The sequence below is a fragment of the Saccostrea echinata genome, unplaced genomic scaffold (genome assembly GCF_033153115.1).
Source record: "Saccostrea echinata isolate AGI-Se365-2 ecotype Australia unplaced genomic scaffold, CSIRO_AGI_Sech_v1 ptg000054l, whole genome shotgun sequence".
Lineage (NCBI taxonomy): Eukaryota > Metazoa > Mollusca > Bivalvia > Ostreida > Ostreidae > Saccostrea > Saccostrea echinata.
The window spans coordinates 16632713-16704801 of NW_026889803.1; the positions used below are offsets into that span (position 1 = coordinate 16632713).

General features: G+C 34.0%; 3 protein-coding genes across 3 annotated transcripts; all 3 read left to right on the top strand.

The window, feature by feature from the left end:
• Positions 1 to 20912: 20912 nt before the first annotated feature.
• On the top strand, positions 20913 to 37025 carry LOC133204674 (microphthalmia-associated transcription factor-like). The gene is made up of 7 exons (XM_061340419.1): positions 20913 to 21097; positions 34062 to 34304; positions 34587 to 34685; positions 34938 to 35079; positions 35664 to 35739; positions 36303 to 36450; positions 36996 to 37025. The coding sequence occupies exons 1-7, from the start codon at positions 20930 to 20932 to the stop codon at positions 37023 to 37025; spliced, it is 906 nt and encodes a 301-aa protein (XP_061196403.1). The 5' UTR covers positions 20913 to 20929.
• Positions 37026 to 37191: 166 nt separating this feature from the next.
• LOC133171538 (uncharacterized) lies at positions 37192 to 38323 on the top strand. Its single transcript, XM_061306305.1, has one exon. It carries the CDS (start codon positions 37201 to 37203, stop codon positions 37999 to 38001), a length of 801 nt encoding a protein of 266 aa, XP_061162289.1. The 5' UTR covers positions 37192 to 37200; the 3' UTR covers positions 38002 to 38323.
• A 6696-nt stretch (positions 38324 to 45019) lies between these two features.
• LOC133204675 (perlucin-like) lies at positions 45020 to 48801 on the top strand. Its single transcript, XM_061340420.1, has 5 exons — positions 45020 to 45094; positions 47475 to 47569; positions 47672 to 47762; positions 48434 to 48668; positions 48786 to 48801. The coding sequence occupies exons 1-5, from the start codon at positions 45040 to 45042 to the stop codon at positions 48799 to 48801; spliced, it is 492 nt and encodes a 163-aa protein (XP_061196404.1). The 5' UTR covers positions 45020 to 45039.
• The last annotated feature ends 23288 nt before the right edge of the window (positions 48802 to 72089 follow it).

Sequence of the window (72089 nt, forward strand, 5' to 3'; positions counted from 1 at the left end):
AAAGTAGATCATCCTTTGGTACATGTATAGAATGAATCGAGAGAGAGAGGGGGGGGGGGGTAAAATGAAATAAAATAAAAGACATATTGAAAACAAAAACATATTATAAAGAACATGTTGATTCAGGGTGGGAAAAAATTCCCTCTCAAAATAACATGTCTTAGATAAGATATTTTTTTTCCTAGCATACGAACGGGAATGCAATGATGTGGTAGATGGGAATTAAGGACGGAGCCCTGGTGGGGGAGGAGGACAAAATTCAAATAGAGCTCCTAAGAATAAGTAATTAGTAACCAAAGAATTTGATGCATTGTATCTTTATAACAATAATATTTGACAGTGAAAACTCTAAGTGCTAAAAGATGTAAATCCAGATTAACATATTGGTCAAAAGCTGTAGCTGCAGAGCTTGTACATTTATTATTTTCACAAATCCAACTTATAGACATCCAACACACGAACCGTGCACGGTAGCTTAGTCGGTAGAGTGCTCGTTCCGTGATTGGGAGGTCGTGAGTACGAATCTCGGCTGTGACTGACCTAAGTCGATAAAAAATTGATAGCAACTGTTCCTCCGCCATGCGCTCGGCACTTTGAAGTGAAAGTTGCGGGTCCTTCGGATGAGACCTTAAAAACCGAGGTCCCGTGTCACGGCAGGCGTTGGCACGATAAAGATCCCTCACTGCTCAATGGCCCTGAGTGCCGAGTAAATGTCAAAATTTGAAGCCCTTCACCGGTATATGACGTCTCTATATGAGTGAAAAATTCTCGAATGGGACGTAAAACAACAATCAATCAATCAACCAATCGAACACACGACCTTCCTATCACGGAGCGATAAATGATTCACAAATGATTGAAAACAAAGGTCTGCAAATCTATACTTATAAATTAATAAATTTTGCAAATAAACTCCGAAACGGGTGCACCAGAGTTCTTACTAACACCTCAATGGATACACTAGATACAAGATGATGTCCGTAAACTATATTTAGATTTCACTCGCATAGTCAGTATCGTTCATAAAATTAAAAGTCTACTTTTATTTTCTATAAACAGCCATGAAATAGCAAAAACGTGAGTACGGTGGCGTTTCCGGTTGGCGGATCTAAGATTCTGGCAATTTTTAATGAAACTGAAAACAAGTAATCATTTATTTATTTAATTAAACGTCATCACTGAATTATTCAATCAAAACTTGATTTAAATGATATAAAAGAAATAAGTTGTGATAACCGATTAAGGAGGGAAATATGCAAATTATTTTCGTCATTCACCGATCTTAATATTGACGGAAGCTTCTAGAACATCATATAGCATCGAGCCCGATGTTAAAAAGAAAAACTAGGCGATCATTAAAAAAAAACAACTTTTGTATGAATGGTCATTGAAATAATGGTAAATCATTAATAACACTATAAGTTTTGAATATATTTATATATTGAAAGACTATTTCATGTATGTAGTAGGTTTTTCTAATAAATTTATCGGTAAAATTATAATTATATACATGTATTCCTTACTGAGAGCATCGTGGCAACGAACCAGAAGTACAATTTGTACTTCGTAATAAACTAGCTAACATGAAAAGAGAAAATTAATGAATAAGGTATTGTTCAAATACAATTAAAGCTGTGTAAAATGTTGTGCTTTAATCAATACATTTCAGGGTTGCTTTTTTTCTGAATACAGTCTTTTGTATCTAATACTCGGCCTATTCATAGGGCGTTAAAAACTAATTTTTACAAAGACCCCGTACTTGGGTCTTGGTTTATAAATATGTATGTACCCTATTGATATGTTAAAAAAAAGTATAATTACATATTTTACGTATAAATAAGGTACATACATATTTATAAACCAAGACCTAAGTATTTGTGAATCCCCCCCCCCCCCGAAAAAAAAAATCATGCAGTTTATCAGTAAAATGTGCATATTCGCTGCTTTTATCCTTGACGGAAATGAAATAAGAGCATCTGAAGTACAATGTCCATAACACAGTATAACAGGTTTCACAATAAACGCCAATTAACGAAATTGTTATTTTTCAAGTTTTTACAGAAAGAGGTGGGGTAGGGTGGGGGGTGGGGGGTGGAAACATTCATCTACTTCATGCGGGATTTTGAACAAAGTAAATCTTCCTGCTATAAGCCTGTAGGCTGTCAGTAGAAACTACAATTATATATTTTCTGTCGTTAGTGGTATAAATTCAATTCCCCGCGCTTGCGCGGGATTTCATCTGGTATATACATGTACAAATACTAAGACTTAATCTTATCTTGGTTAATAATCACGACAACGATATGGAATAGGAAATCAAATAGTTATTAATGATTGGGTAAATTGCAGTGGGCAGACTATGAGCTTGACACTGGCCAACCTCGGACTGACGCTTGTACTGCAGCCGTATTTTGGACAGAGTATAAGTGACAGCCCTTCAACTGCTATGCACACTGCTAGCCTTATTCAGGCAGACACACTGCGCACAACAGTCTGGTCGCCAGACAGGCCAAGAAGACGAATTATAGGTGGCTAACCTCCGTTGCCACGAATTACAGGTGGCTAACCTCCGTTGCTGGTTAGCCTCTGAGTGGCTTGTCACTCCAAAACACGACAGTCTTTTTATTACTATCACTGTAGACCTTACTTATCTCTTTAGGTCAACCTAAAGCTGACGTTATTTCTTTATTGTCTCACTTACCTCTGTAATGTTCGCTCAAGTCTTACTCTTACCACAGCTTGCACTGGAATGAATCTCAACACCGGGATACAGCCTTTACTAACATGTACCCTTTCGTCTCGTGACGAGATAACAACATGGATATTACATTCGAGACATTATAGCTAAAACCGAATAGTCACCAAAAATTTCTAGAATATGTTTTTTTTCTAACATGATATAATACCACTTAAGATCTGTCAGGTTACTCTACCAAATTGAGATAAATATTTAACCAAAACAATCAAAACAAGATATTAGCTAACAAAAATTTTATCTTATTTTCTTTAATTTTCAGCTCGACTGAGCTGAGAGCTCATCACATTTTGTCTGGCGTCCGTCTGTCCATTTGTAAATTTTTCACATTTTTGACTTCTCAAGAACCAGGGGCCTATTTCAACCGAACTGTCACAATGCATTCTTAGGTGATGGGAATCTAAATTTGTTTAAAGAAGGACCACGCCCTCTTTCAAGGGGAGATAATTAAGAATTTAAAAAATATTTGGAGTCATTTTTTAAAATTATTCTTCTCGAGAACCATTGATCCAGAAGAGTTGAAACTTATGTGTGAGTGGTGTGGTCTAATGGGCCTTTTGTTTTCATTACCTCAAGCGAAAAAAAGTATCAGCATCTCTATAACTAAGAGAAATGTGCGCTTGGTCATCTTCGGTTAGATATTAGGTTTGCTGATTGATTGACTAGTTAAGCGGGTTGCTAGTAGTTGTTTATTGTACTTCTGTGTAAAACTGCAGATCTGGAAGCCACCTATCTAAAATATCGAGTTGGATGACCATGTACGAGCTTAAATAAAATTATCTTAGACCTAGAATGGAGACTATCCCCCAAAAAAAAGCCTAATTAAACTGCATCTTGCCTGGGTAACATTTTATTTCGGCCCATCTCTAAATTCTGTATGACTTGCAAATAGTCATTCTTTGTCCAGTGTTGTTTTCAGTGTTAAGAATAGTTAGAACTAATGATTTGTCCCTTTCCGATGTCATATAAGTTGATCTCTCTGGAGAATTCCAAGATATTCGAATCTTTTCTTTTATACCTGGGTTCACATTTCAATGATACTTGCTGAACAAAATTTAAATATCTTAATCTCTAGAGTAAGTTACAAAATGCATTTTGTTATGGCTACTATTTGGTTTCCATTGGGGTCATGCGCGAAACTAGAGACATGGTGGGGGGGGGGGGGTGCGGAAGGTCAGAATCTCCCTGGGATTTTGAGTTTTATGTAAAGTAATGAAAAAATTACCTTGGACTCCCTATAGGAAATACTGCTCTCTCAAGAGTTAGTAAGGAGAGAAGATTGACTAAGGATATAGTTACTTTTCAACACAACACCCCCACCCTCCCTCCATCGAAATAGGATTTTCAGGTTTGGGTTCACTAACTTGTTTAGGCTTCTTTAAAAATTTGCTCGACAACATTTTTTTTTGAGTTGGTGTGGATCCCCCCCCCCCGGAAAAAAAATTCTGGACCCGCGCATGGGGGTCAACATCAAAATTAGCTTTTGCTTCTGTCCATAATCTTGGGAATGGATATCACATTATTATCGGAAGACGTCACCTCGATTCAGTATTTTTAGTATTTTGATTTTCACTTGCCAAGGAATTGCTGTATGATTGTGCCCTCCCCACCCCACCTCAATGAAATTGCTTTCTATGGGCCTGGGGTGGGGGTGGGGGGTTAGTCATACAAGAGAGAAAAGTGATTATTTTCTCATTAAGTCTGTAAACGCTCCACTAATACGTAAATGCTTTCTTAGTCATTAGTCTTGTGTCAACAAGTTTCGAAAGAGTGAAAAGTTTTGTTGTCTCATCTGTTCGACAAAAATTTTTCACAGGTGTTATAATACTATGCTTCTAACATGTATTCTCTTCTTCCGTGAACAATCTTTACGGTCAGTAAATTTTTCTTTTGAGAAGAAAATAACGCTTTTTTTATTTTTACTTATTTCCGACCTAGTACTTATAGTGAAATTTATTTCTGGCCATTTCATTCTTAGCAGTCACAAGGTGTATTGTATAATTAACCGAGTTTCTTGAATAGTGTGAATTATTTTGCAAGTAAACATCCCCTTGTATAATTAACCGAGTTTCTTGAATAGTGTGAATTATTTTGCAAGTAAACATCCCCTAATGACAGAGGATCTCAACCTACTTTATTCAAAGTTCAAATATTTTAATACATATTAGAAAATATATCATGGAAATTATTTTATACCTAAATCTGAATCATAATCATAAACGGATATTGCTTCAATGCCTCTCTGAACAGTATGCAATTTAATGTATTAATAGAAGCACGGTACAGACAACTGTTGCCATTTGTAGAGCTTATTCACAATACCTAAACAGTTATTTCAACTTCCTAGTAGTTAAATCATTAACTAGTATAGTTTTTTTTATGGAAATTTATCAAGTACCTTCTAACAGCCATGTTTACCTTTATTTTCTTAGTTTTCTGTAATCACAGGAAAATCAACTAAGTTGAGACTCGAAAAATGATCCGAATAAGTATTCCGGTAATTATATAGAATAACAACAACACCAAGAAAAGTTAGCATATGATATTGACATTACAGATATATGATACTTAGACCAATGTGTTTGTTTGTTTGTTGTTTAACGTCCCTCTCGAGAATTTTTCATCCATATGGAGACGCCACCACCTGCAAATTTATACCTATACTCGGCACTTAGGGCCTTTGAGCAGTGATGGATCTTTTTCGTGCCAACACCTACTGATACACGGGACCTCGGTTTTTACGGTCTCATCCGAAGGGCAGGTCTTCACGTCCCACAGTGGGATTCGAACCTGCGACGTAAGGATCAACTTACTCCGCGAGTCTAGAGCAGATGCTCTAACCACTGCGCCACGCGGGCAACCCAATGTGTGTTTGTAAATATCAGCTCAAAAGTGCAAGACTGTGAATTTGGAATACAGAAATGACAAAGTATTAGTAAGGAGTAAAGGAGGGGTCCTTATTCTCTTTCTATAAATTACAGTTTTCAAAAAAGTTTAGCATTAATTGCATTTCACTGTTTCACTGACTCATAATAATAATAACAAGCATTCTGAGAGTATTGCATTAGCAATACTAGTCCCCTACCGGCAAGTGTAATCTGGTTCCCGTTAAGAATTGAAAATGCCATAATTCCTTCAAAAATCAATGAAGTTGAACGAATTGCAAACTTGATCTATAACTAATCAAGGTAAAGCCACATACCAAAAATCAGCTCAATATCTACAAGCGTTTAGAAGAAAATTGCGGAAAACCCGTAAAAATTGAAAAGGCCGTAATTCCGTCAAATATCGATGAAGCGGAACGAAATGCAAACTTGATCTGTAACTCATCAAGATACACTCACATACCAAAAATCAGCTAAATATCTGCAAGCGTTTAAGAGAAAAGTGCGGAAAACCAAGTGGGACAGACTGACAGACAGACAGACGGACAGACAGACGGACAGACGGACGGACAGACTCAGAGGAAACCTATAGTCCCCTCCGGTTTCACCGGTAGGGGACTAATAATAATGTCTTACAAGTCGTTTTACAGAAAAATAGTACTTTTGAATTCGGTGTTGGTATTTCTCCTTCATGTCAGACTATGAATTGATTCATGTGTGTTTCAGATAATGACTGACTCTTGCAGCATTTCTGAAAAGTATGTTATCTCTACTGGTAGCTGCAATGTCTGTCTGAGGCAGCATTTCTGAGAGTAAGATACTCCCTTTGTAACTACAATGATTACCTTATCTGAGACGGCATTTCTGGGAGTTTTTACCTCAGAGTCAACCTTTTACTACAATGACTGTACAAGGCAACATGTACATTGTGCAATATGCCTTGATAGACCGCCTTAACTTATAATGGTGAATGAAACTGTACATGTCTCAGGTATCTTTTTCTTTTTTTCTAATTAATGTTGTCATGAAATAGCTACAATGTAAACCAGTTTACATCAGTTTGACTGTCTGTGGCAGCACAGATGACTTTTTATTATGTTCTGTTTACAGTGCAAAACAATTTACATCAGTCGGATTGTTTGGGGTGGCATAGTTGATGATTTTTTTCCTGTTTACAGTGTAAAATAGCTTTTATCAGTATGACTGTATGAGGCAGCATAGTAATTAATTTTTATTATATTCTGTTTTGTAGTTCCATCAGCATTTGATAACCTTTTGTTACGTATATTCTGTTTACTATGTATACAGTTTGCAGCAGTATTACTGTTTGAGGCGACAAAGTTGATGACCTTTCATTATATTCTGTTTACAGTGAAGAACAATCTACATCAGTATGACTGTCTGAGGCAGCATAGTTGATATCCTTGTATTATGTTCTGTTTATAATTATAATTTCTCGCGTTACGATAATATAGTGAGAAATAGTTGTCCTAAAGGTTTGTAAACAAATTGTGTATACCGGCACTGAAGTTGCGTACTAGTATTGTGTTTGTATACTTGGAAACAGCCAATGAATGAGATTTTCGGGATTGACGCGTTCAAATAGTTTTCTCGTGGTATTAGAGTTCAGTAGCCAGCGCACGCTCTTTACCCGAGCAAGTCAATTTTTAACACATTGTAAAAAATTTATATGTTACATATTTTATGCAAAGAATTTGTAAGAATGAGTCTCCCATTCATTTTGTTTACCTCGCAAGGCTGCGGAATTACAGGTTTCCATAGATTTTTAACACAAAACTGTGTTGTTTTATTATCTATGGTTTTTCCCTGGGCGGCGAGGGTAGCATAGTTTATATGTTAACATTATGTTTATTTTATGTTTACATTATATTATACTGCTCTGTTTGATGTGAGAAACAGATAAATTCTAGTGTCCTCTAACAGTGCTCTATATTGCTTACATTCTTGTGTTTTTGATGAGTCAAAAGTGTTGACCTTATATGTACTGAGTCCACTGTTTTTTTTTTTGTAAAAATGTTGCATAAAATCAGGCTTGGGGTAATGCTTAATGTAATGGTAATGCATTGCTATGCATCACTTGAACTCAAAGTAATGCTAGTAAAGTGTAATGAAAAAATATTTGCATTACATGTAATTGTAATGTAATGCATTACTTTTTCAAATCCAGAGTAATGCTGGCATTACATAGCATTACATTTAAAAGGGATTATTTTGTTTATACCTATTTTTAAAAATTTTAAAATAGACATGGAACTTATTGTTTAGATTAAATAATTTTTAAATGATAGAAAAGAACGTAAAAAAAAACCAGGCATTATACTTTTAGCAAAGCAAAAATGTACATACTGTTGAACCATTTTTTCAAGTTTATCAATAAATTTAATTTACAACATAGGGTACCTGCCATTTATCCCCAGGAAAATATTCAAAGACAATGAATTGTTGGTGAACTGAAATCACTGTTGCTCACTTAAATGGCAAAAATACATGCAACTAAGGCGTTCAGTTAAATCAAATGTTTAGAATGTTTGAATTGATTACAAATTGAATAGTAAATTTAGATTTCAATGTTTCATTAAGATCTAAGGGCAGATCACTCTAACTGCATAAATATACTCTTTAGTGTGCAATATATAGAGGGTTCTTAAATTGCTGTATGACATCAATACACAAAAGTACATATTGTACATGTTTTTTATCTTATTGGCAATTGAAAAGATTAAACTTCTTAAGAATAATAAAAAGATATGTAAGTTATTTACAGTGTAATAAATACAAGTACATGTACTTGAAATCTGTTTTTTAAATATCATATCTTTTAATTAAGAATGTTGAATTTAAATTAATATTCATCAAGTTAAGTTTTGATGGGGTGTTCATGTTTATGAAAAGCACAAGTTTTGTATTTCTATTTTTTGACACCCCCCCCCCCCAAGTTATGGTAACACATTACTTTACTAAAGTAATGGTAATGTAATGCATTACTTTAAGAAATTACTAGATTTAATTTAATGCCCAAATTCTTGAAGTAATGGTAATGTAATGCATTACGTATACTTGACAATGTAATTCACCCCAAGCCTGCATTAAATGTAAAGTTAATTCCTTTGCCTGATGGTTTGTGCATTTGTTACTCTGCTTATTGTAACATGTCAGATTTTTGCGTTTTCCATTCGTCTCCTGGATGTAATGGATGGATGGGGCACTTGTCTTTAACTTGGTAGTTATTGACAAGTTTATGGCGCGTTTTTAAAGGGCTGTCCCATCTTTTTTGCCAATTTTTCTATCCGTATCTATATTTTTGCATTATGTATATTTATATCCTTATAAGGTATATATATATACATGTATATTGAACATGTGTAACTTTTGTACGTATTTGGTTTATTTGTTTGGTATTGTAATAAATACCCATTTACGACAATTAGTTTTTTATTTTATATTTTGCCAAAAAATATAGAAGAGTAGACTCATGGATGGAGATAATAAATTATATTGAGGAAATTCAAAGACGATGGTATAATTGAGGAAAATTTACATCTTCACGGTAAGTGCATTTTTAGATAATAATTTTATGCAAATGGCTTATAACTTAATGTGAACAACAATTAGAAATTGTGATAATTATTTTGATTTTTATCTTTAAAAAAAATCTTAAAACTTTTATTCTCTTCTGGTATTTCATTCACTGTCAAAGAAGAACTTGGCACTTTATAATATCAATTTAAGAGTACTTACGTATATAATCAGTATAATTTTTAAAACCCAAATTTTTACATGAGCAAAAACATGGTAGAAAAATCTATAGTTCCATTCTTATTGAAAAAGCAGTTCTATGTGGGGTCAAAAAGCCGGTTCTTTAATCTATCGTGAAAAACGGTTTTATAATTTTTTGAAAAGCCATCGATTTGATGTAATTATGGGGGAAAATGTGATGTCAATTTTTTTTTAAAGTTATGTAAAGTTTTTGAGGGTCTATTTTATACCAATTTTTTGAATATGTTATATCTCGGTACGTTTGAGGCTTCTCCTTTGCAGCAGTTGATATTTTTGTGAAAAGTAAAGTTAAGGGATTTGTAGAACATTTACTGGACCATACATCAAAGTTTTGTTCGTAAAATTTTTTTCTTTGAAATCCAATGATAGGTACTGTTAATTATATTTACCTCGAAGACTAGAATGACTTCACTTATTTACCAAAGTACTTTTTTCGGATCACAACGCAGATATAGCCGCATGAGTATTAGCCAATCAGATTTCTGAGCACGTGATTGCGCTTGTTTTCAGCAATAGTTAGATATATGTATATACACATATATAACCTTATAAAATCTCAGAATAAACGGGTATATTGAAAAAATTAAAGAATTAAATTGAAAACTTAAAATGTTGCAGCTGTCAAAATTAAAAAAAAGTTCAGCAATCAGAATTCCGTACATATGCAGTTATTTTTGATGATATCACAATGCAGAGTAGCGTATAATTTGCCCACACTCTGAATTTTGTCTTGTCTTGTCGAAAACATATAGCCATTTACAAAATAAACCGGTCAGATTTTAGTGCGCGTGCATGTATGCGTTTTCTAAATCTCTCGCATATATGTTCCTATAGTGTTTCATAATAATATGACTATGATAATGGGTTAATTTTCATTGTTACGAAAGATGGATACGGTCATTAAAGTATCAGAATTCATCATACGTGCATGCATATCCTTGCTTTCAGATTTGATAGTATCATAAAGTAATATTATACTTATCTATATTCTAAGTGTTGTCCTGTGTCATTGAAAACTAAGAAGGTTTTTGGTCGTTTATAGATTTAAAAAGGTTTCATCTCAATCGAATAAGTACATGTAGATTCCGAGAACACGCGCGGAGGGAAAAGTACCGGAGAAGAAACGAAGTAAAATCAATATGTTTCCAAACTTCGTTTGGGGAACATAAATATGAAAGCTCCAGCACCAACTGTTCAAAAGTTTTGGCCAAGGTTAACGTTTGGTAAGAAAGTGTGTCAAACTCCAAAGTCAAGTTCAAGAAGTCCAATATAACGCTTGTACATATTGAGCTGATTTTTGGTGTGTGGCTTTACCTTGATTAGTTATAGATCAAGTTTGCATTTCGTCCTGCTTCATTAATTTTTGACGGAATTATGACATTTTCAATTCCTAACGGGAACGGAACCAGATTACACTTGCCGGTAGGGGACTAGTATTGCTAATGCAATACTCTCAGAATGCTTGTTTTCTAAATTATAATATATAGAACCAAAACGAATTCATATAATTCTGGATCACAGATAACACATACATAGATTTATTGGTATCACTTTATTATAAATGTATAGAAACACACATACATCGTCAGGAATTGATCATTTGTAAGCCATGGTATTTCATTTTGTTTTCTTCAAATATCAGTTTTACTAGGGATATAAGGAAACTGTAATTTTGATAGCAGAAAAGCCATTTAAATCTTGAGAGCTTTTTTATTGGGTTCTTTCTACTACATTTAATAATAGTTTGGCACAAAAGATATTGACAACGCACTACTTATACTATAAATAGCATTATAATAATTTTAATTACATATAATTTTTATATTATGCTATAAAATACATCATTCGTTAATCATAAAACGTTTCACTTTTTGTTCTAAATCCCTTCACGATTTGTGGGCGTTGTCTTCATAATTTCCTTTCTTATCAGTTTTATATGTAAAGCTTATGTATCTTAATGCAAATGTTGATGAGAGAGATTAAAAAAAAACAACACATAAACATACTGCCAAGTGGAGCAATTGTATCAGCTTTCAGCACATTTGAGCTATTCAAACAGAAAGATTTGACATGTAGGTTGGTTTTACACATAAATCATCAATCAACATAAATTCAGATGTAGCATTATATCTGAAATCTTAATTGTACTTGTGTATTTGTGCTCCTGTCAGCAGATATGATTTATATAAGATACCTCGTGATAAATAATAAAAAAAAAATAATAACGAAAAAAAAAATCGTAAGATTTTTCCAAGGGTAAAATTAATTCCAAGGTCAACAATTTCTGTTCTAAAAGGACATTTTAAACATATGGGGGTTTTTTTCTTCTAAATTTGGGGTCATTTAGAAATCATGGACAATTACATGTATCGTATACATCACTGCCTTTAACTTTTTTAATGGATCTGCAAGTATCTTTACTTTTCTTTTTTAGAAAACCCCTAATATATCATTAATTGTGCTGGAGTGTGTAAACTAGAAAATTGTCTAATTTTTTCCCAATAAAACACACAAATGCCATTGAGCAGTTGGGAATCTTTTTCGTGCCACCACCTACTGCGACACGGGACTTAGTTTTATACGGTCTCATCCGAAGGATGACCCTGAGTGTCGAGTATAATCCAAAATTTGCAGCCCTCCACTGGTAAGTGGTTGCGTCCTCAATATGAGTGAAAAATTCTCGAGAGGGACGTTAAACAACAAACAAACAAAAAACATTTCATTTTAAAAGAATTTCTACTAAATTGTCACCAAAATGGACAAAAAAAAAAGGGGAAAAAAAAGAAAAGAAAAAGCATTGAATGTAGAATAGCATGGTATAAATTTAGAGGTTTTTATCACTAAAAAAATTTCAAAATTATAGTGTTGATTATGAAATAATTTATGTATTGCCCTTGTGGAAAAAAATTGTTAAAAAAGATTTTTTTTTTCTATTTTAACACGTCTTTAAAATGCAATCTGATCTGAACGATATGTGAACGCATATGAATGTCATGTTTTATTTTTCTTTATTCACATCATACATCATGTGAATTGAATTGTTTTAGTAGATTAGATGACTGCACTGAAAAGAGTTCTAGAGCAAATTATAAGGAGAAAAAGCCCTCAAACTTCTCTATATTTCAAAGTATTATTTAATTATTTATCAATTATAAAACCAAAGTTCTTACCATAAAGAAGCTGTCTCAAAACTTAAAAAATGTGACAAGAAAACAATATTTCGAAACACTTCATAGTATTGGCGCGTTTTTAATTTCATTTTTGGTTCACAAGTAGATCGTACCAATTTCAAAAAAGAAAATCTAGCAATCGGTGTTTTTTTTTTTATTTCAGTGAACTGTGTTGCCATGATTACTACAAATAAAAATTTCTTAAGGTAGTCCGATCCTCAGTTTCTGAAAATCAGGCATTGAATAATTGAAAATGCTCACAAAATTGTCTCCGAATTCTCAAAGTAATGTGAATTTACCCTCGGTAATTGTTCAAACTTTATCATTAAAGTTTATCATATTATATTGGTAAATAGTAAATCTCAAATAAATTTTCAGAAAATGCAAATAAAGACACCTACTATGCATTTTCTAATTGGAAATTTATCAACAAAAACATTTTAGGATAAAAAAAAAAAAACCCATAGGTATTCAGGCATTTTGAAGAAAATTGCATGATTTTTATACTTATACAGTACTTTAGTTTCTTCTGTGTACTTCAATTATTTTATAATGCATAGTTTATAAAATGTTTCCTATCATTGCAAAACACCATAAATAGTTTCTAATTTCATATCATGCTAATTAGCATTGGTATCTAAGGCAAAAGTAAAGGAAAATTTGATTTCTTTAAATCTTTATTATTAACATACCTTTATAGGATAAAAATATCAACGTTTTAAAAGAATGTTTCTAAAACTTCAAAGAACCTTGAATCACATTGAGATGCATAAAATAAAAATTGATGCATGAAAAGATTTCATATTTAAGTTTCATTTTGAGACTTTTAGAATTAAATGATAAATTAAAGAGTTATCCTTCCTGGCTGAGAATCGGATATCCTTAAACATTTTTTTAAAATAATGCTAATCTTTAAACAGTTTTACTTCTGATTTCAATTTAAAAAGAGGAAAGGATACTTAATAAGACTATGGTACATGATACAAAAATTAGAACGAACATCATCAAAACAGTCGATCCAAGAAAGTAAAAAGCGCGTGATAAAAATCATAAAAAATGAAAATAAACTGGTAATATTTGGATCGGAGGTTGTTCTCTATATATTTTTGAAATATCGAAAATCAGCTTGAAATTAATAGTCATGTTGGATAAATTTTTTTATGAAATGGGAATAATGGCTAAATTCATGACGGCATAATGCACAGATATATAGGTACATGTAACGTATTTACATAAAACACTGGGACCGTACCTGGTCAATTCCATGCAGGGTTTGGGGCGTTCAACATTTATTGATTTGAAATAATTTGTATGATTTTAGAGGACTGCAGAAATATACAAATATGTCCTAACATTATCTAGTTTAACAATAATCAAATGGTAAATCACTATAATAATCAGAGACAAACTATATATATAAATGATGGACACAAGAGACCAGTCGCCCTCGGATAACCGCATATACTGTTGGTTGCCTTATTCAGGACGGACAGTATATGTGGTAGCCCTTCAACTACTACACTCACTGTAGGATGCCTTATTCTTAATATCTCACATAATGATAAAAATGTCTTTACTTGTATATGGACACAGCACTGACATATAGGCTGCTTTTGAATTAATCATGTCATATCTAGTGAAATGACATTCCTTAGCATTTAAAAGTTAGCCCTGAAATAACTTTTTTTATTAGTTTAAGAGAAATTAACCTACCATTAAAAATTCTAATCATTATTTCTGATCATTTGTTATAATTCTCAGATCCTTCAAATGTCAAAGAAAAGAGATAATGTCTATTAGCTGCAGAAGAACAAATTGTTAAAAATTGAAATAAAAAAAATTACGAAACATGTATATTCATACATATTGGAATTACGCTGTGCATCTTTTTTCAGATGCAATTGTAAGCTGATATTTCTATTTTCGTTGTTAAATAGTGCAGACCCCTAGGAAGCAATTTCGGTTTTGGGGGCATGACCAAATATTTTTAATTTGAGGGGAGTGTCTGCCAAGCAAAAATTCCTTGACAAACAAGAAACAAAAGAGGGAGGGTACATTCCGTTATTTTTTAGGGGACACAAGCAGTAACTACTTAGTATGTTTCTAGTTTAGTATATAATTAATTTTAGCATTTGTTATGCAGGCCTGGTTGACTTTCACTTATGGAAGTCAAGAATGATATTGATTAGATAAACTCTGTCTGTTGTTAAAAGAAAACAATCCTAATAATTATTAGGTGACTAAATCGAAACAGAAGATTTTTCTTGAAAAAAGCAATATTATTTACATTTTTGCAATACTTTACGAATTTGTGGACGTTGTCTTCCATTTAAAACAATTTTTAGTTCCCGTTCTTTTCAGTTTTACATGTAAAGCGTGTATAGGCAAATGTCATTAATGGAGAAAGATATAAGAACACACTAAAACATTGCCTTCTAAAACAGTCTTATAGCCTCTAGCAGAATTAAGCATCAAAGAGAAATATTTTACATATTAATTTTACATAATAACAATCAATCTTAATAACTCCAAGTCTAGCAATATATCTTAATTCTTATTTGTGCATAAGTACCTGAGTTCTTATCAGCCGGATTAGATTTATGTGAGATGTATGAAGACAAAGTCTAAATATATTCTAAAATCTTACGACAATTTGATTGAGTTTCGAACATTAATTCCAGGTTCAAAGATTTCTTTCAAGTATTCTATATGGGCTTTTCTTTTTAAAATAGTTGTTCTTTTTCTTAGTTTAATGACATTGAAAATTCAACGACATGACTCTGCCTTAATTAGAGTTTTGTATTCAAACTTAATACAAAGCTCCGAATTTCTGTACTTTTTATTTAGAGAAATCCTCTCTTGAGTCATGAAGGGAAGGGCAAAAGGGGTCTGTAAACTGAAGTAAACTATTAACTTTTTCTGTAAATCAGATAAAGTTTGGTTTGCAGCATTTTAAAGGCAAAAAGAGGCATTGAAAAATCGTGATCTCCAGCAAGCTAGAGTTTCAAAAGTAGGAGCTGAACAAAAAGCAAGTTTTGTAAACATTTAACTTTTCTCCCTTTGCTCCTTCACATCTAAAATTATCCTTAGAATTATTATATATTATAATTATTGCTGAAATTATTCTGCAACTTGCTGCAGAGTGTGGCTAAATCTAGAAACATCTTTTTTCACCCTAGGATATTCCGGATATAAAGCCAAAACAGATCTTAATTTCCTGGAGTTTGGACAAAGTATAAAACAGAAAGTCTTTTTTTTTCGACAATTTTACCTTTCAGTATCTAGAAGTTTTTAGCTTAATTTTGATGAATCGTCTACTTCTGGAAAAATGTCTTAACTCAGTAAAAGATTTATGTTAATGATTAGAGAAAGTTTAAAAAACACATTAAGGTTTAAAAGATGCTTCAAAAATTCCGAAAATTAAGCACAAGGCCAAAAAAAAAAAAAAAAAAAATAAATAAATAAATAAACACAGTTTCGAATCTATGCTCCCTGGGTGAAGGATTTAACTTTCAGTGTGATAAAGTTACGCACTAAGTCTTTTAATATTTCTATTCTTGTCTTCTTTAAAAGGGAACACCAATCTTTCAACTGGAATCATAATTTCATAAATATTATGAATTCTGTGGAAGATGGGCCAGACATGAAAAAGAAGACCTTGATACTTTATCAGAATGGATTAAATGTATCAGATGTATGTTAAAATCACAAATTAACAAATTGAGGGGCAATATGAAAACCATCTATCCTTTTGTATTCAATAATTCAGAAGTGAAAAAAGAATCAGACTGCACGATCAATATGTACTGGTCCCAACTGACAAAGCAGGTAACAATATTGTCTTTGTTTGTAAGGCTCATTATTATAAAATTGTAATTTAGAAGAACTGGGAATTACTTGTTGTTAGGCCATTATTTACACACTGAATTGTCGATGGATTTTTCCATTATTAACAGATCATGACAATGAGCACACGGAGGGTGTGACCGGTCGGCAGGGGATGCTCACTCCTCCATGGCACCTGATCCCACCTCTGATGTTTTTGGGGGTCCGTTTTTGCTCTGCTCCTGATTTGTATTGTTTTAATCCACTTTGAACTTGAATACTGTTCTTTATCTCCATATTTCATTCTGAGCACCTTCCATGATTATATGAAATAATCAGTCATATGAGAATCTAAACAAAGAGGAAGCTTTAAACACCTAAATTTATGTTATTATTAGAGCAATTATTTTTCTCTAAAGATGTTTTTAAAATGGGTCAAATATTTGCTATCTACATACATACATTTTCAAGAGCAAATCAAAAATGAGGAAGCTCCCCTCCCCATAGAATTTTAAGAGTTTTTTAAATTTCTATGTAAAAGTAACTAGGTAATGGATCCCTTTAAAAAAGGTAAGGAGAGTCATCTGTTAGAAGAAAATTGATTTAGGAAAGTGTCTTGTAACCCCCATCTCTACGGCATAGAATGGAATTTTTTTTTAGGTTTGAGTAGTTACATTTATTATTATATTTATTTGGTTGTGAAAAAATTTCCAAGTGTGACATTTTTTGCAATTGATGTAGTCCCCCTGAAGAACATACAATCAATCTACTAGTCATATTTGTATAACAATGTGTTTAATGAAATCATTGAGATAATGCATTGTGTCAGTTTGTAATTTAGTATTTAAGTAAATTATAACATGATTAGCCAATAAAAAGCCTGCAGATTAACAGGAAGTTTGGTGTATTTGCCTGGCATATTTAGTATTCACTCTACCATTAACATTCTTTTCAGAAGTTCTTCTGCTCTGGTAAATCTTTTTGCAGTTTATTTTCCTTTTTGGGAATGTTATTCGCCACACACAAGACAGAAACATGCATGTTTTCATTTAGACCATTTCTCATAAACAGTTCAGATAGTTTTTCTTTCTTTCTTTTCCTTCTAAGATCAGTCTTATCAGTACATTTAAACTAGAAATTCAGGCTCCAATAATTTTTTGAGTTCATGAACGAGGGTATTAATCATGATAATAATCTTTTTACCTTACTTGAAAAAGTTCAACCAAGCTTCTATTTTCTTTTAATTTTTCACACTTTGATTCAACCTTTATGTGTTATTTGAGAATAACTACAAGCATGTTGTTAAAAAAAGACGAATATGAAGCAAACAGTACGTATTGAAGATAAAATAACAGCAGAGGTTTGTGAATTAATTTAATGTCATGCTTTTCTCCCAGTCTGCTTATCATAATATATTAATTTCTCAAAAGATAAATGGATTTTTTAAACTTTTGTTTCGTTAATATTTGTTAATTTTGCTACTTTTTTTTTTTTTTTTTTTTTTTTTGTGTTTTATTTTTGTTTATAAATGTTTGCTAAATTTTGTGTTTTTTTATGCCCCCGTATTCAGGGGCATAAAGTTTTGGCCCCGTCCGTCAGTCTGTCTGTGTTTGTCCGCAAAAACTTTAACATTGCCCATAATTTTTGATTGGTTGGAGCTATGGCTTTCATATTTCACATGTGTATTTTTTGTGACAAAACCTTTCTTTGGGTACCACCATTTTTGACCTTGACCTTAGAGTTTGACCCAGTTTTGCAAAATTCTACACAACTTTAACCTTGGCAAGACTTTTGAACGGTTGGTGCTAGGGCATGTGTAATCCTTGTGACATGACCTTCTTTTGGATGATAACAACTTTGACCTTGACTTTGGAGTTTGACCTACTTTGGAAAACTTTAATCTTGATCATAACTTTTGAACAGTTAGTGCTAAGGCTTTCAAACTTCACAGGTGTATTCTTTGTGACAAGACCTTTCTTTGGATACCAACAACTTTGACTTTAACCTTGACTATGGAGTTTGACCTGCTTTGGAAAACTTTAACCTTGGCATTAACTTTTGAACGGTTAGTGCTAGGGTTTTCATATTTCACACGTGTATTCCTTATGAGAAGACCTTTCCTTGGGCACCATTAATTTTGATCTCGACCTTGATGTTTGACTTAACGTTAACTGTTTGAAAAACGTTAACCTTTTCCATATCTATTCAATGGTTGCTGCTAGGACTTTCATATTTCACAGATATATTCCTCGAGACAAGACCTTACTTTAAGTGCCAACATATTTGATTTGCATTTGAGAAATTTAACATTCGCTATAAGTTGCCATACGGGGGCATCAGTGTTTCACAAACGCATCTTGTTTTTTTCTCCCTTTTTTTTTTTTTTTTGGCTTAAAGCAGTTTTAGCACACATTATTACACTATGAACTCTAATCTCGCTTGATTATGAATTTATTTTTCAAACGTAAAACCAGAGTTCTTTCTATATGGAAATTGTTTAAAAAATTAAAACTTGAAAAAATGTTTCTAATTTCATTAAATCTTGAATAAATCCCTTGTACTGCATTGTTCTCCTTAGCTCTGTTTCGCCTTATCGCAATATTCTTGCTATATCGAACAAAAAAACTTGGGTTGTTGACCAATCAAATGAAGCGTTATAACACCAAAACCTCCTGTTCCGCTGTCAAAGACGTTTAGTCTTTTAGTTTAGTAATATAAAACTTGTAAAATATTAAGAAATTTCAAGCTTTCTATGATGTTCACAATGCTACATGTACCTTTTCGCTGTCACCCTTATAAATCTTACAACTTTTCACCATTTTATACATGTTGTAGATTATTTTGAAATTTTGAATAAAAATATTAAAATCTATGCAGCTAAAGTTATTTTATTGTACTTAATATAAAAAAATTGTTTTTGTTGTTATTTTTGTGATTTTGATTAAAAGTTGCTTGTATCATCTGTTCTTAATGAAGATACTGATTCTGTGCATCAGTTTATTTACGATTTCGATGAACAGTGCTTTCAAGGCTACGAAAATAGGTATTTCTGTGAAAATTATTCAAAGCGCTACTTCTTCTAAAGTTTTGCCCGATTTCAATATAACTTGATAAACAAAGTACACTACACCAAATAAGATAATTCTTAGTAAAAGTTTTTGATGAGTAGTGTTGCCATGCTTATTACAAATAAAACTTATCGTGAAATTCTTGCAAAATGCCAAATCCTTCTACAGTTTGGTCTGATCTGATGAAAACGTAGTAGTTTTGAACATAATCTTGATTAACAAGTAAAGCATTCCAAGATTCGTAATTTTTTAATTAGTTCTGTTGAATCCCAGGGCAAGTATACATGTAGTTAAATATAGAATAGATTTGTATATATGAAAACGTTTTTTCTCAAGAACACCAGGTTTATAGCTAATCGATTCAATATAGTTGCATACATCTATACATACAGTGTTTAATCAACTTCCTAATATATAAGCAATCCCATTGCAGATTCAAACTTGGTCAACATATTGGACTAGACTTGGGCAGCAAGTAGGTAGAAAAATTTTATACATTTATAGATTGTTTATTAAAAATTGTTGGAATAACGTATTTTATTCTGAAGACAAGAGTTGGAGATTTCATATGTCTACAGTACAAAGTTATTTGTCAGGAAGTGAGTGGGAACTTAGGCGAGCGATGTGGCCCATGGGCATCTTCTTTATACTGTTTTTGACCTAGCTTATTGCCAAGATGATTTGTTCCGTTTTTATTGACTTGAATAATTAAATCGTGTCTTAGTTATGCAATATGACATAGTTTATAAAATATAAATAGTTTAACCTCAAGGCAGAGTGAAAATGTCAGCAATGTTTTTATTGAGATCATGAATGTGCAAGGTTAATGACATACATTTAATTACCTCTTGGCACTTAATAAAAAAAAAATTACTGTAAAAAAGAAAATAAATCATCATATCACACCAAACGTGTCAAAGTGATTCAAACTAATACGAAAAAAATGTTAAAATTCCTGATGAACGTATTCTTTTTGGCAAACTTATATACGATGAAATCATACCCCTTAAGAAGTTGTGTAAATACCAAAAAAAAAACCAAAAAAAAAAACCAAAAAAAAAAAACCGAATCAATAGTGATTTAACAACTTTTAGAAAAAAGTTTATAATACTTTTTTTTTTCAGTTTATGTCCATTATGATTTTAATATGAAGACAGGCAGAGACACGTCAAGCGTTATTGAAAGGGATACTAATACAGTTATCATGAATATGAAAATATGGGCGGGGCCTAGTGTCAATAATATCGTTTTCAGTCTCCCACTTAAATTTTCTTACTTTCTGAACACACTTCTTCCTTGTGATTCGCTGATTGTATTATGGAATGCTTATTACAGTATTAAAAAGCATTTTCTATCTCAAATGGTCCAGCAAGAGAAAAAAATCCTGAAATAGTCAGTGGCAGAGAACGCATAGGATATCAATAGGCAATGGCCTCAATGTTTCAACCAAGCAAGGCATTAAAGGAAATTCGAAAACAGTTAAAACAATTGAATCAGCAATACAGAGAAGAATGTGAAATTAAAGAGATGGACAGAATCTCTGAAAAGAATAACAACAGTTCAGAGCAGCTTATTTTGTCAGGTTTTCCCAAAAAGGTATGTCTTTACCTTGCTATGAAAATATTTTAGAATGCTATAAAATGAAAAATTCATACATTATTTAAAAAAATAATAATAATGTCTGTTTCTTTGAATTCAAGATTAGAAAATAGTTTTTGTAAATAACTGGGAATGTTAAGGTATTGTGTTTATAATATTGCAAGTAGTTAATAAAATTACACTGAACAATGCTTTTACATTTTACAACTTTAAACATCAATTAAAGAAGTGTAAAATAATAAATTAAACTCATTACTTAGGATCTAATTATATCCATAATTTCATTTCATTTGCAATAAAAATGTCAAAAAAGAAGGAAAAAACACCTGTCTTGATAATATATATTTTTTCATAACATGTTTATTTTATTTTTAAAAATAATTTTACGTACACATCATATTTTTGAATATGCCTGAATTTAAAAAAAAAACATAGCTACATTTATCTTTAGGCAACCTAAAGCACAAATCTCGATTTTATTCTTATTAGGTTTACGATTGTACTGACGATCTTGTTCTTTATGATCTTTTCAGCATTCCGTGATATGTTGATTCTGTTATAAAACTGCATATGTCTGGTTCCCCCCCCCCCCCCAAATCTACACCCGGCTGCACTTAAATACATGTAATACCTATCAGTACTTTTCCTTTGATTTTAAAATTTAGATGTTTATTTCAACTTGCATTGCAAAATTTAAATACAAAAATACTTTCTTTGATGTGCAGAAATTTATAACGAACTTGACAAATTATCCTTATCAAGGACCCATTTAAAAGTATAATACCAATGAAGTTCTATTTTGACGTCAAAGTAATAAAAACAAGACTTAACGGTGAATAACTTCGATAAAAAATTAAAATTTGGATCATTTCAATACCTGGCGGTTAATGCGGTAAAGCAATAATATATATATAATAAACTCAGAATCGTTATGTGCTCAAAGCATTGCAAGTATTTATACTATTCTAATTTTCAAGATTTCAAATAATGTTAAGAAAATATGTCTATAACATTTTCTTCATTAATGAATGAGATGTTTATCAAAGTAAGTTCTAGAGAAGAAAAATAAGTAAAACTATAATCCCAATGCTGAGCACAATCCTGTTTCTGAATTGAATCTACATTTGTGCTAAGTTCTGTTAGAATTGGGAAAAAACTGTAGAAAGGAGCTATAGTAAGTACTTAAAAATGAGTACATGTAGTACCGTAGAATCAATGCTCAAAACTCAACAATCAATCAATCAATCAAAACTATGTATCTAGGTAGGTTGCAAATCATTTTGAGGAAAAAATTAGATTATTCTTAAAATAGGAGGATAATACACAAATCTTTTTTATTACTGTAAATCACTTTTTATTTGCAAGAACTTTATTTTCGAGTAATTGCTTGAGACGGTCTGCTTGCGAAAACTTTATTCTCGCGTATATTTTCATTAGTATAGATTGTAGTACAACAATACCAAGAGTTCGTCTCACTTGTACATGTAAACACCAGATACCTATCTCGAGAAAAAAAAGTGATCTACAGTATTTCAATGAACAAAACCAATACTGTATATCAAAGGAATAGATAGTCGATGGGGACTTCATTTGCTCATTATATAATTAGTTCTATTTTGAAATATAACTGCAAATAACAAATGTTTAATTTATTTTATAACATTATAATTCCAAGTTGTTCATCTCCCAAATCTACCTTTTTTACCGGTATTCCTGTCGTTTCGGTCCGTATAATGATTTTTCTTGAAGTATTTATATTGACTTGAGAAATGTTAATTTGTAAACGTCAACAAAATCCAGTAATGAAAATTACATCTAAACAGCTTATCTCTTAATTATTCTGTCCACTTGCTCTAAGTGTTGTAAATTCCACGGTAGAACCTGTGCAATGAGGAATATTTACATGATTTTTAACCAGTACGTGAGGGACCATTTTTATAAGCAGATACATGTATTTCTTTTACAGGGTTTTGAACTAACTTGTAATCCTTGGTAGCCATGTGGGCTACTGAACCTTGCAATTCTGGGGCCCACATCAAAATTTATTCGCCCGCAGATTATCACACCTACTGAATATAAAAACAACAACCCCGTTTTTCGTTGTTTCTTATCATGTGCTTCGTGTTTCTTTTCTATCCGTTGTAACATTATGCACGACTTATCTAAATTTGGCGTGGAACTCTTCTGTTTATGAAGATTGATATGCTCATTCAATATCATATATAGAGCACATGGCACGTTTTCATCCACAAATAACAACAGTACTTTTTGGTTTCTTGGGCTCATTGACCCATCGATGCCACATTGTGCCCGACACAATCACTTAGACGCTTTATGTATAAATACTTCTTACGGGTAATTATAAAGCACTTTACTGATTACGAAATTTTTCAAGAGAAAAATACAAACATTCGGACAGAATTGAAAAAACAAATATTTCTTATCGTAAATTTTCTAATCGCCAAGTGGGCAACTTGAACGTAATTTTAAGTCGCCCACATGGAACATTAGTCGCAAATTGCGAGTGGGCGACTGTTAATTTCAAACCCTGATTTTAGCGCAGTCAGAGTTAAAAAAGCAACAAAAAAAATTATGTGCTTCATTGCTGACCAACAAAAATAAGTAAAGAATTAATTTGACGCACGTTTTAATGGGTGGGGGTTGAATTTCACGTTGTTCCACATATATGTACTCGTAGTAAACCAACATGGCTTGTCCATGTGTCCAAACGAATTTCTGTCACAAGACCTATTTTATTTTCAAGTGTTAGATCATGTCGTGAAGATGTACAACAGTTTTGGGATTTTCGAAGGTTAAAATTTTATCACTGGCACACCTGCTTTATTTTTAGTAGTAGCAAAAAACGTTTCGAGTGCATGACCGTCAATTCCAGACGGACGTGCAGAAACCTAAAGTAATATTTATGCCTAATACGGTAGATAAAAGTACTTTCTAATTTGTCAATGAATTCTTTTCAACCCTTGTGGTTTAGTTATTCATTACAATTAATTCTTTATTTTTATGCATTTATGCAAGTACATGTAACATATTAATTGATTATTGCTTAACCGCCGAGTCGGCAATATTTCAGACACTTTTTGGCGCGTGACATATATTTTAATTTCTGGATGACTGATCAATTTCAAATTCTGAAATAGGTTTTCTTCATATAAAGCTTTTATTCAGACGCCGACCAAGCATGCAAAGAAGTTAACGATGCAAACTATCAGTCATAATGATCAAACTCCCTAGTAGGTAAAAATAAGTTCTTCCACGAAATATCAAACGTAGACCAAAAACCTGTAGCTCCATCTTTCAACACATATGCATTTTGAATGTTTTGGATGCTGCTTGTTTAGTTAAAGCAATCCTCACTCTTTGTGAAGAATTATCATTTTCGATTGCAGAACTTGGGGGGGGGGGGAGGGGTCATAATCCCCTCTCCGAGTTATTAAGTTCTTATATTAAAGTTACCAAAAAAAAGTTACCCAGAAAAAAAGTACATATTATTAGTTTATTTAATTTAATGAATCAATGAAATAAAATTCCACCAATAAACTTGTAAAGACATCAGCTATCAAACATCAGCGCATCACCCCCACCTCTGAATGAATCCAATGATTTCATTCTTTTATTTTTTCTTTCTTTGAAGGAAACCTGAAATCATCGGAGGATCAAAACTTTTGTGGATAATTAAATGAATATGCTTATCATTGTGAAAAATCGTTTATATATGCCTCGCTATTTGTGGGTTCACGTAGGAATACATAAGATAGTTATCAGAATGACCCATTTATTATAATACTACCTTGATTAAGTGCACATAAATTGTATACACTATTCATTAAGGTTCATAAAGCATCTGTTCACTCATATAAAATGTTTCTTTAACTCTTATCATTTTCCAAAAGAAATGTATTTTTTAAGTTAATTACAAACAATTATAACACAGCTTGGGGGGCGAAATTTAACAAAAAAGACACTTCAACTTGACAAATTATTAAAGGAATAATAGACATTCATCTCATTAAAAGTTATCTCCCTTAACAAGGTATCGATGAACCTTAATTGCTATCGAAAATAAAATGCATTCAATATTTATTTTCAACGTTTTATAAAGCTATCATGTAAACATTGTATTTCTGTTATATTTCTATTTCTTGACAGTCGTTGTTTCTTATTAAGATAATTATATATGTTTGAACGGTAGTCTGATTTTGTTATGCTATGGTCCGCCTTTTAAAGTTTCTATTTATCTATTATTGTTTCTTTTAGATTACAAATGTTTTGAACGTTAGCCCAGCTTCGTTGTCTTTGGTCATAATTGGTATCTAAAAGCGGAAGAGATTGTAAAATTAAAATGTTCTAGATACATATTCCGGATTTTTAAAAGTTATTTAATTGATTAACCCTAATAATGAAAAAAATAAGTTCCCATTTAAAAACTTCATAGATTCATTCTTCATAATATTTAAACCAAAACCAAAAGTTTTCTCCCGATTTATCGGCATTAAAGCACAAAAATCGAGTCCATAATTATTATATAGATATATAGATTCTTTGGATCGTCGCAAGTGACCGTTTATATTTTTGGACTAAGTATTTTAATTTTCTGAAATAAAGTCCATTTCTACGTCATTATTAACCCTTCAGTCATCAAACTTACATATATGCGATATACGGTGATACGTATTTAAAATAATGTTGCAAATAACCTTCCATGCACAGTTGTTGGATCAGTTAAGACTTTTTGAGCAGTTTTATTCTTAAATACTTAATATCCACGTTGTTACAAGTCTTTAGATTTTTTGAATTTGAATCTGGTTCAATTAATGTATGTCAAAGAAATAGTCTTTAAGTCTTAAGAGTCAAACAACGGAGTGTGGGTATTGGAAATGCTATTTTTGACTGTTGACAGACTTCTTATTTGCTTGGATTTTATTATTTTGTTATAATTGTTGTGTTTTTTTTCTTTCCAAAATTGTGTTTCTGAAATATTAATTGTCTCTTAGATCTTCCTCCACACTAAACGATAGTAAGTAACTAAACTTAGTATGTACATAATGGTAAGTTATTTTCATGTATAAAGTCGTCATGAAATATTTGGCCAAAAATATGATTTAATTCAGAAAAATCTAAAAGCAATCCTCCTAGAGCCTAACAATGACTTTAAGTTCTTCCATTCTAAAAGATAAATCTAGTGCCTATTTTTTTTTAGGTCACCTGAGTCATCCAGGTGACCTAATTGCTATATCTTTTCGTCCATCGTCGTCCGTCGTTCGTAAACTTTTGAACATTTTCAGCTTCTTCTCTGGAATCAGTGAACCAATTTCAACCAATTTTGGCATATAGCATCTATGGGTTAAGGGGAACAAATATTGTTAAATTAGTGGCCCCTGCCCCCCCCCCCAGGGGCCTGAGGGGTGGGGCCAAAACCATCAAAATTAATGCAATCTTTAAAAATCTTCTTCTTTACTCCTGGACATCAAGCAGTCAAACTGTTGGAATGATTGTAATAAGCATTGAGCTCGCTACTTAAATTCTGAAATTCATGGCCCAAGGGTCAGGGGTTCTGGTGCTAGGGCGGGGCTCTATTGATTGTATGAAGAAAATGCATTATTCCTGATAAAATCTCCTCCTCTGCTCCTGGGTATTCAGGAAACAAACTAAATGCATAGTTATGATGAGCAAGTGTGTCTCTTCCAAAATTGTGAATTTCATGGCCCCTGGGTCAGGGGTTCTGTAGTTAGGGTGGAGCTCTTTTGATTATATAGTGAAAATGCATTAATTCTTTGAAAATCTTCTTCTCTGCTCTTGGGTATTAAACAAACTAACTGAGTAATAGTTATGATTAGCAAGGATGCCTCTTCCAAAATTGTGAATTTCATGACCCCTGGGTCAGGGGTTCTGGTATTAGGGTGGGGCTTTATTGATCATATAGTGAAAATATATTAATACTCTGAATATCTTCTTCTCTGCTTCTGGGTATTAAACAAACTATCTGACTACATAGTTATGATAAGTAAGGATGCCTCTTCCAAAATTGTGAATTTCATGGCCCCTGGGTCAGGGGTTCTGGTGTTAGGGTGGGGATCTATTGATTATATAGTGAAAATCATTAATACTTTGAAAATCTTCTTCTCTGCTCCTGGGTATCAAACAAACTAACTGAGTACAAAGCAATGATGAACAAGGATGCCTCTTCCAAAATTGTGAATTTCATGGCCCCTGTGTCAGGGGTTCTGGTGTTAGGGCGGGGCTCTATTGATTACATAGTGAAAATGCATCAATACTTTGAAAAATTTTTTCTTTGCCCCTGGAGATTATTTTAACAAACAAAGTGCATGATTATGATAGGCAAGGATGCTTCTTCCAAAATTGTGATATATATTGCCCCAGTGTCAGGGGTTCTGATGGAAAGGGGGGGGGGGCTCTATTGATTATATAGTGAAAAAGCATAATATCTTTGAAAATGTTCTTTTCTGCTTCTGGTTATAAAGCAAAGAAACTAAGTGTATAGCTATGATGAGCAAGAGTTCTTCATTCAGAATTTTGGGTTTCATTGCCCCTGTGTCAGATGTTCTGGTGTAAGGGTGGGGCTCTATTGATATTATAATGAAAATGCATTAATTTTATTACATGTAATTAATCCTGTCTGCTCCTTAGTGTTGAGCAGATAAACAAATTTCATAGTTATGATGAATAAGGGTGTTTCTAATAGAAATTTTGAAACTTGTGGTCCCATCCCAGGGTCAAAGTTCTGGCATTACCGGGTGGGCTATTGATAATATAGTGGAAATGTGTTAATTCTTTGAAGTGCATAGTTATGATGCTGAGGGTCACTCTTCCAAATTTTTAAATTTCTTTACCCTGGGTCATGGGTTCTGGTGTTAGGGTAGGGCTGTGTTGAATCTGTAGTGAAAATGCATTATACATGTGAAATTCTTCTCTGCTTCTGGGCATATCAGAGGCAAACTGAGTAAAAGTTTTAATAAGCAAGGGTATTTTTACCAGATTTTGATTTGGTCAGGCAATCAGGTCCCGGGCAGGTTTCTACTAATTTTTATTCTACTGAGAGAAGTTTTCCCCTTTTCCATTCATTTTTGATAATTAATCACTGTAAATAATGTATTTGAAAGGTTAATAGAATAAGAGAATTATGCCAGAATTTTTATTTTATAATACAAAAAGTACTTTCTTAGTTTTAATGATCAGGTAGACATGTAAATAATAGATAAATAAAAATGAGACAAAAATGTCTTATTAAATGTTCTTCAAAGACCAAGACAGGTTAATGTGAGAGGTTATATTATGGCGTTGAAGATACATGTAGTACAGAAGCACTAAAAGTTTGTTAATAGTCTACATGGTGATAGTGATGAGAGGGGGACAGATTAGAACTTAAATTATGAGTTGTTACTGAATATTAGACTTATTATTTTGTTGATCCTGATCTTCCTACTTCTCTTGCTTTTGGGCAAAAAAGCTTCATCTATAAGTTGATTTTATACTCTGTGATCCTCTCAATTGTTGTATTATACTCAGGTGACCGTTAAGGCCCTTGGGCCTCTTGTTCAAATATAGCATTGATTCATAACAGTTTTGGTACTGATACTGTTGAGTGAATGAGAAACGTAACCTTGTACATGGTACATTTGAACTCAGTTCAAAAGTTTATCGTCCAGATTTTTGTTGTTCCCACGTAAATTATTCATACACATGTACTTCAACTTAATAAGTTCAGTAATCTGTGTCAAAATAGGATTTAATTCTTGTAAAGATATGCCGATAAGGGAGAAAATGAGTAAATATTTTAGCATAATTCTGCATAAAAGTGATTTATCTTCAGCATCCTTTAACTTTTTTGGAACTCAGATTGTGAATTGGGCATTATATACGAACAGGTCCTCAAGGTTAAATTTCGTACTACCTGATAGTTGGATTTTATTTAAATGTTACTACGGTACACTGCGCAAAGCAAACAGTTGTTAATCATATCTGTCTTCGTAACCTTCTATCACTTGCCTGTGATTTTATCCAAAAAAAAAAAAAAGATTCATTATGATACTACTTCTGAACTAAGAGAATTTAACAAGACTATAATTGATCTTTTTCTTTTCAAACTGCTTTATAAATAGTATATACATTCATCACTGGCTACAATATTTTCATACGAAATGTCTAAATAATGATGTTCAAACCAAAACCGGTATTAGAGTTTTATAATCTTATGAAATTACTTTTATATTGTTATAATATTATGTTGTAATTTTGTTTTTCTTCTGTAATATTTTGGTCATTTGTCAAAATTTTAAGAATCCACATTACATCATCATTATAAATAGTGGAAATGTGAAGAGGCTGTATTCTGTATTTTTTTTTTTAAATTTTTGTTATCAATTAAAAAAAAACAAACCAAAAGAAATTCACAAAAAGTATATATTATATAAAGACCAGTTTTATACAATTATATGTAAGATGTGAATTCTTATTTACTCTTACAGACAAGAGTTTTGACAGTTTCTGAATTGATGTTTAAGCCTTGTTTAAACTGATTTAAAAATAAAATGATAATAGTTTCTTTCAAAGGAAGACTGAAAAATGTTTCTGAAAATGTATAAAGTTTGATTTGTTTCACTTACATCAGTCAGTATTTTTCCCCAGAGTTTTCTTCCTTTACTTTTACAGTGTAGTCTTTTAGTACTTAGCAAAATATCCAAAACTTTGATCATGAATAGATATAAATATGAATAATGAAAAGGGTGAAGATATCGAACTGTGATCGATCTTAAAAAAATACATACAATACAAATTTGTGAACAGGGCATAACAAACGGACCCCCGGAAATTCCAGAGGTGGAATCAGGTACCTAGAAGAGTAAGCATCTCCTGTCGACCGGTCACAACCGTCGTTAGCCCTATGTATTGATCGGATAGACGGAATATTGCGTATCAAATTTAGTACAAAAACAAAAAATGAGCATTCTCTTGAGTATCGAATAAGTTAGGGGACATAAAAATCGTATGCAGTTATAACGGAATATCACAACATAAATAAGGAAAGCTGACAATGTTAAAGCTGAAGTCATCTCGTTTATCATACAATTTAGTTGTTATTAGCCCTTATCGTCTATACTCAGTTAAACATCCAAATCTGAAAGGGATGTGGCAAAGTTTGTGGCATCTTTTATTTCGAGTTCACTGGATATATCAGACGACATATGAATGAAAGTAAATATTTTAAGTTGATAAATCTGAATGAAACTTGAAGGCCACAGATAGTGTTTTCTTCTTCGCATATACGTAGAATTTTTTTTTTTCAAAGAATTCTGCTTCATATAGGAATATAAATATAGGTCGGCTAATATAGGTATATTCTAACAGTGTGATGAAAGACCTGGTCTCTAAAACTTGATTGATTGATCGTTGTTTTACGTCCCGTTTGAGAATTTTTCACTCATATAGAGAAGTCACGATATACTGGTTAAGGGCTTCAAATTTCTACCTTTACTCGGCACTCCTGGCTATTGAGCAGTAAGCTATCTTTATCGTGCCAGCATCTACCGTGACCAGGCCTCGGTTGTTTATTGATTGACTGATTGAATGTTGCTTTACGTCCCGTTTGAGAATTGTTCACTCATACAGGGAAGTCACCTTATACCGGTGAAGGGCTTCAAATTTAGATCTTTACTCGGCGCTCGGCACTTTGAAGTGAAAGTTAAGATTCTTTCGGATGAGACCTAAACAACCGAGGAGACCGTCACTGTAGCTAAGTCGGTTGATCGGAAGTTCGTGTGTTCGAAGCACGGCTAAACTAAGCGATAAAAAAAAAATAAGAAGCAACTGTTCCTTCGCCAAGCGCATGGCACTTTGAAGTGAAAGTTGCGGGTCCTTCAGATGAGACCATTCCGATGAAACCATTCCGAAAAAACCGAGGCCCCGTGTCAGGGTAGGCGTTGACACGACAAAGAACCCTTACTGCTCAAAGGCCCTAAGTACCGAGTAAAGGTCTTAATTTGAAGCCCTTTATCGGTATATGGTGACGTCTCTATATGAGTGAAAAATTCTCGAATGGGACGTTAAACAACATACAATCGTTCAATTCTTAGAAAGTGAACTGTGAGTATAAGATAGATTTCAAGACGTTGAATTAAAACCAAGTTCTTCTTAAATATAATTATAATAATGAGCTTTGTCACCCCCCTTTTTTTCACCTCTTCAAAGTTGTAATCGAAGATTCGGAGGCATATAGTTTTTGCATTTTCCGTCTGTCTGTTTGTCCACAAAACTTTTAAAGGATTTGGCCATATCTTTTAATTGATTGGAGCTATGGCTTTCATATTTCACATGTGTATTTCTTGTGTATTCCTTGTTTCTTTTTTTTTTTTTTTTTTGGCAAATTTAAGTATAAGGAACCGATTGGTTGAATCAGAATTATTATCTTTCGACTATGGTGTCCGGATAGGACCATTTGCAAAAGCTCAACAGCGCGCTAACACACAACACTCCATCATGCAAAACACGTCATCGCGCTTATACACAACGCGCCGTCGCGCTAACACGCTTTCAAACAACACGCTGTTGCGCTAACACAACTTTACACAACACGCTGTCGAGCTGTTACACAGCACGCAGTCGCGCTGACGCAACTTTACACAACACACTATCGCGCTGTCACACAACTCGCTAACACAACTTTAATTGTGAAAGCGCGACGGCGAGTTGTGTGTTAGCACGACGGCGTGTTGTGCGAACTTGTGTTAGCGTGACGGAGTGTTGTTCAATGATGTGTTAGCGCATTGGCGTGCTGTGTGTTAGCGTGACGGCGTGTTTTGTGTTCGCGACAGCGTGTTTTTCTGAACGCTGTTGGGCTTTTGCAAATGGCCCTATCCGGACACCATATTCGACACATGTGGTGGCTTGAAAAACCTGTGCTTGGCAACATCCATAATCACAAACACTAGCTTGCGTTCTACTGTTGAAGAATACAATTATGGACTTGCTCTAGCTTCTTTTAATCCTCCATTCAAAGGAAAGATTTCAAGGAAAACATCAGATTTCAAGGAAATTTTAGTGAGCATATGATCAAGAACTAATTGTTTATTAACGCAAGGTGAAAGTGGATCAAAAGAGACATCATGTAAATTAGGTCTTCTGTAAGATCTATATGTCCATGACTACGCCTACGTCTAGGTGTATTATAAAGTCTCATCATGTTCAAATTGGCACATCGTGGGCTTGAAAGATTCACTATATTATTAATGATTGTGGTCGTTGCCGCCATACGGAAGTACCGTTCCTATTTTCCTGATCCAGTATTCTTCTCGTCGTCTACATAAAGGAGTACTTAAAGTGGGACTAGTAGTTCGATGATATATTTTTTTCCAAAATTCTAACCCACATTTAAAGAATATAGTTATCAGGCGAATTGAAATTTTATAAAGATATTGTTGGTCCCCATTTTTTTTAATTTCAAACATTTGAACTGGCATTCTCTTTTTGAGTGAACCCTTTGACTGCATAATAAAAATCAGTCCGCAAAGAGTAGATTCAATTTCATAGACGTTTGAAGTTCTACAAGTCAATGATTCTCCAATTTTAGCATAAAAGTTAAACAAGCATTCTGAATTCCCTCAAAAATCCCCGAAACGGAACGAAAGACCAGCTCAATAGTTGAGAGCATCTTAAAAATGTTACGAAATCCAAGTGGGACAGACTGACTGAGAGATAAAAGGACAGACACACAGAGAAGTAGAGGTGAAAGAAAAGTATAGTTTCATCGAGGGGGACTGTCAAACTTCCCTAAACAAAAACTTACCAAGTGACGTAGAATACTGTAATTACTTGCAGAATTACGCAGCTATGTTAAGGCTTCCCGAAGCTTTAAAATGCGCTCAAAACATAATATGTCATTGCGAGGTCGGTTTTGGTTTTAATTTATAAGTATTGAACTTTAGTATTTCCAATTTATATAAAGGGTTTCCTCGGCTATATATTAGCATATTTGTTATGATATCACATGACTTTGTTGATCACGTGACGGTCATTTATAATTTTTTGAAGTGTTTCATATAAATCGCTTCGGCGCATCTGATTAACACAATAATTATTAACATTTTGTTATATAAATAAACTCATCGTATCCTTGTGTATCCGAAATGTGCTTGGGAAAAGTCATAGTATTACTTGGGTACAAAATATTTCCTGAGAAATTCAACTTACCTACAAATTTGAGGGTATTTTCCACACAATATCGTAATCTGTATTAAAACAAAGCCAACACACATTTTTCCCAAGCAAGATTCAGTTAGAGAACAAACTCTTCTTACAGATTTCTACAAAAATTCTCAGATTAATCCTCATTAATCACCTGCGCCAGACTCTTTTATACACACAAAATAAATTCTACCTCCCACCACGGGTAAAAAACAGAGTACATTTCAAAGTATATTTTTCATAAGCATTTTGAACATGATGAATTTCAATCAAGGGTAGGTAAGCGGTGTATTTTTAAAATATTCGGACATACAAGACTTAAAAAACCTTTAACGACCCGTTAATTTTGCAATAGCTATCTAACATTTTACATGCAGTTTGAAATAAAGTGTAAAGTTCATGACACTCTCCCCGTCATAACACCTCAAGTTTGCAGTGACCTGACGCCATTTTCCATTATGACGTCATATTTTGGTAGTTCAGAGATGTGAAGGCACAGAGTGCACTGTCATATTCTACGGGAAACCTTAACATACCTGCGTAATCCGATTGCTTGATAACTTCAAAACATAATTGTAAATTGTAAAAGTTGTTAGGCTATTTTATATTTACGCAGCAAAGAGACATGACTGGACAAAGTGCTAGGTCATCAATATTTCTACTTGCTTTATTTTGAGCAGAGATGCACATAAGATGAGTACGTAGAATTACCAATTATTGTTTATATACTTGATTCACTTTGTAGCAAACAACAGAAGAGGAAAAGGACCTTGGTGCATTGGAAAATAGAAGCAAGTTGGATACATTGCATTTCCAGACATTTTTGGAAGAAGCATGTGAACCTCCTGCTGATTTATCTGAGCACGTGGAGTCCGTGATTACAACAATGATAGAGAACTTAGAGAACAGCCCACAGGAATCAACATCTCAGGAGCTACATCAAATTAATACAGATATGGAAGACGAAGAAGAATGTAGTATTGATCAGGTAAATCAGGTTTTGAAATATGATGTGCATGAATTAATATGCTGTGTATGAAAATTAAAATGTATGCTTATACGAAGGTTGTTAGAAAAGTTTGATTTTTAAATTAAATACATGGAGTTATTAAAGCAGGGCATCATTGACTTGTTCACTTTTTCGTAATTGTTAAATCTGGAAACAAATATTGCAGACCAATTAAACGTTGTAAAACAGAGGGTCATCGTTGTTTATTCGGGTTTACACTGTACATAAGAAGTCGTTCACTCTATAATTTGCTCTTTTGAGGTGGACCACCTAATCGGTGATGTCATAAATTCAGTCCAGACTGATTCGTCATATGATGAAGATCTCCATTGTATTGAACAAGCCGTGGCATGTACAATAGTAGGTTATACAGTAACAAAATTTCTCAGTGTTGTATGGATTAAAAGAAACTTTAGTACTTGTCAGTAGATCAGATCGGGACCTATTTTTACAGAAGTGTTCACATAACTATTATATTTTTTTTTTTTTATAAATGCTAACCCATAAATTCTTTTTCTCATGTACATAAAATAGTAAGAATGAAAAAATCCTTACAATTTTAAAGATGTTAATTTTGAATATGAAAATAATTTCATCCTTTGTTTATTCCAGAGCAAAGTCAATCAAAAATGTTCTCTCGGAGCTACGGACAAATCGCTTTTGAAAGACAATCCTCAAACCGTTACATTTCTGTCAAAGAAAGAGGAACAATTGCGGAGGAAAGAGAGAATTAGAAAAGATAACCATAACATAAGTAAGCTATACATTATTCACACTTGTGCAAATCAGGCGGTTGGTGGAAACATTATTAAGAACTGTGTTTTTACCAGCATAAAAAGTCTTCAAATGATTAAAAAAAACTATTCAAAGTGCCAAGATTTTTTAAAACAATCAAACAAAACTAGACTTCATTTTTAAGTTATCTTGGAAGAAATGGAAGAAATGAAATAAGAATATATAGTTATAACAAAACATTCATAATCCAGCAATTGTATTTTAAATGAATATTTACATAGATGAACGTCATTTAAATTTATTCAATGTATATATGCTAAGGGTTAGTTTGCGTGGTGTGAAGAGACCCACGATTACATGTTCCCCACAAAATGTAAAATTTTAAATGTGTGACGACTTAACACTTCTTCAATCACGAAATTTAATCCCCATATCTTTTCATCAAATTACAGAAAAAAATGACCCCACGAAAATATGCGATTTCACAGAAAACAAACATCTGTGTGAATTTGTAAATAATATTTTTTCAAACATTACAACTGCATTTACTCGTCCCACATGATTTCATATAATCAACGGCCACATTATAATTTTTTTTACCAGTCGAACGAAGGCGAAGATACAAAATAAATGATAGAATTCAAGAATTGGCTGCACTTTTACCGCCAACAGTTCATCCGTGAGTATTTTTAAACTTATTCAGGACAATTTTAACTAAGTAATGTTTCTTTGGCTTTTTCCCTGGTTTATATAAGAAATATAGAAATCAACCCTACGAAAAGTGCATTTAGGAAAAATTTTTATTTGATGTAAGCATTGGTTACTGCATCATTGCAAATTTTTACGTGGAGCCATCACGGGAAAAAAAAATCTATTGGACAAAAAAAGTATTGCAGATGGACATCTACAACAGAAATAATTATGAGAGAAAAGTACATAGATTTAAGTGCAGACTCACAAGTTGATACTTAGATATTATTTTCAATAAATTTAACACTTTAAAAATTAAAGTTCTTCGTCTTTCAAATTCATTTTTAGAGATAACTTCCTTCTCGACTGTATTTTTCCATTGCAGAGATGGACGGTTTAAAAATTAAATTTGTTTTAACAATTTGATGTTTTGAATTTAAAAATTTTCAGAGAGAAGGCAAAATTTGTTTTTTCGATGAATCCCTCCTTCCTGCGTTGCCCATTTTTTATGCTCTTACGTGTTCTCTCCTTCAAAATTGTTCTTATTTTCAGAGCAATGAAACTGCATAAAGGATCAATTCTGAAAGCATCAGTGGATTACATAAAAGAATTGAAAAAAGACACATCTAGGCTCATTTTAGTTGAATCCAAACGTAAGGCAATGGACACAAAGTACCACAAAATGTTGTTAAAACTCTTTGTAAGTATTCTCATACATGTATGTTATCAATTCAACCTTTAAAATATATTTCTAAATGCAAGGCCAAATATTCCATTAAAAGTTGCAACGGGTCTACTATTCAATCATACAATGACATTCTAAACTTCAGCTCAAAAAATTACTCATATGTATCGTTTAAGTATTTTCGAAATTTTAGAAATGCAGGACTGAAAATTGCGAATGATCTGTACATCATAATTGCACTATAATACCTCATCGTAATATCTACTCTGTGGCAAAAAGAACTCTTTGACCGGTCGCAGTAGCCTAGTGGTAGGGCGCTCGCTTCGTGGTCTGGAGGTACTGAGTTCTTTTCTCGTTCTCCACGCCGCGTCTAAGAGACAAACGTAGATATAGACTAATCCAACTCAGTGTGGGCGAGAACCGAGAAAAAAGTGTCCGAGAATTTGTGATATTGGGATCAAAACGCCTAAAAAATTATTGGGACTTCCAACTCACTTCGACATATCCATATGGTATTCGGATATTGATACTCAAGAAATCGTGTTCAATGTATTTTTCAGAATGGAAAGAACGGCAAGTGGAATACTTGATATGAAATGGTGTCATACAGAATAATATTACAGTTATAATACTTCTGTAGTTTTAGGAATGATATTGATCATAGGCAAAAGACACTGGTATTGTATGACAATTCATATTTTTCAGGATGCTTTAATTTTCTTTAAAACTTTTTTTACCTTTCCATTTTAGAAACTAGAATTGGGAATGAAACTTTTAGAATTAAACGAAGAAAACGAAGAAAAAAGTTTCCAAGAGACCACAAAGAAAGGGTCTAAAAGAAATCATCCGGAATTTGATGCGATGGTGGAAGGAATGATGAAAAACACCTTGCAACAGCCACATAGGACACAAGAAAAATTTAAAGGTTTATCACTTGATCAACTCACGGTACTGGGCAGTAAAAGCGATGGTAAAAAGATAGCACCTCCTCTAGAAAACATTTCAAGAAATTCTACCAGAAAAAGATTGTCAATTAATAGCAATAAAAGCAAGATCTCCACTGAGCCGTCAAGCAGAGCATTGGCGCTGGAAATGAAATCATCAAGGAAGCACTCAAGCCTTAGATATGAGGATTATCTTGTAAATCGAGAGAACAGCAGTACTAAAAATCAGCCTCCTGAATTTACTGGAGATATGGAACAAAATGAAATGCATTTTATGATTCCCTTTCAAACAGAAACATTATCGAGTGAACAAGAAGGATTTTCAAAGCATCATCTTTCGTCCATGTCCGAATTAAATTCTGAACAATGCAGTCTCTTGCTAGATTTATTCGACTCAGATATTAATGTGTCCTTATTTCAATCCGAGACACATCCATGCTCCCCTGTGACTTTTGTTTCTTCAACTGATCAGTCAGAGGAAGACTGCTCGTCGCCTATTTTGTCGCCCCTTACCCAGACGACAAACATGCTGGAAGGACTACTTAGAACAAGCGACAGAGCCTCTTCGTCTTCGGAGTCACATTCCCTGGAGAATTCTATCGAGAGTTCAGGGACACATTGAATATCTTTAACGTGGTTTTCACCACGAACTTTTAACTTTGGAGAAATTTCATATACGATGCAATAAAGAAATTTTACTAATTGTAGTAATCATAGGATAAATCAAGGGCTGAAAGCCGCGTTCAATAGTTTTTCCATTTAGAAATGATGTCCAAAATAAATCAATGTTATGAATATGTAATTATTAGTGAAGTTTCAAGTCAATGTGAAAACATCCAATAACCGACTGAAAAATTGTGCAATAGTGATGTTTTTTGTATATAACATTTTAATTATGAATAAAAGACGATGGAATTAGAAGTCCAGTGTTCACTGCCTAATCTGTATACAGCAATACAGTTATATATATATATATATATATATATATATATATATATATATATATATATATATATATATATATATATATATATATATATATATAAGAGAGAGAGAGAGAAATTTGTTCTTTTCATACCTTGCACTACTATATATTATGTTTTACACCAGTGTCAGAATGAAATGGTTTGTAAAGGAAACTCGTGTAAGTAATATGATGTTGCGTGTTTTAATTTGATTTCATGGAACTGCAAAATCCCAGCATATTTTCATTTTATTTTTTACATGTTTGATATAAAAAAAACTAAGTGAATAAATCTATTTTAAACAAAATATATTATTTTAGTTCAATTTACTAGCTAAAAATTGTCTCTCGCGAAAGATGTTTGATAACCAGTTGTCACTCTACCGACAAACAGGTGGAACTTGGTAGACGACCATGCTTTTGAATGAAATCTGTTTTTAACCCTACTGATACTAAAATGTATTGATGAAAATGGTGAAGATAATGAGCAATGATCAATCTCATAAAACATATTAACAATGCAAAATCGAGACAAGGGCAATAAAAAATAAAACCACGGGCACCTTGAAACACCATAGGTATGATCAGGTGCCTAAAAGGAATTATCATCTATTCACCTCAGCCGTAAGACCTCGGTTTTAGCAGGTAAATGACAATCGGTAGTCAAAATAAGTATTAAAACAATAACTTAACAATTTTATGAAACATGTCAGTCAAAATTCGATCCAATGGTATGCTGCACTTTCATTAATATACTAGTAATTATAACGACCATAGAATTTGCGAATTTCTAACTTTTAACGAGACCGTTGGAACCCCTCAACTGATACGTCAGTAGTCTGCTTCAGTGTAAAAATTGATTGTACATAGAAAATACTCTTTCGTAGTATATCAGGTGGAAACATTGACGCTATATGCAGGTAATAATGGAATACTGCTACGTACATTTGTTGATATGGGAAGTTGACGATGGAAAAGATGAAATTATCCAATTTCTTGTATACCTCAGTCATTAGTTTTCTAAAACGTCTATATTCAGTAAATATTAAAGTGAAATTGATGGGCAGAATCTTTAATGTCTTTCATTTTTAGTTCAGTGGGATAAATCGAGTCGATATATCCATGAAATATAACTCAATATTGAAAAAAATTGTTAAAACGCTGTCTAAATGTTGAATGCTGTAGCTTCCTGTGTAAATGTAAATCATGAATTATGCACATGAATACAAAAACGGTATATTGGAACCTGTCTCCAACACTACATACATCAATGAGGAACTTCAGCATCTCTTAAATATCAACTTCAGAGTGCCTTTTCGTAAAATCAGGTGATTGTTAAAGCAATTTTCTAGATGACTAATCACACAATATGAATATTTCTGAGTTCAATTTTATTGAAGAAGTAGTTGTACATGTATAATGTCAAAAAGCCTGGGTTCTAAGTTACTAAGAGGAATGGTTGCATAAAGCGGTGAAAAATCATATATTTTGATACTGTTGATTTGGGGGGGACTGTTATTTCGAATTTTCTCAACATTCCTAGGAGTTTTTGAAAATCCATATTTGATTTGCAACATTTCCTGTACAGTTAGGACAGTTAGTCTGAAGTTTCTTCCTCACATCTATTACATGTAATACTCTTGAGAGGAGTAATGAGGGGCTTGAGAAAACATTTACTGGACCCTGCAGTCTTTGTAAGGCTAAAATATCGTTTTGATTTTAGGAAAGTCGAAAATTATACGATAGGCTATTAACTTATGATAAAGCTAAACACCTCGATATATTATACAGTATGTTATAATATGCTTTTAAATACGTACAATAGATTCCTTACCTAAGATAATGTACCCGGTTAAATTCAAGAATACTCTTTCATAAGCACAACGATTGGACCGATAGGAACTCGATATAATTATTTACATAAAGGGAATAAAATTTACATGGGTTTGAGAAAAAATGATACACAAAAAATCATTACAAATATGATCTATCTAAGGAATATATTTATTTACACTTTAAAATAAAGTGCAATTTTGTATGTTTTCAAAGTAGTTTTTGATAACATTGAAAAAATTAAGGAAATATAGTTCTCCACCTTTCCCTCCCGTGTCAAAAAGAGACTATATCAAAATTTTCAGTATTTTTTTTTCTTTCAAATATCTGGTTACTTTAACAAAAACAATAAATGGAGTTTCTGTAACAGAAGTTACTAGTATACCAGATGAACATTAACCTGATACACGTGTATTTGGTACAGATGGTTAAAAAATACTTAATGAACTTTTTTAATCATTGAGAATGTTCGGCAATGAACCTGAATTGGTTGGTTATAAAATGTCTGTGTGAATGAAAATTTGCATCAGATTCTCATAATTCACCTACAGACTAACAATGAAATTTAATTTTTTCTGTATCGACTTACTGAATCCACAATCTGAAATTTAAAATAGACTTCAATAGTGTATATAATTTACATTTTAATTTACTGAAATATTATGAAAAATACGGCAATATTTATTGTAGTTAACATGCTATACATCTGGGATTTTTTCTTTAAATGGCTATACAGTATTTTAATTAAAATGAATAATCATGTAGTAAATTTGGATATACATTTTGCTATTAAGTGACAACGATCTGTGATATTTTTTTTGTGATTTTCAAGTACAAATGGTGGTGTTTTGCAACAATTCTACTTTTTCATTCATTTCAAAAAATAAATCGCTTTGTTTGTCATCAACTTTTCAAAAAATCTAAATAAAATTATTAGAATATAATATCTTTTCATATTCAACATCGTTTTATTAGTTTATTGGGATAAAAAAAAAAATAATGGCATTATTTGTTATAAACTTTTTAAAAATCTAAATAAATTTATTAGAATTTAAAATCCTTTCATATTCATCGTTTTATTAGTTTGCTGCTGTGAAGGAGAAACTTTAGGAATACTGTGCTACAAAATAATTTTGAAAAAACTGAAAATAAATATATGTTGATTCTCAAAAAATCCAAAGCACTTCCAGATAATTTAAAATCACATTTCTCTCCTAATCACTAACATAAAACATATCACTTTTCAACACTGAACAATCATTCCTAGAGATCCGTTTTCCAACAATCTGCTGAAATTCCGATTTGAACAATAACTGTGCTACTTAATTAGCAATCCTATTTTTTTATATAAAGATCTAAATGAGAAGAAACTCGTGTTTTAGCCGCCCCCAATTCCACATTAAAATACAGCGTCGGCGATTTATTCATTGATAAGAGTTATTCTCATGTCATCTCGATATATGTCGAGCATGGTCGAGTACAGTCTGCTCTATTTACCTGAAGAATACAGAGGGTTCAATGCATATGCAACATGGAATGCACACTCCTCTTAGGCACCTGATCCCAACGCTGGTGTTTTCAAGGATTTTTGCATTATTCACGATTTTTATAGCTGCAAAAATTACGCATATTTTTTTTCCTTTATCAATTCAAAAGGCATGATTTATGGAAGGAAGTTAATAGTAACAAGAGTAAGAAATATACAAGCTCTAAAAGTTGCAAAATCTCGTGGTAATGCTTAGAAGAATTGGCAGTATATACGCAAAGCCTTTCAAAGACGCTTCTTTGGAAATTATGACAAATTTAGGATAGGATGAATTAAATAATCAAATTGCATACAATTGATGGAGTAGCCATTATCTGATTACCTTTTCCATGAATAATTCTTATTATAAAAAATTTAACGTTGTATAAAACTGATATTTTTTATAGTTTATCATGCAAATTTCATCGACCCTCTGACTTTCCATTTGTTCCCAATTCTTGTCCAATTTATTGCACAGAATGAACGACGTATTTTTCTTCCAGTATGGTCTCATGTTTCATTTTCCCTGACTTACAGCAATAGCATGTAATACTGTCAGCTGCTTCACACACAGGAATTAGTATGAGTGATAAATATTATATGAACAATTTATATATTATATATCTAATCAAAGTAATAAAATTCGGGGTATGAATAGACGGTAAATCATGTTTACAGCATATTTTATATCATTTAATAGACTTCTGAGCTCCATTATTGTTTTATTATCTTCATATTTCATTCAGCAGGATTTACCTATTTCTCATTATGTTACACCTGTAGTCATTTGTTTTTTTTACAATAATAAATATTCAAGAATCTTTGTTTATAATATTCTCGTGTGTAGAAATTAATGTTCTTCTTGAGAAAGTAATTTTTAGCGAACATCAAAAATATTTTATTAATTTCAGTAAAAATTATCAAAAGTGTGCAAAAGTACGTATCACTTGAATTTTAGCTGTTCACCTTTCTTCAATGCATTTTAGTCGCCCGCGTGGCGCAGTGGTTAGAGCGTCTGCTCTAGAGTCGCGAAGTAAGGAGTTGATCCTTACGTCGCGGGTTCGAATCCCACTGTGGGACGTGGAGACCGGTCCTTCGGATGAGACCGTATAAACCGAGGTCCCGTTTCGCAGTAGGTGCTGGCACGAAAAAGATCCCTCACTGCTCAATGGCCGTAAGTGCCGAGTATAGGACAAACTTTGCAGCTCTCCACCGGCAAGTGGTGGCGTCTCCATATGAGTGAAAAATTCTCGAGAGGGACGTTAAACAAAATACAATCAATCAATCAATGCATTTTATGCAGAAAAGAATGAAGTACGTAAATCATTTTGATTTACATTTTTTTTTTTACGTCAGATCTGAGGAAAGTTACTGACCGTATCGTTTTAATGAATTGAATTACCAATGTTTCATGAAAGATAATTGTCATAAGAAAATAAATTCTATTATCTTATTCTGTATATTTTACAAATTAATTCCTTACAATCTTTAAATACATGGAGCTGATAACTTTTATGAACATTTTTACGGTAAAACCATGAAAAAGTTCGCAAATTATTACGAAACTTTGTGGAGAGGTTCTACCTTCCACAAGTATTTTGAATCTCACTTTATTTTTTCAATCAATTCAATATGGATACCATAAAAAGCGTCACTTGTTATGTGTCCTTTCTAGCCAGTTTCCATTCATTTTTCTGAAGAAATATCACTCTCTTCAGCAAGAATATTTTACTTAGTTTCTTTTTTCTTTTGTTTTTTAGCATTACTTTTATCTTGTTTGAGGGTTTTTTGGTTATGATTTTTATTTGTTTGTTTGGGGTTTGTTTTTGTTTTTGTGTGCTTTTTTTTTGTTTTGTTTGTTTGTTTGTTTTGCCTTTTCTGGATTTCCATACAGGTTCATAAATTGTTATTCAAACACACCCTTGATTTGTACTCCCTTCCTGGAATTTCGTTATTGAAAATTTGGCATTAATATTCTCCACATTCTTGTGATATAGGAAGTCTTGAATACCCACTGGCAAACTTCAAAGGGAACACTGTTTGATGATTTGTGATTTGTACAATATAGGTTGTGTTGCTTTTTGCCTTTTAACAAGATATTATGCCTCAAAGAAGACATCTGACAGTAGAGGAAGCCACAAGGGCCATTAAGATGCTTAAATTTGGATGTTCACAAGTTTAAATGGGTGCGCAGCTGGGTGTCAGCCATTCTGATATCGGACGTTGGTTTGAACAATATGAACAGACTAATAGCATCAAACTTAGACTCAAAAATGGTCGCCCGAAAAGTATACCTGTCAGTCACGAACGTCAAAAGCACTTCCTGCCAAGAGAAATCGAATGTCATCAGCAGAGAACTAACAATATGCATAGTAGAAGAAATTATGTATTAGATTTTTTTTTAAATTGTTTTTTTTTTCCTATTTCCAGTGACAAGTGAGTGATTATAAGTCTGGTAACCCTCACAGCCTGTATATATGATATAATACTGTTATCTGTAAATGGAATTTTTCAAATTTTAACGGAGAAAGTAAATAACCGTTTGCTGCTGCTAAAGTTTCTAAACTATGTCTTAATTAACACCAAAAGTACAATAATTTATCATTTTCTATCAACAAGCATAATTATTTGTTGTTAAAAATGGTTTAATTAATGATTCACTTCTAACTTTTATATCATTTTCCGTTTATTTATTTTAATGAGGAGTATTTAATATATTGGAGAGATCGCCTAAAGATTGAATAAATTGAAACAAATGTAAAGGGTAAAGCAATCATTTACCCAGCAATTTTTTGCTTTTGAGTAAAGTAAAGCCATAATTTTTACTGATGTTATATAAAAAAAATCTAAGGTGTTACTTTACAAATTATAGTCATGGAAAAAGACTTATCAAATTTATAATGACTAACAATCAGGCATAATTGAACAAACTGGCACCTTGCAAAATACCTAGTAAAGTGCGAAAATCTCACATTAACATTGTAAGATATTCCCTAGTTATTTACTTACACACAAAATGTTGCAAATATCAAGACATTTTTTAGTGATTTAAATTGCAAAGTTCCTAAAAATTCCGTTTCACTTATTTCGTTAACCTTGTTCCTGGACATGTTTTTTTTTAATTTTGTACGTTTTTGCTTTGACACGCTCTTAAATCTTATGCACTACCAATTTTCATTCAAAATAGCTATAGAAATTTCTTACTGACAGTAATTCCGTCTAAAGCCCAATTTATGTTCTAGATATGATCTATAGCAGAAATTCTTATCGGTCTTCAGATCAAACAATTATATAACACTACATACATACAGAAGTATGTTTTTATCTAATCAATTTGAATGACAATGTGGAAAATAAACCTGTACCATTGTGTGGTATTTCTTTCAAGTCTAGGTAAGTGCATCTCTCTTTAATTTAATGTTACACCATTAAATGTGACATATACTGTGTTAATTGCACATGTATTGTGAAAAAATGCTAATATTTTATTTTATTTCTCGCTTTTGGCTTTAACGTTGTTCATAAATTGTGGTATATGCAGTTGTACTTCGAATTCACACATCTGCAATGGTTTTAATGTCGTTCATTTTTGATGGATCAGATTCTCCCAACAGAACGATGCTAACACAACTACGCTTCTGTATGTTATCTGTGATTTATTAAATGTGATAATTCGAACAGAGAAGATACCCTTGGGCCACAAGGCTCACCTGCGTCACCTATGCCCTACTGATCTTCCTAAGAAGATATTTAGAAGATCGTATTCCTCCTTATTCCCCTCAAAATTTTGATGCCATACTGTGGCCCTATCATATGGTCATGACTCAATCAAACTAAGGAGAAGCCTCGATATCGACGTGACTAATACTATTGCGTCTTTGTTCTGGAGAAGTGGAAAAGATGAAATAACGAACAGTGATCAATCTCAAACATCCTATAAACATTACGAGCAAAGCAGAGCAAGAAAAGGCGAACCCCTGAAACACCAGAAGAACAAGTGAATAGGAGGAGTAAGCATCTCTTGTCGACCGGCCACATCCATCTTGAGCTCTAGCTCTGTATAATTAGATAAATGAAAAAATACGTAGTTAAGATTAGTATAAAACAATTGCTTAAAAATATGATGTAAAACACGTCGGTCAAAATTCGACCCAATGATAAGTTGTGCATATATTTGAAAACAAGGTTATTATACATGTAACGACTATAGACTGCAAAATGCTGACTATAATAAACAAAACTGTTGAGAGCCCTGTAACATCAATTTATTTGTCAGTAACCTGCTTCAGTTTAAAAATTGATCATACTTAGGACATGCCTTTACACTCAGAATCATTTTGGAGACATTAACAACATAAGCAGGTCATAGTGAAACATTACTACATAAATAGGTGGGTTTGATTAGAAAATCTGAAGTCATGCGGTTTGTCGTATAGATTCGATGTTTATTTCCCATAAACGTCTAAAATCAGTAAAACATTCAAATATGAATCAGATATGGCAGACTTTTTTTATGATTTTACTTCGAATTTACTGAGATATCGCGAGTAAACATATAAATTTAATAAAAAATGAATATTGTTAATTGATAAAATGTCGTCGATATGTCAATTTTTTTCCCACTGATTCTCATAATAAAAACTTGGATCTTCTATTGCGGTCCAAACCTACCCCAGGAGGTATGAATTGAACAAATTGGAATCTGCAATACCTAAACTGATTAGCAATTGCCCTGCTGTTCAATGTAATTGGTTACACAGTCATTCTGGGATGTGAAATGGAAATCCGTATTGGGAGAGATGAAGCCCAGTCCCAGAACGGATTCCATTTCACAACCTGGATATATATAACATTCTCAAACCGACTGTGTAACGAATTTGTCCCACCGAAGACCTTTAGTTTATTTAAACTAGAGTAACGGCTTCAGTAAAAGTTATAAATTCAAAATATAATTGAACATCTTATGTTTTCAGTATAACACCATCACAATTAAAGATATGAACAATAAATTTCACCAAACCGGATGCTTGCCGCCATTTGTTTACAACCAATTCAAGTACATGTAGAACAGAATCTCGCGTCCGATGCTTAATCAACCCTGCCCGGCGACAGTATTTTAGAAAATTTCAGGGTGTCATGTGATCTTTTTTAGTCCATCACTATTTACAAATTTTGTCTGAAGCGGGATAATAAACATGATTATGCATCTTTACTTGTAATGAAACGTTAAAATAATGAGTACTTTAAGCTTTCGTCACATTTTCAGATGTTTTCAATTTTTATTTTTCATCAGTATTCTACGTTAACTTCATATGTTTGTGTATAATATATCTTTTGTTCACTTGGAAATTATGTAAGCAAGTATTTGTACTGTGTAGTTTCTGGATATTTTTTTTGTTGTTGCTAAAATTGATGTGTTAGTTATCCTTTATCAAAATTTTCAATAAAATTTTCATAAATTTCCAACATGAAAAGATGCTTCAATATATCACTCTGACTAAGCTACATATTTAAATTGTGAAAAAAGAAAATGTTATGTATAACATATCGTGATAGATAAAACTTATAAAGATTTTATATTTGATTTTGAGCAACTGATAATGATATATGATATTCATATATGCATACAAAAAATCTTCATCATGATTGATCATTATTTATAGAATTTCATACGAGTTGTTGTGGTGAAATTGTATTATGAATTTCTCTGTGCAATACAAGTTGATACGAATCTAATATATTTATTACAAACTTTATATTTGTGTTTCTATAGGTCTATATCAGTCCTGTTGTCCAGAAGGATGGGTAAAGGGAAGGTACTCTTGCTACTATCCAAGTAGTGAAAGTGCCAGCTGGCAGGCGGCATCGGTAACTCTCTCTCTCTCTCTCTGTTTTGCACCTCTAATATTAATTTTCATTGTCACAACGAGCAAACATAACAAAGAAATCCTGTTTACTACCATTTTACAGGCAAGATGTCGGTCCATGCAAAGTAACCTAGTGATAATTAATGACTATGATGAAAATCATTTTGTAACTGGTATGCTTAAAGAATACATTCGTAAGTATTACGCCCTGCTCTGATAACTGATTAATACGACAAATATTGAAGCTTAAATGAAATTACATCTATTTTAAAGGACAGAAACCTGCATATTGTATTTTTTTTTCACTCACCTCTTTGATTTTTATTCGCAAATTTTATATGAGAAATGGTGGACTCTTAAGAGACACATACTGTAGATTCCTAAATATACGCGAGGAATTAATTAACGCGTAATTACGCGAGGAGCACCACTCGCGAAATAAAATTACTCGCTTTTATTTTTATGGTGTTGAAATTAATGTTAAATCTCATTGTAAACCGTCTATTCGCGAATTATTATTCTCGCGATTTGGCGTCTAAGAGCCCTTTCGCGATATTAAGTACTCGCGTAAAATAAGGAATTTACAGTAGTTGTCTATTGAAACATAAAAGTTTGAATCTTAGATTTTTTTTTTTACATCGAATGTCATTTATCTGAGGACTTTAAACAATCTACTTTATCTGGAAAACAAAACCAAAAAATTACATGGATACACTTCAAAGAGCATCACTGGTTGGAATATGTATTACATTTAATAAACAAATCAATTTTCTTTAAAAGAAATTTAAAGACATTTTTGTACTTGGTAATATTTGGTATACTAGTAGGTAGTAGAAACTTGCTCACACTGACATTTTTAAATCAGAGGCATATAAACACAATTTCTGGCTTGATGGAACAGACGCTCAACATGAGGGTTATTTTCTTTGGTCCTCTACAAGGCAGCCTATTTCTTACAAGAACTGGAATGTACATGAACCAAGTGGAGGAAACGAAAACTGTATAGAAATGTTAGTCAAAGAATATGCCAATCTTGACACTATTGGAAAGTGGAACGATAAAATTTGCTCTTATCTGAATCACTTTGTATGTGAAAGGAGGTAAGTGATGGGTTAAATTCTTATATTTTTTTTTAAAAAGGATACCGCACATTAACTTTTAAATAATAAAGCCCTTCATGAAATTCTAAATAATAATCTTCATCCTTTTTCTTTCAGTGTTGATGACCCATGATCATCTGCGTCAGTTGAATTTATCGGACAATTAAGAATAAATTTGATTATACAAGTGGTTTTTTTTTTTGGTTATATTCTGCCATTCTTCTTCATTTTTGACTATACTGAAATTCATATGAATGCCTTTTTGGTTGTTACTTTTGTCTTCAGATCAGCTTGAAAAATCTTTACGTAGGAAGGATTTAAGAGTATGCAGTTATCGTAATTATATGGTTCACGCAAAATTTCAAACAGCGATCCAGATTTTTTTAAGGAGGATTGACACACCAAAATTTTAATTCACAGATCTTTAAGACGTCCCCGTTAAGTTTGGGTTTCAGCACTGAAAGGCTGATATTTTGTAAGAAATTTTTTTCCAATTTTTGATAGAAAATAAAAAAAATATATTCATTTGCAAATAGAGTTAAAATTTGCTGTTAATAAATGCATAGTATGAATGTCTAATAAGATATGTAAAGAAAGACTGGATAGACATTTTGATTTTTTTAAATAAAAAAATATTTATCAAAATAAAACACATTATATGTGAATATTTTCAAAACCTATGGATAATATATTTAAAAAAAACAAAACAAGTCACAGCTACAAAGGATATTTTAGATAATCATTTTTTAAAAAGAAATTGAAATGAAATTTCTAAATTTTAGAGAAATTAATAGTTTAAATTTTGGCCAATCCCAAATGGTGGGAAAAAAATAATACACATAAAGCATAATTTTTAAAGTGTTTCTTCAATGAAAAGTACTTATCCACCTCTTTTCTAAAAAGATAATAAATACTTTATTCTTCTGTTTTTGTTTGTTAGATGATATCTAAAGGTGACTTTCAAAAGAACCCAGGAAATTTTTCCTGTATAGAAAAAAACTTAGAGGAAGGGGTACTCCTCGAATTCCCCTTTCGCACCAACCCCTTTTCAGAAACATGGTGACGACACTGAAATTAATTCAAGGACATGAATATTATAAGAAAGGGATAAGAATTTATTATTTTAAAAAATATTTGTTCCAAGATAAAAGACAAATGTAACACATGTAGTGTTTCACAAGCCAAACGTTATCAGAGCAAAATCTTTACGGAAGCTCAGTTTCGAACAAAGGGAAAAATCACGGAGGCGAAGACAAAAACGCATATTGAGTACAAGAAAAGCATGCATTACCAGCGTCATGAGCGTGCTCAGTGCTCACATCTGTTTGAATTGTAGGGGTACAAGAAGGCTCATAAAAATGATAAAAATGTTATTCTGTTGAAAAAGCAAATCAATCGATTATGCAGTAAAATAATAACAGTAACAGTAATAACGAAATTATAAATCATGTTTTCATTATCGATACCGTTTGCAGGATCAAGCTCACTGATCAAAGAGGAATAACTCTAAAAATGTAGGAGATGATTGTTTTTCCTCCCTTTAGTTGAGTTATTCCTCCTGTTTTCTAAACAAATGCAGTGTAACGTGTTAAATTTTTCCCACGAATACGCAGATACATTTACTTATGTTCTGATGAATACAAAAACTTAAAGCTAAAATGTATGTTAAGTAGGTATGGAAAGTTAAAAGAATATTGTTTTACTGAAATACAGTATCTCATTGCGGTAATCTTTCACATTAAACGATTCCAGTTCGCATTTCCTACAACAAATTACAAAAAGAAAACATTTGATATCATTATACTCGATTATTCAGACACATGGATAATTTTAGAATAGATGAGTAATTTTCAGTTTTGTACATTGAGGTTAATATGGACGAAAACAGAATTTGCATTTTCTTTACTGAAACAACAGAATGATGCATACAATGGGGAGTGAGAGGGGTGTTGCCCCTCTATAGTTTGAAATAAGAAACTAAGTGTATAACGTTCACTTTAAAAAAATAACATAATCAAAAATAAATGCAAATCACCAAAAATTTACCCGAAAAACGCTACCGTAAATTTTTGGAACTTCCTCTCCAAATAAGCTTGAACGATTTTCTCCAAAATACCATTAATATGAAAATCATTCTCCACCCCCCTTTTTCCAAACAATTACATTACATTTTACTATCGAAAATGTTTGTTTAAAAGCTGCTTACCCCTCCCCCTTTTTTGGTTGTATCATAATTTAGTCATGGTAACTTGGCAATGTATCAGAAAAATACGTTGGGAAAAAAGTTGGAATCTAACCCCCCCTCCTCCTCCCACCCTCCACGAAAGATCATTCTCGAGTTTGGAGATAGTTTTCTTTTTTTCAGGTAAGTTAGAATTTTTTCCCCTGGTTAAACCCCCCCCCCCCCCCCACTTAAAAAAAAATACTACGTCTCTGACTATAAAAACAGTTGTTAAAGACCACTCTTAACCAGAAAATAAATTGAATAATTTTATTTGTGTATGACTGCACACTCATTAGTCATTACATATGGATAATTTTGGTTTAAAGATGGTCTTCACATTGAAAATGATATGAAAATACATATTCAAATTCCTATCTTTGTAAGATTTAGCAATCTGTTTAAAATTAATTATTTTAACATTAATAATTTTGTAGAGCAGTGTTGTGATTGCTGGACTGAAAATGTTATGTTTCCGAGATTGAAACGAGTATTTTCTATTCATTTTCCCCCTATCTTTTCTGCGGTTTTTTAAAGTCATATATGGCGTATTTTTTTTATAAGTTAAGACTAACTAAAATTAAAAAGATTCTTCTATTTGTTTTATTACTTTATATAAAAATAGGACTTTCCTGTAAATTACACAATTTAAATAAATAACGTTTCAAAGATATAAGAAATTTAAACAATATTAATCGATTTGTTTACCGACTCCGCATTTAAATAATAGACACAGTTTAAAGTTAATTTAATTAACTATCGAAACATGAGGATATTCAAGTTCAAAATCGGTGAAAATTTTAATTTGAACGTAAATAACATATATCATGTTTATCTACACTCAATCTCGTATTTTTAATTTTTATCTTAGATACATGTACGCCATATATAGCTTTAATGTTTCATAAGGAATACAATCTCAAAAAAAGTCTTATATATACGATACACTTTGAAAGTATTTCGGGAAGAGACAGTTCAACTATTTTATTAAATTTGACAAATTGATGACTCATTGATTACAGATTTTCTAATTCTTATGTTTCCAAATTGGAGTAATGAACATGTAAATTGATGTTTATTTGTATATTATATTTTATCAGAAAGTGAAAAACAAATTCTGGCCAGGAGATTTAATCAATGACTACGTTTGATCTTTGTAGTTACACATGTTCGATTCGTTGGTATTCAACAATAAAATTTTCAGGAGTTTTTTTTTCAATTAAAACATTGCTTAAATTTACAAGTTTTCAGTGTATTGTGCAGTGCTAGTAAATCAAAACAAACGTTAATCATATTTTCATTTATAAATATCCATATACATGTTCATGTATATAATTGAGAATCGTTAATTTAGAATATAAACAATAGAATTCTCTCTCTCTCTCTCTCTCTCATCATAATATCAAACAATATATATGTTAAAGAAAAACAAATATATATATATATATATATATATATATATATATATATATATATATATATATATATATATATATATATATATATATATATATATATATATATATTTTCAGATAAAATTGACTTTTTTATTCAAAATATTTAAAACACATTTTTTAACCGTAGAGTATCGAGATTAAAACGCATAGTAAACACTTCCTGTATACTATGAACAGTTTTCACAAGCTGTTCACGGTGTAATGGCGGTAGTCCACTAGGCCTAGCTCTGAAGATTTCAGATACAAATTACTCATAAAGGGGATAAATAATGTCACTTGTGAGTATTTATAATATCAATTGTTGTTTGTAGATGTGAAATATGTTTTTGTTGGCATAACGGTAGAGTTAAACAAACGATTGTGGTGATTCGTTAATAAACACAAGAACAATCGCGGGTATCTGGTGATTTCAGAACGACGGTGAGTGGAAATTTACATACAGAAAGTTTTGGTGTAGATATAAAAGTAAAAAATTGGCTTGTTTAGAGCATAAATGTATAATCAAGTAAATCAAATGAAGTGGTCATGTATATCAAAATGTTGGGCTATGACTTTCACTGCATATTTGCACATTTGGCGGGTTCATCCACCTAGATCAGTTGGTATTATAGAATATCAGATTTAAAGACTGACGGTTGTAAGTTCAAGCAACACTGTGACCCCCCTCCCCCCCCCTCCCCGGTTATCGAGCGTAAATACTTGAGATTTCTCAAAAATTATCTCTATAACAGCAATATTTGAACTATCTTTGCTTTGAGTTGCTTTTTTAAAAGTCAATATGATACTAACATGCGTATACTCAAGAATTTGTCTTTTTCTAATGCGTAAAAAGCTCATTTGTGAAGAACTGCATTAAAATACTCAAACCAAACTAATTAAAATAGCTAAATTATATATATATACAAATTTCAAGATAATGCAAGACTAAATCTAGTGGTTTTCCCGAACCTATAAAATATGATCTGCTAGCCGAAAGTGTACAGTCATTATTTTTAAAACTTGAATCATGAGGTCACTAGAGTGCATAATGTTGCTTTTTACAGGTAAATTATCTGAGTTGATTTTAGTTTCTTACCAGAAAATCAAAGTCAACGTTCTTATTTTGTTTAGGTCATTTATATCTATATTTAATTGAAAGGTAAAAAGAACATGACATCAATTAAAAAATAAAGGTTTTTTTTAATTAATTTAAAATTGACTTGTCAATTTAAACATTCGCCTCAAAAAGTGTGAATTTGCTCACTACCGGTACTGTGAAAAGTATTATCAGTAAATTCATGCGTGGATCTAGAGGGTGGGGGGTCGGAGGGTCCGGACCCCCCCCCCCTTAAACGTGGACCCCACCAGCACCAACACGAAATAGGTGTTTTTTTTCACGTTTGGGAAATTGAATTTACCGGGGTTTGTTTTCCTTTGTTTTTTGTTGTTGTTGTTGTTGGTTTTTTGGGGGTTTTTTTGTGGGGGGGGGGGTGTTTTGTTTTGTTTGATTGTTTGTTTGTTTGTTTGTTTTTTTTTTTTGCTTGTCAAGGAATTTTTGGATTGGAATTTTTTTTTTGACAGGGCTGGACCCTCCCCACTTGCAAAAATTCCTGAATCCGCGCCTGAAATTGACAGTCCTTTACGTGTTATGTCACTGATTCTGAGATATAAAGATACGATATACTCATAAAGAAGAGAAATAGGTTGTTTGTAATTATTCATAATATAAATTGTTGTTTTAATATAGAGTATGCAATAGGTGTCCCTTGTCTGTTTATCCTTCCAACAGGCCCGTAGGAACGGGGGGGGGGGGGGGCAGTTCATTCTTTTTGTTCGTTGTATATATCTGTCAACTAGATTTAAATATTGAAAATATATAAGATGTTTCTCTTAATATATTTAGGTCTTTAAGACTTTATTAAAAAAGAATTATGTGATTTTTTAGCTCTACTAATCAGAGACAAAAAAAAAAACTAAAGTGATAGAAAGAAGTACCTCTGTGTCTGTCTGTCCATCTGTAAACATATTTCAATATGTTACATGCAGTAGACTGTTACATAATTCTGTGTAACAATTTCGATTTTACATACATTGAATCACGTTTACCATAAGTAGAAATTTCTTTGAAATTCTTCAAATCTTACAGTAGACTGTTACATATGTTACATGTGTAACAATTTTGATTTTACAAACAGTGTAACCAAGTTTACCATAAGTAGAAATTTCTTTGAAATTCTTTCAAACTCTGTTCCTCCTACAGTTCTGGTCCAATTTCAATATAGAAGACTTGGTTCACGAGTGCCCTATACTTAAAAACATAATTATTTTTTTTATTTTGACAGTGTTATCATGGTTTCTAGAAATAGAAGGAGGTATAGCGCACTTAGTATACCAAATGCCCTACAATATAGTGCATTTACAAACATCCAAAATATTTCGTTATTTTATGATATTAAGTAAATCTAGGTGTAAACAAATACAAATTATATCAGTACCTGGCAAAAATAGTCAAACAAGAACAATAAAATTTACAGAATTTGTATGGGATATATGGAGAACTATCGAGTGTGCATTCAATAACTTAAGATTTATATGTATTTGAACCAACTTAAACCAGAGACATCTTGAAAGGATTGTGTTCTTTTGATATATAGTATACTGTTAAATTAAAATCTTTTTGGTTTAACTCGGTCTTCATATTAAAAATTGATTATATATCTCATTTAGTTGTCCTATTTTCTCAAAGACTCTAACTTGTGGCTTTCTTATACATAAAAGACACATGATTTGTTAAAAGTCTGCGTAGCATAGTGGTGTACGCTGAACTGTTTTTGTGTTTGAGGTCTCCGGTTCAAGCCCCCCCCCCCCCCAACTCCAGATAAATATTTTTTTGCAATAATGATAGTTACAAGTACATATTTAATTCTCTCTCTCTCTCTCTTTACTTAAGCTAGTTAATGTTTATAATCATCATGATCATATTTTCCACGTGATATACACATCAGAAACAAATATTGTTCAAGTTTGTCTGCTTATCATATACATATGAATTTAACATTACCTGACTTAATATATCATGGGATTTTCGACTTTGGAAAGAAGAAATACATAAAGAAAAAAGTGGATTCGTTGACGACGTACTTAAGATGCAACAGTAGTTCCCAAAATGAATAGTGATGTACGAGACCTTTCATTTTAACAAATATCTTGAAAACAGTCAAGAAATAATCTTGATACATAATTCTGTAAGTCGTCAAACAAATCAAAAATATTAAAATTATAAAGAATATTTGATTTGATTATAGTTATTCATACCTGCAGAGAAATCTCTCGTATATGATGTGTTTCTTGGGAATTTATAGCCCGAATCAGAGCATAAGTTTACGGGTAAATCTTTTAAATGAAATACATTGTATATGTAGAAGTAGTTCCGAAAATGTACTTTATAAAGTTGGTTTCCTAAGCCAATGCGCCAAGTAAATCTATTTATAGTAACAGGTACTTTCCATTTAAACCTGGTAGTGAAATACAGGGAAAGGGCGTTATACCTCTTTCTATGAAATTCTTTCAAAGCGCTACTCCTCCCACAGTTTTGGTCCAATTTCAATAAGACATTGTACATAAGTAAACTATATTTGGATGAATAATTCTTTTATAAGTTTTTGACTTCAACACCTGTGTTGCCAAGGTACTAAAAATAGAAATAGAAATTTCAGTGAAATTCTACTCCAACAGTTTTGGTCAAGTTTTAAATAAGACTTAGTACACAAGTAAAGTATACTAAGATATATATATATAATTCTGTTTATTGGTATTTGATTTCACAATGTTGTCGTGGTTTCTAAAAATAGAAAATATGTGACATATTCTTTCAAAGTGCTATTTCTTAAATTTTCCAATTAAATAAAGACTTGCAATTGGTACATTAATACACATTAATACACTATACTCAGATACAGATAGTCCCCCTGGTAGAGACTCAGGGCCTATTTTTTTAAAATGCTACTTGTACCACAATTCTATTCTGATTTCAACTAATCTTAGTCCACAAGTAGACACCATAAAGGTACAATCACTGTATATGATGAATGGTGTTACCAAATTTATTAAGGAGTCTGAGGGGTCAACAAATTAACCATCAGATATAACTTAATTTTTTTTAGATATGATATCTTAAGCTGTCAACTATCATTTGGCAAACAAAAATTTCATACATTTTAGTTTTAAAATTTGATCATTTTTGTATATCTTTATATGGAGCTCTTCTTCTAAAGGAGATCAATATAGTCTGAAAATGGCCACAACCACCCAGCCCTCCTAACAATAAAAAAGGGGTTTTGATGAATGGTGTTACCAAAGTAAACATCAATACAAAAAATATGTGATTTTCTTTCAAAAAACAACTTTTTTTTTTACAGTTTTCATCGAATTTCAATAAAACAAACTCACCATGTGATATTTCATCTTTTTTTAAAGATCACCTGAGACGCTCAGCTACATGTATATTTTTTTGTCTGCGGTGGTTACTTGTGTTAGCATTTCAACATGTTCAGCTTCTTCTTTGAAAGTGCTGAACCAATTTCAACAAAATTTTGTATACGGTATCTATAGGTAAAGGGAAAGAAATTATGAATTTCATGGTACCTACCCCCTTGAGGCCTGAGGGGTACGGTCAAAACTATCAATATGAATGCACTCCTGGACTCAAAGCAATCAGTGTTGGTTTGTTTGTATGAGCATTAAGACCTCTACAAAATTGTTGAATTCATGGCCCCTGGTTCAGGGGTTTAGGTGTTAGGATGGGGCTCCATTGAATATACAGTGAAAATGCATGAATTCTTTAGCCCTAACCCCCCCCCCCTTTCTTCGTAATTATTCAAATAAATAATTGTTAAATTCATGGTCCCTAGTTCATGGGTTCTGATGTTAGGGTGGGAATCCATTGATAATACAGTGAAAATGCATGAATTCTTTGAATATTTCCCCTGTTCCTGGGTATTTAGAAGATAAACGGTATGATTATGATGAGCAATGGTACCTCTTCCAAAATTGTGTAATTCATGGCTCCTTGGACATGGTGTTAAGGCTGAGTTCTATTGATAAAATATTGAAAATGCATTAAGTCTTAAATTTTTTTTTTTTTTTTTTGGTCTTTGGGCCTTGATTTTGTTCTTTCATTGAATGGTGTCATGGTTTAAAAAAAAATAGAAATTTTCCTTGATATGCTTTCGAACCTTTTTTTTCTATAGTTTGTCAGATATTAAGGACATACGAAACGTACCTTACTTACTGATAATTTTTCAAGATATTCTTAATTTAAGATTACAGTGCCATCAGATGTTCATAGACAAAAAAAATCAGCATGCATTACCAGGGGTTTAGAAAAGATATCAATTGATGAAAATTCTTGCATAATTCAAAGAAAAATATACAAAAAATATATTTTAGATATTTTGTTTATCCAAACTTGTTTTAGAAGAAGTGAACAACAGCATTTATAGACATTAAAATGTAGCACACAAGTTCTTTAAGTATTGGAACTCTTCAACTCCAGGGAAAAAGGCAATAAAGTTCAAACTACGTTGCGTATGTCCTTAAATCTAGATACATAAGTAGTAGTAATAATAATATATTAATTTTTAGCTCACCTCAACAAAGTTGGGGGGGGGGGGGGGGCGGGGGGCTTATGTGATACCCTTGGCGTCAGCGTCCCAGATTAAAGTTTTTGGAACAGTTTTCTTTTTAAGTACTTCTATTCCCTACATTAATCAGAGCTGCATGGTAGATGCTTCTAGTGTGCTTCGTTGTACCATTCAAGGTTTCAGATGCTGCAATTTCAGCTAAGGAATTACCAGGTTAATGTTTTTAGAGCAGGTCAAGTTTTTTTGAGCAGGTTAAAGTTTTTGCAGCAGGTCTCATTTCCAATTAACTATAAGCTGTATGTGGACCAAACTTGCATGGATGATACATCAAAGGATGCACACCATCAGTATTGCTTCAGATGCTGGATCTGACCTACATTTTCCAAATGAGTGACCAGGTTAATGTTTTTATGAGCAGCATAAAGTAACTATAAGCCCTACGTGGACCAAACTTGCATGGATGATACATCTAAGGATGTACTCTACTTGGCTTGCTTCCGATGCTGGATTTGACCTAAAATTTGTCATTAAAACAAGTTTGGAAAACATCAATAATTCTTTTACTGTGAAAGTAAAAAATATATATTTTAAGTCCATGTGCAACTATTTTCTCTTGCATTAATTACAACTGTTAAGCTACATTCTCTTCATAGACCTAAGCTGGTTCACTATAATATAAAGTCTATGTAAATATCTGAATGTTTCCCTCTTATTAAAAAAAACAAATGCTGTTTAGTTTTAGTTCACCTCAACAAAGTCAAGATGAGTTTATGTTATACCCCCGGCGTCGGTGTTGGCATCGGCATCAGCGTCTTGGTTAAGTTTTAAAAGCAAGTCCATTCTAAGGTAACTTTGAGCCCTATTTAGATCAAACTTGCATGTAGGATGCATTAAGGGATGGACTCTATCAGATTGAATCGGCTGCTTGATCTCACTTACATTTTTCAGATGAGCGACCAGGTTAAAGTTTTTGGAGCAGGTCCATTCCCAAGTAAATGTAAGCTTACCTGAACAATACTTCCATAAAAGTTGCATCTAGGGATAGATGCTACCAGACTTGCTACCAGTTTTGCTACCAGATTTGCTTCGGATACTGGATCTGACATTTTCCAGATAAGTGACCAGGTTAAAGATTTAGAAGCAAGTCCACTTCCAAGTAACTTAGGGATGGACACTACCAGACTTGCTTCGGATGCTGGATCTGACCTACATATTCCAGTTGAGTGATCAGAGTAAATTTTTACTAGTTTCTCTATTCCCAAGTAATGATAAGCCCTACCTAGACCAAACCTACATTGATGATATATCTAGGGATGAACACTACCAGACTTGCTTCGGATTGCTGGATCTAAATTACATGTTCCTTGTAACCTTCCTTGTTTTTCAAGAGCAGGGTGGGGAATTAACTTCGGACAAGCAGAAAAGAAAAGGTTCATGTGATGAAGTCTATTCTGTTCTGGATTTCTTGGGCTATTGTTCAGTTGAAATGAAGTCTTAAAATTCATTTGACATCTTGATTTTTTTTTCCTTTCAGCAGTAGGCGGTTAGGATGATCAACAGCCCCTGGTGTGGACGAGTCTTGCCTCCCATTCAACTGCAGCCATCGTTGGAAGATGCGGTAAGAATTGAGATCTTCCCCCTGCACATTTTGCCCATCTTTTACTTGTCAATTGATGTTTACCTGCTTTGGCCTTGACCTCTTGACTTCCACTGACAGGATGCAGAAGAGAAGGAGCCATCCCAAGGAGCAGAAGAGGGCCCAGTTCATCAGCCACAGAACCTGATAGAGAAGCTTTTTGATTTATCCCTCTGTCCCCTCCTTACTCTAATATGACAAACCATCTCCATTCCCGACCTCTACTCTCTCCTCTCTTATGCCCTTTCCCCAAGTAACGGTCCCTTTTTGCTAACTTCTTTTTCAAGTCAATTTGTGATTTTTTACTTATATTTTTGTGAATTTCTTTGAATTTTTGCAATTGTTTTGTAAATTTCTACTTAATTTTCATAATTGTTTTGATTTTGTACTAATTTTTTGTCAGTTGTATATTTTCAGGGGTTCAGATGAGGGAGGACGACAGAAGAGGACTTTGGCCGGCCAAAAGAAGAAGAGGACTCCATTGCCCAGCTATGAACAGAAACCAACATTGGCCAGAGTGGTAAGAACATACTGCATTTGTTGCAATTTTTTAATTCCCTGTTGTTTATATTCTAACTTGATCAAAGCATATAGGGTATTTCTTTAACATCCTGACTCTCTGTGTTAATAGGAGGATGCCTGGATGCCAATGTTAGGAACAACTTCCTTGTTTGTCAGAAGGAGGGTGGGGAGCAGGGTGGGGAATTAAGTGCAGACAAGCAGAGAAGAAAAGGTAAGATTCATGTGATGAAGTCTATCGTGTTTGGATTTCTTGGGCTATTGTTCAGTTGAAATGGAGTCTTAAAATTCATTTGACATCTTGATTTTTTTTCCTTTCAGCAGTAGGCGGTTAGGATGATCAACAGCCCCTGGTGTGGACGAGTCTTGCCTCCCATTCAACTGCAGCCATCGTTGGAAGATGCGGTAAGATTTGAGATCTTCCCCCTGCACACTTTGCCCATCTTTTACTTGTCAATTGATGTTTACCTGCTTTGGCCTTGACCTCTTGACTTCCACTGACAGGATGCAGAAGAGAAGGAGCCATCCCAAGGAGCAGAAGAGGACCCAGTTCATCAGCCAGAGAGCCTGATAGAGAAGCTTTTTGATTTATCCCTCTGTCCCCTCCTTACTCTAATATGACTAACCATCTCCATTCCCGACCTCTACTCTCTCCTCTCTTATGCCCTTTCCCCAAGTAACGGTCCCTTTTTGCTAACTTCTTTTTCAAGTCAATTTGTGATTTTTTACTTATATTTTTGTGAATTTCTTTGAATTTTTAGCAATTGTTTTGTAAATTTCTATTTAATTTTCATAATTGTTTTGATTTTGTACTAAATTTTTGTAGGTTGTATATTTTCAGGGGTTCAGATGAGGGAGGACGACAGAAGAGGACTTGGACGGCCAAAAGAAGAAGAGGACTCCATTGCCCAGCTATGAACAGAAACCAATATTGGCCAGAGTGGTAAGAACATACTGCATTTGTTGCAATTTTTTAATTCCCTGTTGTTTATATTCTAACTTGATCAAAGCATATAGGGTATTTCTTTAACATCCTGACTCTCTGTGTTAATAGGAGGATGCCTGGATGCCAATGTTAGGAACAACTTCCTTGTTTGTCAGAAGGAGGGTGGGGAGCAGGGTGGGGAATTAAGTGCAGACAAGCAGAGAAGAAAAGGTAAGATTCATGTGATGAAGTCTATCGTGTTTGGATTTCTTGGGCTATTGTTCAGTTGAAATGGAGTCTTAAAATTCATTTGACATCTTGATTTTTTTTCCTTTCAGCAGTAGGCGGTTAGGATGATCAACAGCCCCTGGTGTGGACGAGTCTTGCCTCCCATTCAACTGCAGCCATCGTTGGAAGATGCGGTAAGATTTGAGATCGTCCCCCTGCACACTTTGCCCATCTTTTACTTGTCAATTGATGTTTACCTGCTTTGGCCTTGACCTCTTGACTTCCACTGACAGGATGCAGAAGAGAAGGAGCCATCCCAAGGAGCAGAAGAGGACCCAGTTCATCAGCCAGAGAGCCTGATAGAGAAGCTTTTTGATTTATCCCTCTGTCCCCTCCTTACTCTAATATGACTAACCATCTCCATTCCCGACCTCTACTCTCTCCTCTCTTATGCCCTTTCCCCAAGTAACGGTCCCTTTTTGCTAACTTCTTTTTCAAGTCAATTTGTGATTTTTTACTTATATTTTTGTGAATTTCTTTGAATTTTTGCAATTGTTTTGTAAATTTCTATTTAATTTTCATAATTGTTTTGATTTTGTACTAATTTTTTGTCAGTTGTATATTTTCAGGGGTTCAGATGAGGGAGGACGACAGAAGAGGACTTTGGGCGGCCAAAAGAAGAAGAGGACTCCATTGCCCAGCTATGAACAGAAACCAACATTGGCCAGAGTGGTAAGAACATACTGCATTTGTTGCAATTTTTTAATTCCCTGTTGTTTATATTCTAACTTGATCAAAGCATATAGGGTATTTCTTTAACATCCTGACTCTCTGTGTTAATAGGAGGATGCCTGGATGCCAATGTTAGGAACAACTTCCTTGTTTGTCAGAAGGAGGGTGGGGAGCAGGGTGGGGAATTAAGTGCAGACAAGCAGAGAAGAAAAGGTAAGATTCATGTGATGAAGTCTATCGTGTTTGGATTTCTTGGGCTATTGTTCAGTTGAAATGGAGTCTTAAAATTCATTTGACATCTTGATTTTTTTTCCTTTCAGCAGTAGGCGGTTAGGATGATCAACAGCCCCTGGTGTGGACGAGTCTTGCCTCCCATTCAACTGCAGCCATCGTTGGAAGATGCGGTAAGATTTGAGATCTTCCCCCTGCACATTTTGCCCATCTTTTACTTGTCAATTGATGTTTACCTGCTTTGGCCTTGACCTCTTGACTTCCACTGACAGGATGCAGAAGAGAAGGAGCCATCCCAAGGAGCAGAAGAGGACCCAGTTCATCAGCCAGAGAGCCTGATAGAGAAGCTTTTTGATTTATCCCTCTGTCCCCTCCTTACTCTAATATGACTAACCATCTCCATTCCCGACCTCTACTCTCTCCTCTCTTATGCCCTTTCCCCAAGTAACGGTCCCGTTTTGCTAATTTCTTTTTCAAGTCAATTTGTGATTTTTTACTTATATTTTTGTGAATTTCTTTGAATTTTTGCAATTGTTTTGTAAATTTCTACTTAATTTTCATAATTGTTTTGATTTTGTACTAATTTTTTGTCAGTTGTATATTTTCAGGGGTTCAGATGAGGGAGGACGACAGAAGAGGACTTTGGCCGGCCAAAAGAAGAAGAGGACTCCATTGCCCAGCTATGAACAGAAACCAACATTGGCCAGAGTGGTAAGAACATACTGCATTTGTTGCAATTTTTTAATTCCCTGTTGTTTATATTCTAACTTGATCAAAGCATATAGGGTATTTCTTTAACATCCTGACTCTCTGTGTTAATAGGAGGATGCCTGGATGCCAATGTTAGGAACAACTTCCTTGTTTGTCAGAAGGAGGGTGGGGAGCAGGGTGGGGAATTAAGTGCAGACAAGCAGAGAAGAAAAGGTAAGATTCATGTGATGAAGTCTATCGTGTTTGGATTTCTGTGGGCTATTGTTCAGTTGAAATGGAGTCTTAAAATTCATTTGACATCTTGATTTTTTTTCCTTTCAGCAGTAGGCGGTTAGGATGATCAACAGCCCCTGGTGTGGACGAGTCTTGCCTCCCATTCAACTGCAGCCATCGTTGGAAGATGCGGTAAGATTTGAGATCTTCCCCCTGCACATTTTGCCCATCTTTTACTTGTCAATTGATGTTTACCTGCTTTGGCCTTGACCTCTTGACTTCCACTGACAGGATGCAGAAGAGAAGGAGCCATCCCAAGGAGCAGAAGAGGACCCAGTTCATCAGCCAGAGAGCCTGATAGAGAAGCTTTTTGATTTATCCCTCTGTCCCCTCCTTACTCTAATATGACTAACCATCTCCATTCCCGACCTCTACTCTCTCCTCTCTTATGCCCTTTCCCCAAGTAACGGTCCCTTTTTGCTAACTTCTTTTCCAAGTCAATTTGTGATTTTTTACTTATATTTTTGTGAATTTCTTTGAATTTTTGCAATTGTTTTGTAAATTTCTATTTAATTTTCATAATTGTTTTGATTTTGTACTAATTTTTTGTCAGTTGTATATTTTCAGGGGTTCAGATGAGGGAGGACGACAGAAGAGGACTTTGGCCGGCCAAAAGAAGAAGAGGACTCCATTGCCCAGCTATGAACAGAAACCAACATTGGCCAGAGTGGTAAGAACATACTGCATTTGTTGCAATTTTTTAATTCCCTGTTGTTTATATTCTAACTTGATCAAAGCATATAGGGTATTTCTTTAACATCCTGACTCTCTGTGTTAATAGGAGGATGCCTGGATGCCAATGTTAGGAACAACTTCCTTGTTTGTCAGAAGGAGGGTGGGGAGCAGGGTGGGGAATTAAGTGCAGACAAGCAGAGAAGAAAAGGTAAGATTCATGTGATGAAGTCTATCGTGTTTGGATTTCTTGGGCTATTGTTCAGTTGAAATGGAGTCTTAAAATTCATTTGACATCTTGATTTTTTTTCCTTTCAGCAGTAGGCGGTTAGGATGATCAACAGCCCCTGGTGTGGACGAGTCTTGCCTCCCATTCAACTGCAGCCATCGTTGGAAGATGCGGTAAGATTTGAGATCTTCCCCCTGCACATTTTGCCCATCTTTTACTTGTCAATTGATGTTTACCTGCTTTGGCCTTGACCTCTTGACTTCCACTGACAGGATGCAGAAGAGAAGGAGCCATCCCAAGGAGCAGAAGAGGACCCAGTTCATCAGCCAGAGAGCCTGATAGAGAAGCTTTTTGATTTATCCCTCTGTCCCCTCCTTACTCTAATATGACTAACCATCTCCATTCCCGACCTCTACTCTCTCCTCTCTTATGCCCTTTCCCCAAGTAACGGTCCCGTTTTGCTAATTTCTTTTTCAAGTCAATTTGTGATTTTTTACTTATATTTTTGTGAATTTCTTTGAATTTTTGCAATTGTTTTGTAAATTTCTATTTAATTTTCATAATTGTTTTGATTTTGTACTAATTTTTTGTCAGTTGTATATTTTCAGGGGTTCAGATGAGGGAGGACGACAGAAGAGGACTTTGGGCGGCCAAAAGAAGAAGAGGACTCCATTGCCCAGCTATGAACAGAAACCAACATTGGCCAGAGTGGTAAGAACATACTGCATTTGTTGCAATTTTTTAATTCCCTGTTGTTTATATTCTAACTTGATCAAAGCATATAGGGTATTTCTTTAACATCCTGACTCTCTGTGTTAATAGGAGGATGCCTGGATGCCAATGTTAGGAACAACTTCCTTGTTTGTCAGAAGGAGGGTGGGGAGCAGGGTGGGGAATTAAGTGCAGACAAGCAGAGAAGAAAAGGTAAGATTCATGTGATGAAGTCTATCGTGTTTGGATTTCTTGGGCTATTGTTCAGTTGAAATGGAGTCTTAAAATTCATTTGACATCTTGATTTTTTTTCCTTTCAGCAGTAGGCGGTTAGGATGATCAACAGCCCTTGGTGTGGACGAGTCTTGCCTCCCATTCAACTGCAGCCATCGTTGGAAGATGCGGTAAGATTTGAGATCTTCCCCCTGCACATTTTGCCCATCTTTTACTTGTCAATTGATGTTTACCTGCTTTGGCCTTGACCTCTTGACTTCCACTGACAGGATGCAGAAGAGAAGGAGCCATCCCAAGGAGCAGAAGAGGACCCAGTTCATCAGCCAGAGAGCCTGATAGAGAAGCTTTTTGATTTATCCCTCTGTCCCCTCCTTACTCTAATATGACTAACCATCTCCATTCCCGACCTCTACTCTCTCCTCTCTTATGCCCTTTCCCCAAGTAACGGTCCCGTTTTGCTAATTTCTTTTTCAAGTCAATTTGTGATTTTTTACTTATATTTTTGTGAATTTCTTTGAATTTTTGCAATTGTTTTGTAAATTTCTATTTAATTTTCATAATTGTTTTGATTTTGTACTAATTTTTTGTCAGTTGTATATTTTCAGGGGTTCAGATGAGGGAGGACGACAGAAGAGGACTTTGGCCGGCCAAAAGAAGAAGAGGACTCCATTGCCCAGCTATGAACAGAAACCAACATTGGCCAGAGTGGTAAGAACATACTGCATTTGTTGCAATTTTTTAATTCCCTGTTGTTTATATTCTAACTTGATCAAAGCATATAGGGTATTTCTTTAACATCCTGACTCTCTGTGTTAATAGGAGGATGCCTGGATGCCAATGTTAGGAACAACTTCCTTGTTTGTCAGAAGGAGGGTGGGGAGCAGGGTGGGGAATTAAGTGCAGACAAGCAGAGAAGAAAAGGTAAGATTCATGTGATGAAGTCTATCGTGTTTGGATTTCTTGGGCTATTGTTCAGTTGAAATGGAGTCTTAAAATTCATTTGACATCTTGATTTTTTTTTCCTTTCAGCAGTAGGCGGTTAGGATGATCAACAGCCCCTGGTGTGGACGAGTCTTGCCTCCCATTCAACTGCAGCCATCGTTGGAAGATGCGGTAAGATTTGAGATCTTCCCCCTGCACATTTTGCCCATCTTTTACTTGTCAATTGATGTTTACCTGCTTTGGCCTTGACCTCTTGACTTCCACTGACAGGATGCAGAAGAGAAGGAGCCATCCCAAGGAGCAGAAGAGGACCCAGTTCATCAGCCAGAGAGCCTGATAGAGAAGCTTTTTGATTTATCCCTCTGTCCCCTGCTTACTCTAATATGACTAACCATCTCCATTCCCGACCTCTACTCTCTCCTCTCTTATGCCCTTTCCCCAAGTAACGGTCCCGTTTTGCTAATTTCTTTTTCAAGTCAATTTGTGATTTTTTACTTATATTTTTGTGAATTTCTTTGAATTTTTGCAATTGTTTTGTAAATTTCTATTTAATTTTCATAATTGTTTTGATTTTGTACTAATTTTTTGTCAGTTGTATATTTTCAGGGGTTCAGATGAGGGAGGACGACAGAAGAGGACTTTGGCCGGCCAAAAGAAGAAGAGGACTCCATTGCCCAGCTATGAACAGAAACCAACATTGGCCAGAGTGGTAAGAACACACTGCATTTGTTGCAATTTTTTAATTCCCTGTTGTTTATATTCTAACTTGATCAAAGCATATAGGGTATTTCTTTAACATCCTGACTCTCTGTGTTAATAGGAGGATGCCTGGATGCCAATGTTAGGAACAACTTCCTTGTTTGTCAGAAGGAGGGTGGGGAGCAGGGTGGGGAATTAAGTGCAGACAAGCAGAGAAGAAAAGGTAAGATTCATGTGATGAAGTCTATCGTGTTTGGATTTCTGTGGGCTATTGTTCAGTTGAAATGGAGTCTTAAAATTCATTTGACATCTTGATTTTTTTTCCTTTCAGCAGTAGGCGGTTAGGATGATCAACAGCCCCTGGTGTGGACGAGTCTTGCCTCCCATTCAACTGCAGCCATCGTTGGAAGATGCGGTAAGATTTGAGATCTTCCCCCTGCACACTTTGCCCATCTTTTACTTGTCAATTGATGTTTACCTGCTTTGGCCTTGACCTCTTGACTTCCACTGACAGGATGCAGAAGAGAAGGAGCCATCCCAAGGAGCAGAAGAGGACCCAGTTCATCAGCCAGAGAGCCTGATAGAGAAGCTTTTTGATTTATCCCTCTGTCCCCTCCTCACTCTAATATGACTAACCATCTCCATTCCCGACCTCTACTCTCTCCTCTCTTATGCCCTTTCCCCAAGTAACGGTCCCTTTTTGCTAACTTCTTTTTCAAGTCAATTTGTGATTTTTTACTTATATTTTTGTGAATTTCTTTGAATTTTTGCAATTGTTTTGTAAATTTCTATTTAATTTTCATAATTGTTTTGATTTTGTACTAATTTTTTGTCAGTTGTATATTTTCAGGGGTTCAGATGAGGGAGGACGACAGAAGAGGACTTTGGGCGGCCAAAAGAAGAAGAGGACTCCATTGCCCAGCTATGAACAGAAACCAACATTGGCCAGAGTGGTAAGAACATACTGCATTTGTTGCAATTTTTTAATTCCCTGTTGTTTATATTCTAACTTGATCAAAGCATATAGGGTATTTCTTTAACATCCTGACTCTCTGTGTTAATAGGAGGATGCCTGGATGCCAATGTTAGGAACAACTTCCTTGTTTGTCAGAAGGAGGGTGGGGAGCAGGGTGGGGAATTAAGTGCAGACAAGCAGAGAAGAAAAGGTAAGATTCATGTGATGAAGTCTATCGTGTTTGGATTTCTTGGGCTATTGTTCAGTTGAAATGGAGTCTTAAAATTCATTTGACATCTTGATTTTTTTTTCCTTTCAGCAGTAGGCGGTTAGGATGATCAACAGCCCCTGGTGTGGACGAGTCTTGCCTCCCATTCAACTGCAGCCATCGTTGGAAGATGCGGTAAGATTTGAGATCTTCCCCCTGCACATTTTGCCCATCTTTTACTTGTCAATTGATGTTTACCTGCTTTGGCCTTGACCTCTTGACTTCCACTGACAGGATGCAGAAGAGAAGGAGCCATCCCAAGGAGCAGAAGAGGACCCAGTTCATCAGCCAGAGAGCCTGATAGAGAAGCTTTTTGATTTATCCCTCTGTCCCCTCCTTACTCTAATATGACTAACCATCTCCATTCCCGACCTCTACTCTCTCCTCTCTTATGCCCTTTCCCCAAGTAACGGTCCCGTTTTGCTAATTTCTTTTTCAAGTCAATTTGTGATTTTTTACTTATATTTTTGTGAATTTCTTTGAATTTTTGCAATTGTTTTGTAAATTTCTATTTAATTTTCATAATTGTTTTGATTTTGTACTAATTTTTTGTCAGTTGTATATTTTCAGGGGTTCAGATGAGGGAGGACGACAGAAGAGGACTTTGGCCGGCCAAAAGAAGAAGAGGACTCCATTGCCCAGCTATGAACAGAAACCAACATTGGCCAGAGTGGTAAGAACATACTGCATTTGTTGCAATTTTTTAATTCCCTGTTGTTTATATTCTAACTTGATCAAAGCATATAGGGTATTTCTTTAACATCCTGACTCTCTGTGTTAATAGGAGGATGCCTGGATGCCAATGTTAGGAACAACTTCCTTGTTTGTCAGAAGGAGGGTGGGGAGCAGGGTGGGGAATTAAGTGCAGACAAGCAGAGAAGAAAAGGTAAGATTCATGTGATGAAGTCTATCGTGTTTGGATTTCTTGGGCTATTGTTCAGTTGAAATGGAGTCTTAAAATTCATTTGACATCTTGATTTTTTTTCCTTTCAGCAGTAGGCGGTTAGGATGATCAACAGCCCTTGGTGTGGACGAGTCTTGCCTCCCATTCAACTGCAGCCATCGTTGGAAGATGCGGTAAGATTTGAGATCTTCCCCCTGCACATTTTGCCCATCTTTTACTTGTCAATTGATGTTTACCTGCTTTGGCCTTGACCTCTTGACTTCCACTGACAGGATGCAGAAGAGAAGGAGCCATCCCAAGGAGCAGAAGAGGACCCAGTTCATCAGCCAGAGAGCCTGATAGAGAAGCTTTTTGATTTATCCCTCTGTCCCCTCCTTACTCTAATATGACTAACCATCTCCATTCCCGACCTCTACTCTCTCCTCTCTTATGCCCTTTCCCCAAGTAACGGTCCCGTTTTGCTAATTTCTTTTTCAAGTCAATTTGTGATTTTTTACTTATATTTTTGTGAATTTCTTTGAATTTTTGCAATTGTTTTGTAAATTTCTATTTAATTTTCATAATTGTTTTGATTTTGTACTAATTTTTTGTCAGTTGTATATTTTCAGGGGTTCAGATGAGGGAGGACGACAGAAGAGGACTTTGGCCGGCCAAAAGAAGAAGAGGACTCCATTGCCCAGCTATGAACAGAAACCAACATTGGCCAGAGTGGTAAGAACACACTGCATTTGTTGCAATTTTTTAATTCCCTGTTGTTTATATTCTAACTTGATCAAAGCATATAGGGTATTTCTTTAACATCCTGACTCTCTGTGTTAATAGGAGGATGCCTGGATGCCAATGTTAGGAACAACTTCCTTGTTTGTCAGAAGGAGGGTGGGGAGCAGGGTGGGGAATTAAGTGCAGACAAGCAGAGAAGAAAAGGTAAGATTCATGTGATGAAGTCTATCGTGTTTGGATTTCTTGGGCTATTGTTCAGTTGAAATGGAGTCTTAAAATTCATTTGACATCTTGATTTTTTTTTCCTTTCAGCAGTAGGCGGTTAGGATGATCAACAGCCCCTGGTGTGGACGAGTCTTGCCTCCCATTCAACTGCAGCCATCGTTGGAAGATGCGGTAAGATTTGAGATCTTCCCCCTGCACATTTTGCCCATCTTTTACTTGTCAATTGATGTTTACCTGCTTTGGCCTTGACCTCTTGACTTCCACTGACAGGATGCAGAAGAGAAGGAGCCATCCCAAGGAGCAGAAGAGGACCCAGTTCATCAGCCAGAGAGCCTGATAGAGAAGCTTTTTGATTTATCCCTCTGTCCCCTGCTTACTCTAATATGACTAACCATCTCCATTCCCGACCTCTACTCTCTCCTCTCTTATGCCCTTTCCCCAAGTAACGGTCCCGTTTTGCTAATTTCTTTTTCAAGTCAATTTGTGATTTTTTACTTATATTTTTGTGAATTTCTTTGAATTTTTGCAATTGTTTTGTAAATTTCTATTTAATTTTCATAATTGTTTTGATTTTGTACTAATTTTTTGTCAGTTGTATATTTTCAGGGGTTCAGATGAGGGAGGACGACAGAAGAGGACTTTGGCCGGCCAAAAGAAGAAGAGGACTCCATTGCCCAGCTATGAACAGAAACCAACATTGGCCAGAGTGGTAAGAACATACTGCATTTGTTGCAATTTTTTAATTCCCTGTTGTTTATATTCTAACTTGATCAAAGCATATAGGGTATTTCTTTAACATCCTGACTCTCTGTGTTAATAGGAGGATGCCTGGATGCCAATGTTAGGAACAACTTCCTTGTTTGTCAGAAGGAGGGTGGGGAGCAGGGTGGGGAATTAAGTGCAGACAAGCAGAGAAGAAAAGGTAAGATTCATGTGATGAAGTCTATCGTGTTTGGATTTCTGTGGGCTATTGTTCAGTTGAAATGGAGTCTTAAAATTCATTTGACATCTTGATTTTTTTTCCTTTCAGCAGTAGGCGGTTAGGATGATCAACAGCCCCTGGTGTGGACGAGTCTTGCCTCCCATTCAACTGCAGCCATCGTTGGAAGATGCGGTAAGATTTGAGATCTTCCCCCTGCACACTTTGCCCATCTTTTACTTGTCAATTGATGTTTACCTGCTTTGGCCTTGACCTCTTGACTTCCACTGACAGGATGCAGAAGAGAAGGAGCCATCCCAAGGAGCAGAAGAGGACCCAGTTCATCAGCCAGAGAGCCTGATAGAGAAGCTTTTTGATTTATCCCTCTGTCCCCTCCTCACTCTAATATGACTAACCATCTCCATTCCCGACCTCTACTCTCTCCTCTCTTATGCCCTTTCCCCAAGTAACGGTCCCTTTTTGCTAACTTCTTTTTCAAGTCAATTTGTGATTTTTTACTTATATTTTTGTGAATTTCTTTGAATTTTTGCAATTGTTTTGTAAATTTCTATTTAATTTTCATAATTGTTTTGATTTTGTACTAATTTTTTGTCAGTTGTATATTTTCAGGGGTTCAGATGAGGGAGGACGACAGAAGAGGACTTTGGGCGGCCAAAAGAAGAAGAGGACTCCATTGCCCAGCTATGAACAGAAACCAACATTGGCCAGAGTGGTAAGAACATACTGCATTTGTTGCAATTTTTTAATTCCCTGTTGTTTATATTCTAACTTGATCAAAGCATATAGGGTATTTCTTTAACATCCTGACTCTCTGTGTTAATAGGAGGATGCCTGGATGCCAATGTTAGGAACAACTTCCTTGTTTGTCAGAAGGAGGGTGGGGAGCAGGGTGGGGAATTAAGTGCAGACAAGCAGAGAAGAAAAGGTAAGATTCATGTGATGAAGTCTATCGTGTTTGGATTTCTTGGGCTATTGTTCAGTTGAAATGGAGTCTTAAAATTCATTTGACATCTTGATTTTTTTTTCCTTTCAGCAGTAGGCGGTTAGGATGATCAACAGCCCCTGGTGTGGACGAGTCTTGCCTCCCATTCAACTGCAGCCATCGTTGGAAGATGCGGTAAGATTTGAGATCTTCCCCCTGCACATTTTGCCCATCTTTTACTTGTCAATTGATGTTTACCTGCTTTGGCCTTGACCTCTTGACTTCCACTGACAGGATGCAGAAGAGAAGGAGCCATCCCAAGGAGCAGAAGAGGACCCAGTTCATCAGCCAGAGAGCCTGATAGAGAAGCTTTTTGATTTATCCCTCTGTCCCCTCCTTACTCTAATATGACTAACCATCTCCATTCCCGACCTCTACTCTCTCCT

Coding starts and splice junctions, on each gene's coding strand:
- LOC133204674 (XM_061340419.1), top strand. CDS start 20,930: ATGGCCTCAATGTTTCAACCAAGCAAGGCATTAAAGGAAATTCGAAAA. Junction 21,098..34,061: donor TGTCAGGTTTTCCCAAAAAG/GTATGTCTTTAC, acceptor TTCACTTTGTAG/CAAACAACAGAAGAGGAAAA. Junction 35,740..36,302: donor TTACCGCCAACAGTTCATCC/GTGAGTATTTTT, acceptor TCTTATTTTCAG/AGCAATGAAACTGCATAAAG.
- LOC133171538 (XM_061306305.1), top strand. CDS start 37,201: ATGAAACTTTTAGAATTAAACGAAGAAAACGAAGAAAAAAGTTTCCAA.
- LOC133204675 (XM_061340420.1), top strand. CDS start 45,040: ATGACAATGTGGAAAATAAACCTGTACCATTGTGTGGTATTTCTTTCA. Junction 47,570..47,671: donor CCAGCTGGCAGGCGGCATCG/GTAACTCTCTCT, acceptor ACCATTTTACAG/GCAAGATGTCGGTCCATGCA. Junction 47,763..48,433: donor TATGCTTAAAGAATACATTC/GTAAGTATTACG, acceptor TTTTTAAATCAG/AGGCATATAAACACAATTTC.